The sequence below is a fragment of the Sinohyriopsis cumingii genome, chromosome 14 (genome assembly GCF_028554795.1).
Source record: "Sinohyriopsis cumingii isolate HCF-2022 chromosome 14, ASM2855479v2, whole genome shotgun sequence".
In the NCBI taxonomy this organism is placed as follows: domain Eukaryota; kingdom Metazoa; phylum Mollusca; class Bivalvia; order Unionida; family Unionidae; genus Sinohyriopsis; species Sinohyriopsis cumingii.
This window is the reverse complement of record NC_142974.1, coordinates 75278935-75351023: the sequence shown is the minus strand read 5'-3', so window position 1 is coordinate 75351023 and position 72089 is coordinate 75278935. Positions and strand designations below refer to the sequence as shown.

General features: G+C 35.3%; 1 protein-coding gene across 2 annotated transcripts; it reads right to left on the bottom strand.

Annotated features, from left to right (window-relative positions):
- Positions 1 to 15911: 15911 nt before the first annotated feature.
- On the bottom strand, positions 15912 to 65578 carry LOC149784176 (uncharacterized). 2 transcript variants are annotated; one of them, XM_089933224.1, is made up of 2 exons: positions 65241 to 65578; positions 15912 to 18284 (listed from the first exon to the last, which is right to left on the bottom strand). In XM_089933224.1, exon 2 carries the CDS (start codon positions 18057 to 18059, stop codon positions 17118 to 17120), a length of 942 nt encoding a protein of 313 aa, XP_089789350.1. In that variant the 5' UTR covers positions 18060 to 18284; positions 65241 to 65578; the 3' UTR covers positions 15912 to 17117. The 2 variants fall into 2 exon arrangements, 1 of the variants encoding a protein (XP_089789350.1); XR_016414107.1 differs by lacking the exon at positions 15912 to 18284 and adding an exon at positions 37918 to 39284.
- Between the last annotated feature and the right edge of the window lie 6511 nt (positions 65579 to 72089).

The following is a 72089-nucleotide window of genomic DNA, read 5'->3' as shown; positions in this document are numbered from 1 at the left end:
GAACCATGGGCATCGACCGTGCTTTGCTGGGATATCATTCACTCGACCCGGACTAATCTGTGTCTACCTGCCTTTTCGACCGGTAGGAGCGTACGGGGGTACTCTAACAGCTCCGGAAGAACAACAGCGCATTCCAGGAAGTACGCGCCTCCGTTTTAAAGTTTCTTCTCAATCCTCCATACATGCTGGATATATCCAACTACCGGGCAGTATGAGGGTGCTCTACTGCCCTGGCGATACAGAATTCATCGGTTTATTTTTGATCAACATTTATCTTTTCTTTGATGCTGCACATTTTTGTTCGTTGCCCCACCCTCCTTTTTGTGACTGCCAGAAATACAGCAAGCTCTATTTGCTGTATTTCTGTTTATGGCGGTTGCAGCCTCAAAAAATGTCTGTATTATATGCTTTGTCTCATTGTTCAATTTCTTAACATGTTGACGCTATAGACTTTGTCCACATAGTTGCGTTATGCTGTAAATATATATAAAAAATTTGGTTCACTAATATCATTTATGTTCAATACAAAGTCACGAAAGTGACTTTGTTCTGACAATAACTTGCACCCCTCTTCTACATGTGCATGAGCACATCACATAAAACGATTTACGCTCGCGTAAGCACATGTATTGGATATGTGGTTGGGTCTACACTTTCCCGCCAGATTTGTCGTGTAACGCGCTGTCAAGAGCCAATATATTTAAAGCTTTCTATCACGTGTTCTGCCCAGCCAATCGCAATATTCTCGCTCCGGCAGCGCGCGGAGCGATTCTCTCTGATAGGGACTGCAGCGTCAGTTGAACCAATTTCCTTATGGGATGCGAACGTGTTTCCTTTTTTCTGTAGAAATTTTCCCCACCTCCACCCCATCATACCTCCCTATATATATAATTGGTATATGATATATTTTTGATGATATGCTTGTCTAGTGTTGTTTATTGCTGTTTTTGTTTATTTGTTGTTATATTTTACTTTCTCCATTTGTTCGGTTTTTAGGCTGTTTCATCCGCATTAATGTCTTACAAGGTTACACGGCTTCTACAGTATCGTTGTATTATAATACCGCTCGTCTCGGTGTTCCATTTGTTAGCACCTTTACTTGATGTGTTTTGTTCAAAGTTACATTGCTGTAAATACATAGTTTAGGTTGAGTCTGCTCAGTACATAACAATTATGTTTACGGCGGTTGCAGCCTCAAAAAATGTCTGTATCATATGCTATGTCTCATTGTTCAATCTCTTAGCACGTTTGCTCTATAGACTTTGTCCACATAGTTATGTTATGATGTAAATACATAGCAAATATTTGTTTCACTAATATCATTTATGTTCAATACAAAGTCACGAAAGTGGCCAGCATCAAACACAAAGTTTCTCTTTGTTTTAATCATGTACCCATATACTTTGACTTTGTAATATTTTCACGACTGACCTAGGGTATTCTGTCCATTCACTTTCTATCTTCCTCTGGACTATATCGATGTCGGAAAGAGTAGGCTGGTGCATGTACATTTCATTTTACAATCTTATCAAACAAGTTGATAATACAAACCATAGTTCTCGTTCACTTTCGTTCAGACAATAACTCGCACCCCTATTCTATATGTGCATGAGCACATCATATATATATATATATATATATATATATATATATATATATATATATACACGCTCTGTTGATTATTACATGTGTATTTATTGCACCTTATTAATCGCGTGGGGACATTAACGGGATAGCTTTTTGTGTTCTAAATAGTCGACTGGATGTAACGCTTATCACTGTGTCATATATATTGTAAACATGTTTATGAGAGACAATGTACAATATATCGTCAAGATCTCCTTATACAAAAGGCACTGATACCTTATTCTCAGTTTGCGCGTCTTGATAAACCCTACTTTACACTGTGGCTGAAGTCATTGATTAGATGAGGCAAATTAGTCATGCATATAATGTCTTTTTTAGAAAGCTAGTATTTATATCACCAATTGCATTAACTACACCCGGACAAATACTAAACTAAGTGGGACCTCGTGTGTCCGATTGGTCTAAAGGGCTCTCCGTTACGGATCACTGCCATCTCACCACTGTCTGCGCCAGTTCGAATCTCGGATTCAGCCAATGTTGGTATATGAAAAAGATTGCCTGTAAATTATCCTGTGTCAGTGGTTCTTTCCGGGATTCTCAAGGGTTATTCCGCCACTATTAGTACTGGCCGCCATGTATAGCTTATCGTGTGCTGAATAATAGCGTTAAACCCCACAACAACAACTAAATTAAGTATCTAAACAAAATTTGGCATTTGTATAAGTCTAGCATGAATGAGCTTCCAGACTGTATTATCAACATCTGTAATATCTGTATCAGTGTCAAAGCTAAGATACAAAGTAACTTCATGGTTATGTGTACACTGTACAATTTCACAATCCTAACAATGCATAGCTCTGTCGAAATACAGATTTGACACTACGAATCATTATATTGAAACGCCGGTATAAGTTTTTGTTCCCGCATATATCTTACTCAAAGTTGAAGAAGAAAGGTGAAAGTAAGTTCTGCTTATCATATGAATTACGTTGCTAATATATTATATATGTACTATTTAATAGTGTAAATTAGGAATTACAAAATTAGGTGAAATAAGTCATGTTTGATTGTGCACGAGTCTGGGTAGGGCGACCTGTTATACTCATTCAAAATGTAAAGATGGGCTGCCTATATGCAATATATGCGTGATATTTTGGATTCCGACGTGCTAATTACAATCTGCATACCAGTAAGTAATATGTGCATATTACAATAATGATAACAATTACTTCCATTTTATTCTAACCCTATATCTCATATATACTTAAACATCCATAATAAAGCGACGTTACTCGCAAACATAATCGCGTGGTATGATTTTCGGGCTTTCTTAATGAAAAAGTGAGTATGTAATAAATACATATATTATATCAAAACCACGTTCAACATATTTTACAACGCAACTATTATCAATCAATAAGCTATCCAATCACCTCTATCCCCTGAGACTAAAATAGTATGACAGTGTGTATCATTTAGGACCCAAATAATGCACTCTCGACATTCCCATAAAATGACTACATTATAGCAAAGACACTATGGGTACACGTCATATTTTCACAATGTCTTGCAAAGTAGCTTAACAGCATGATTTTGTAAATTGATTTCGGCAAAATGTTTCATACATATTGTGTTAAGATAATAATTTCGTATGTGCAAGGTGAACATAGCACTCTTAAAATTGTATTGTGTACAGTGTGATGTCCTATTGCTTAATTGGAAAATTGTTGCCAATTTATTGTACACACACGCACACACACACACACACACACACACACACACACATATATATATATATATATATATATATATATATATATATATATATATATATATATATATATATATATATATATATATATAGTGTTTGAGCAGCATTTTACTGGGCTGGATCTCAGTGTGGTTTGATTTTTAAATCTACACATGATTTAGTATGTCAGCTTTTTTTTTTCTTCTATTCCAGATAATATTTTCTGTTCGCAAGTGTTTTTATTTTTACTGACCCCGCCTATATTTGTTTAATTGTCGTGAAGTTAGGTTGGGTTATGTTTTGATGCTGCTTGATTTGTTTTGGGGAGATGTGTGATATTGTGTGATTGTTTTTCTGGTAGTTTGTATATGCTGTTTGTGTCAGTATAGTGTGTTTCGATGTTATGTTTTTTCTTGTAAATAACTAATATTGTAATCATTGGTCTATGTCTCTTTATATTCTCGTGAATATTGCTACTTGTTGGTTCAATAATGTGCATGGTATTTGCTTTGCTTTAGTGGAATGTGGGATACGTCACGTATGGCGGTTTGTATATTTGTACGTATGATATGAGTGTCAGAAAGAAAATTTGGTATATATTTGTATCTTTTTTATAACAGCATATTTTTCAGTTTGTACGTTAAACAAAGAGATTCGAAAACTAGTAATCAGAGACTCCTTAAATCAAAACGAAAAATTCATGTATCCAACATAAAAGAGGGCGGAAAGTCAGACTTTATCTTAGAAAACAATTTATAGATGTCATAGCGGACAAATGATAGCCTGATGTATAATAATTAAGGATTTCAGCAAAACATGAACATAAACATAGCAATTTTCGTCAAATCAGAAATATATACACACACTTTATTTAAACAATTAGATTGGCATTGTTTAACAAGTGTGTATTCTTTTCAATTTTTTCAACACATGGATTACACACATTAAGCAGTATGTTCATTTCTTACCGTATTGGCCGACATAATTTGATGGGTTTTGCAGTCAAAGGTTTTCAGTATAACCCACTGGTCTATTAGAAAACGAATCTCAGCTCTATTGATTGCATTATAAGTTTGTTTCTCCCACCTTAACGATTTGTATATTGTAGATTGTATTTCATTTCCGCTCATATCAAACGGTTTATTTACTTTATACTTACAGTTTATCGACATTGAATCAGTGTAATAATGCATTGTAAAAGTATTAGTAAGTATCGACTGAGTACAGGCTAAAGTATTTCTTAAAAGATTCATCAAAACTACCTCAACAACTGGCGTGGTGTACATGTATTATTCATGTTACTTGTTGGTCTCTATTTGCTGGTTTCCATTTAACTGCTGGGTATAAAATGGACTTTTCACTCTCCACGGATTCACGTTTATGTTATCTTCCGTTTTAATCCAAGTAAACCTCGTTTGACCTTATTATTTATTGTCGGTACAAGGATAAACAAGACACTTCAAGTTCTGCCAATGTGTTGATGAGCAATGGAATTAAACAGAGAATGAAACACATTTCAAAACGAATATACTTCCTTTAACTTGACAATAGTAGAGGTAAAAACCTCCACCCAAGAAAAACAAGTCACTTTTCACTTTGATACCAGAATGCTTGTAAAATATAATAAAGACGTTGTTCATATCGTTAGTAAATTAACTTTAACAACCTGATTTTCAATGTTAAATTCCAATTGTATGCATATCCGGCGGTTAGTATACCCTTTAAACCACATCGTTTCAATCGTGTCAGCTGAAATATGAATGTGTTCGTTTTAGTGATGTAAACAATGACCATAGGGAATGAAGCTGTGCGTCATGATTTTCCACATAATTTATTTACATCACTGCAATGTTATCTCCTTTAACTGGCCGTAAATGAGGCAAATACAGATTTAGAAATGCTTGCAACATTATAAAACAGATCTTAGTAATTATTACATGCTTCTTCATGTTTTTATGTACCCTCAAAATTTCACATTGTAAACAGCTTAAAAACGTTAGATAATTTTTTCAGTAAACATCAGGTGAGGATTCCAAGTTGAATTTTTTATTGGGAGACTTAAGTGCATCCACAGTGATTATTCATTCATATGACAGATCAAAGACAAGCTTCACTGAAAATAGCTGGAGATAACTCATGATTGTTTATGACTGCATACTATTGTAATTTCAACAATCTCATGACAATTGAATCAAGCATGACTTTAATATGTTAAGCTCTGATAGCACAGCCATGCAACCTTTAAGGTTACGTTTTCACAATTTGTACTTGGTTTTAAATTGGGAGTGATCCTATAATTGTATTGTTCATATTTATGATCCCCATGAGCACATACCTTGTTAAAAGTTTTGTATTTAATATTTACACAAGTTGTCTCTAACATTTAAACGTTGCAAGTTTTAAATTTATTGGCAAGTGCAGGGTGATAAACTGTACCCACGTCGTTAAATGCTTTCAATTATTTACCGACACGTTAATATATTTTTCATCTACTGACATTTACTTGAAATAATTTATTAAATAAGTTCGTCCGGATTTAGTTTGAATTTGAGAGTATTTAACTGACCAATTCCGCTTGAACGAATATTATGCCTGAATTCCTATTGAATGGCATGCTGCATTATGGTAATTGTGTATCAAAGATTCGCATGCATATCATATATGATCACGCTTGTATATATGGACATAATGCTCAATGCTCGAGGCGACATTATGGGACACCAAAGCACACTTTAAGACGATCAGAAGAAAAACATAGTCTAATGAGTTACTTTGAAATTTCATAGATTTTTAAATACCAGTGTCCCCTGTTATCAAAAAGATGTCGGAAACCTAATATATCCATATGATGCCCATCATATAGACTGTCAGCCTAAGTGTCTGTGTATTTTAAAAATGAAATTGATTGCAAAAATACCTAATAACGAAACAAATGAAATAAAAACAGTTTCCAAATTATGTTTTGGAGGAATGAGACTGCAATCAAAAGGTCATAGGTTCATTTAGTGTTCATTTAGCCAACCTCTATTTTATATTTATAATTTTTTTCTGTGTGTGGCGTGGCATGGGGTGGGCATGCTAGATTTTTGAGTCTAATATACATATGAAAGAGAGTGATTAGATGTGAAAATGATCTACGGGGGTGTCACATAATTTGATGCTGACAACTCTGCAAGCCACGTCGAAGTCCCAAATTATTTCATTAATGGAAACCTTCATATCTATGTTTGCTTTCTTGTTACGAGCATAATCATGTTAAAATATACTCGTAATTATTAGGTTCAGAACACGTGTTGTCAGATTCATAATGTACCATGTTGGGATGAATGAAATGTATTGAAGTGTCACATCTGAACTCTCAATGGTGATGATCATGTGATCAAGTGTTCATAATTAACCTATCCGGATAGTTGAAGTGAAATATTGTATTGAATGTCAGAATAACTACTGACGGATGATATTACTGCAACTAGCAATTATCTTTAATAGCAACTTGGAACACGGTGTAAATGACACTTTAAACTATATCGATATGGAGAGAGAGCAAATCCCAACATGGATCCTTAGGTTATTTCAGTCTATTGGTTAGAGCCTCAGCCTCAGATGCGGGAGGTCGCGGCTTCGAACCCTGTCCGAGTCATACGTAAACTTTATACAATATGGCACTATGTCATCCCAAAACTTAGCAAAATGGTACCTGCAGCTGCCTCGCTTTGCGCTCGGCATTAAGAGGTTAGTGTTATGACTGATCGGCCTGGTGGCAGGATAACGTGACTGGGCTGGACGTCATGCTACATGCTTGCGACATGCTGCCCAATTGTTATACGTCACTCTAAACTGCGCACTCCAGCCATCGTAGCAAAAGGACGGAAACATTGTTAAAGCTACTTTAAAAAATCAAAATCACACACACATACACACACACACACACCAATGGGTCCTCAAATTCAACACGTTTGTGTGGAATGTTTTAGTTCCATTTCAGACTGAGTTAATTGACATAACCGATACATTTATACTGCATTTCGTCGAGTTGAAAAATGTTGTGTAAATTTGGTGATCTGGAATAGCACAGATAAAGTTTAAAAAAATTAATAAAACTATGCCGTATCAAACGCAACTTCCGGTTTCAGCGTCATTCATCACTTGAGACCCTGTGTTTTCCAAGGAAGAATTCCTTCCGGAAAATGTGTTCATTTTGAATGGAGTGTGAAGTTGATTCAGATTAGGATTAGGTTTCCGCTTCATAAAAGAGAACAGAGTGGAACACTCAGTAAAGCTAAGAAATAAATCAGTATCTGCACTGCATAAGGGATACGTTGATAGGCTAAACGAAGTCGGACTAACGTGTTTTTTTGCGATAGCATTCTGCTGTGCATTTGGATAACTCTTATGGATCGCAAGCTAAGTAGGTCCATGGTTGGATTCTGCTGGAGGGGTTTAGAAATGAAGCCACCATGTTGATAAATATGTATCAAACATTTCTAGCACACGCCAGTCCTATTCTCAATAACGTTATTGGGTATGTTCTATAAAAATCAAAATCAAACTTAAAGATGCCATCTTTGAAGCATATAAAAATGAAATCCTGATATTTAATGACAAAATGCGCTAGACATCAGTCGTCTGTGTTTACTACACAAGGTAACAATATACGTTCTAGAACACCGCGAAAAGACCAAACAGCCTAACATGAAAATGTATGCATTGAGCCAACTGTTCTTGCAAATGTAATGCACGGAACCAAGTCGAAAACAACGTGATGCTAATACAAAAACAAGCATGCCTAGGATTGTGTCTGGGTTTAAGCACTTCAGATATATCTGGTATTGAATGATCTGCGCTGTGTTCGATGATGTCCTCCCTCGTTCGTTGTTCCTCTAGCGATTACTAGCTTCCTCTTACCATCCAGATGTCCCTTGCGATGTAGTATACATGATCACAGCGTACAAATTAGTAAATCGGTGTGGATAATATAATAGCCAGTTATGCAGCGTAATCAAGGTGATCTTTGATAACGAATACGCTAACAGTAGTATAATCGTCCGCCACCGCTTGTATGCACGTGAGCTGTTTGAATCAGTAGTTCAGCATTAGTTTTTGAATGCAATGGTATTATGTTGGGTTTTTTTTACGACTCAACGAGATATATTACTAGTCTTGAGCCCATGAAAGAAGATAACTTTTTTAACTTTGTCGGCTCACATTTTATGACACAACCACATATGCGACCTTAATCTTTATTTTCCGAACATCATTTGACGCCGAAACATCATTATCCAAAATGTCATGAAATGGTTCCTGTACTACATGGAGTGAAAGCTAAAACAATTACAAAGATCACCTGCACAACTTGGGACACCTGCCTCCACGAAGGAATACACAGAGCGACATCAAGTCATGCTTAGCCCCCCGTTATCATTATGAAACGAAGAAGCAACCAAATCCCATACATGTCAATAAAACGACGTTTAGTGTGTCCTACATCAGTTGAGTTCTATCTGCGTTGTGAGTACAAGACGTTTTAAATAGGGCAGCAATAGGAGGTCATCGCATCTTGTATTTTGGAGGACGACACGGATTTTCAGCTGATAAGTGTGATATAAGTCCTGCGACAATTACACAACACAAGTAGTCAGAACGACAGTGCAGATAATGTCACAAGTGAATTCAGAAATCGAGCGGGTCCCAATAATATGATATCCCTTGCTTGTGTTTGAAGCATCGATTGAATATCTACCTGATAGGTTTTTTTCATAGCTGTATGAGGTTTGTCAAAGCATGATAGACGTATTATTGCATATTCATGATGCCTACAATAATGTACTCAAAGGATCTGGAAATACTCTTTATCAGGGAGATGTACTCCGCATAATACAATGTGAGACTCCACGATTGTTAAAGACGTGTTACAAATTATATAGTCTGGCACTGTCTTTCTTATCGAGATCAATAGCTACTTTTGTTTGCACGGTAATTGTCCTAGCATTCATTGACTCAAGCCTTGTCTTATCTTCAGGGAACTGGCACGAGGACAGCACTAAACCTATCCGAATAGACTATGGAAGACCTTCTAACACAGATCAGTCACAAACTGATAACGATGCAATTTATATCCCGCGAAACCACATACAATTCGATTCAACCGCTAGAAATATTGGTCGTGTTAATGGAATAGCACAACACTACGTTATCATATGTAGAACGTCCGGACCAGTAAGGCTACATTATCCAGGTTTTTCTGTGGAGGGCATGCTGTTTATCCCATGTAATATCACATCTCGTTGTACTGGCATCACGGTCAAATCTTTGAGATGCAATTAGTTTTAACATTAAAATACTTTTTATATAAAACTTATAACCTTGATAACTTTAAGTATGTACTTGCATAAATCAGCGTAACATTTAAAAACAATTAGTATGATGTGAAAGGGAAAGCACCTATCATTGATAATGTAATATCTTAATTTCCTTTTAATTCTCTTCTAAGATTCTTTTTGTCTTAGATAATTCGAAACATCGGACATCTTCTATAAAAAGTGCTTTATGTATGTGCTTGTGTAAATTATAGTTCTTGCATCGATTTAACCATTGTTCAGTCATATCGCTACACCGTATCCAGTGTCACAGTTTATAGTGATGTCTAGCACCGGGACATGACGAATACATGTGGTATGATGGCCCTTCCTCTCACATTATCCTAACACCTGGTCTACCGGTCCCAACACTAACATCTTAATGATGAGCACCATAACAGTAAGCCGATAGCACCATTTTTTTAAAAAGTCTTTATTATGACTTGGCCAAGGTTCGTACCCGCGGCTTTCCTCATCCGAGGCGGACGTTGTAACCGCCAGGATACCGCAGCAGTCTTAAGTGTCGGTCATATACTTCCGTCCAATAATTAATAGAGAACAAGTGTTTATATTTTCATGCATCCATTGCCGGGTATGAATTCAAACAGTTTATTGCACAAGTTATTCACATTGTATTGTTTGCCATTATAAAGTATTTAGTAGTAAGAACCAGTACACCTTGCTGAAACATGCACTAAACTGCCACCATTTTCCTGGCTGATGAATCGAGACTCCTTTTCGTTAAACGAACTTTACATAGTTGTTAAAACAACATAGGTTTAGTCACCTTATTGCAATATAATAAAATTATAAATACAACACCAATACACAACATGTCATGACCACTGAGCAATATTAATCAAAACCATTTATCAAGTGCCTAGGCTTATTAGTACAGGTATTTTTGTTTTCCTTAAAAGTAACAAATACAACAGCAGCAGTTTTGATGAGCTAAACATCCATGATATTCGGTCTCCGTTGTAGCTGTATGGTGCAAATCGTGATGAGAAGACGAAGAAACCATCTTTGGATAGTTTTAAATAGTACAAAGAGTCAAACTGAAAAATAAAGAGATGTTGTAAGACAGAACATGTATGTGTTTTTTATCGACGCTTTGATTGCATAAAATACCTACTTATATTTAGTAGAACAAAATATATGTTTACGGCATTAAGATCCTTACAAATTCATGGTTTGGGAGAGTGAAGCAGAACGTAAGCAGTAATAAATATAACACATGTTCATAGCTAGTTAATGTGGATGGTATGCTTAATAATGATATGTTTTGTTAATGAACGTTTAATTTCTCACTAAATTATTCACACCCTAATCTCAGCCACACATATAATATTATTTTAACTAAAACATTGAATGATTAATCTACATATACACACATAAGCGATCATTGTAATGGATTTCTTGAATTATATCAAGTAAAATACAATTTCTTTCCCCAACACATATGTTGCGTTGAACGCAAAATATACATATACGCTTCAGAAGGTACCATATCATGACTATTGAATGGGCGTTTGAATAAAGTCGTATATCACGTTGAATCTAGTGTAGGCAATAAGGCAGCCAATACGACATGTTCTTTCATGACATGTAAGGTGATAGGCGTATGACTTTTAACCCAGTCACTCACCATCGAATTTAGCCTAAATTAATAAAGAACGTAAAGTAATTATAATGACGCGCTTTATTCTACAAAATTTTATAAAGACTCTTTCCTCTCCATAGCTTTCATAAGTATAAGTATAAATAAATGTAGCATGTTATTTTATATATGTAATCAATATGAGTTTGATCTGCTCATAATTTTTCGCTTTCCTACTTACAAAGAATACATACTTCTACTGTTTTAAGATTTGTATCATAATTGTCAGACGATAACATTATGCAAAAATCATTCCGTATTTGGGCTTGTTGAATGGTATAAGCAAAAGTTCGAAATCGTTAGGGATTAATTTCATGTATTAGTTATAACACAATTAAACAGAGACACAGTCAGACTAGATATTACAAATGTAAAATATTCTAGTCTAGCATAATTTGAATGACATACAGCTTACATAACTTTTACATTTATAAATGGTCCTAGCAGCTGCCTCGCTTGATATTCATCATTACGAGGTTAGTATTATGACCAGACGGTCTGGTGTCAGGCTAATATGGCTGGGTTGAGTATGTTGTTGTATGTCTGTGACATGATGCATCGCTATAAACTGTTTCACTGCATACATCGTAGTATATGTTTTTTGTTGGTTTTTTTTAAAATATTTTTAAAAACAAATATAACATACAAACACACTTAGTTTACCTAATTATTGGAACTTGTGCATACTCTGACAATACGAATTTGATACAAATATATCGATATAGATTTGAAATCAGATTGCAACAATACAACAAAACACATGTTATGAATGCAATCAGTAAATGGTTGAACATTATCCGGAAATAAATGAATTTTAGGAAATACACATGGATGCATATAACAAACACCAGAATAACATAGCAGCAGCAGCAGTATTATAATATATATCGATAAAACTAACTTCAGAAACCATTGTAGAGAATCGAAGGATATGATAATGGACACATTACTTTCTCAAGGTGATTACAGGCATGACTCGGTTGGGAATCGAACACGCGACCCATGCAAGCGGACCTAACTCCTAGGCTACCGGAATGGTACATGTAGTACTATGAACTGGTCCAGGCTACACCTTAGCCAGTTCATTCAGGAGAATTCCAATTATATATATATATATATATATATATATATATATATATATATATATATATATATATATATATATATATATATATATATATATATATATATATATATATATATATATATGCCTTACACTAACAACAAACAGTGCGAAACTATTTCTGAGTAGTCTGAGCACTTTCGACCCGTTAGTCAGTCTTTTTCAATGCCAAATAGATATCATAGACAGGACAAACAAATAAAACAAAAATGGTTATTTTTGCGAAACTGAATGGCTGTTTCCTCAGGAATCCAACCTTTTAACTATGTTATTTGTCAACTAGTTTGGTTCAGCTTATTGCTGATTCTGGAAAATGTTTGTATTGACCTAAAAATGACGAGCCGTAACGACATATGTTATTTTATGTACATTTATGTAAGCGGAAGTTATATCCGGCTATTTCATAGTTATATTAGTCATTTGCTATTAAGCAAATTTAGATAATTATTGTACAGAAAATGTGACGGCTGCAAATTATAGTTGTATATGTGCATATTTTTCTCTTTCTAGTCTTCTTGGTTTAAATCGTTTGGTTTTAATTTTCTATCCAGTTAATTTTTTTCTCCTGGTTTAAAACTCCAATTGTGGTTGAGCTATGGCCAGAAGTTTTTTATCAGTGAAAATGTGTCCATGAGAGGAGAAGTGATATGCGACCGGGCTTCGTTTAGCTTCTTCGTCATCCAATCAGATATATGATGGTCGATCCTTTTGTGTAGCTTTTCATTTTGTCCGACATACTAAAAGTTCCAGATCTTACATGTGATAAATTACATTATTTCTGTTTTGCCCATTTTGTTTGGACCATGTATGTTTAATATTTCTCTAGTTACTGTGTTAGAAATTGTCCTGGTTTCTATAATATGTTGACAGGTTTTGCACATTTCTCGATACAGGTGCCAGATTGACTGGGGTGGTCTTGATTAGTGATTGGCGTTAGCTTCGCCTTGACTAGGATGTCCTAGAGTGTCTTTTGGTTTCCGGTAGGCGACAACAGGTTTGTTATGGAGTATTAATTTTAATGCGTCAAACGATTTGACGTTGGGCCAGTGTGTCCCCATGATTTTACCTACTTTGGGGTTGTCTTGATGGTAGATCAGGATAAATGGTATCATGTCAGACTTTTCGTTATTTCCATATTTTACTAGGTCATAGCTGTTTGTTTGTTTAGATCTTTGGGTTGCATCCGTAATCAGGTATTCAAAGAAAATCAAAGTTTGGCATGTCTATTAAGATATTACATCTGATGTAACAGCTATTTCGGGTAGGCATTGATCAATGATTTTAACCTGACATGAACCTGGAGAGTCGAATACGGTATTTATTTTGGATTAAATTACATTACCAAATCGGCAATATATCCGTATTGTGTAAGTCATCCAGAGATAGTCGGTGGGTATTATATAAACGCCGAGGTGATGCTACATTGGTTGCTTCTCTTCGTACAACCTATCTCACGCGAACATCGTTCGAACATCAATGGTATATGAGCGGCAAATGCGCTACGGATTAACAACATAACGCCGCAATCCTAGTCTCCGTGTGGTTATTCGCGAGATAGAAACAAACTCGAAGCAAAGATCAGTAAAAATGCATCTGTCTTTCTGTGTGCACCATTTATCTTCATCCCTCCTTATTACTTGCACGATGTCTTTGTATTTTACATTGGTCAAAATGGTAGTTTGTTTTACAGTATGATTCTTAAAATGACAATAGTTTATGATATATATATATAGATATATATATATATATATATATATATATATATATATATATATATATATATATATATATATATATATATATAGATATATATATATATATATATAATTATATAATTATATATATATATATATATATATATATATATATATATATATATATATATATACACAGAGAGATAGAGGGAGATGGAGATAGAGAGGTTTATTTGTGACCTCCATCCGAGAGGTCCTAATCAGACACACACATTTGTGATCGCCATACTGGGTCACTTAGAATCGATATTCTGACAAAAGTCTTTGCCATTTGTTATTTTGATTCATTTATTCAAAGTTACGTGTCCATAGTTTCAATACACTTCCCACGTGATTATATCCCTTGAACTTAATATACATGCTAATTTTCTCGGGAATGTTTTGAAACGTATTGTTCACGTCGTTTCACCTAGAACAAAATAAAATACATTTTCTAAAGTTGTACTATTCAATAGCTCATGAGAGGGTACCCTATATTTTTAATGGTATTGTCTGTCAAAATATACGTAAGGTTTGATGTTCGCAGAAAGGGACGGGAACGTTCGCGAAATAATCAGTTTGCGTCTTCCTCGTAGCTCTCGTTTACAGTTTTGACGGATCCTTTATCATTCCTTAACAAATCCTTCTCCACTCCTCTTTTAAAAAAAAATGACCATCATGTAGTCGCCATGATGAACAATTTTAAAATGTCTTTCAGCGCTCATGGAATCTTTTGGTGGTATACCTCTTCATTAAAAAGCAAAATTTTGATTTGTTTCTAAAACTGGGTCAAATGAACCTTGTTAAAGAAATGTATTAATTGTGTTAGGTCAAAGTTGTTTGCATAAACTACAATCAGCCTTTTCTCAATACTTTCTCTCCGAATAGCTATGTCCAGACCATAATATATTTATAGATGTATATACAAATGCAAGGTGGAAAATTTGATAATTAGGTTTCAGTTGCATTTACCCGTCTGCAAGAAGAGAAAGGTCATGCCTCGCGAGTCCGCAAACAGTGCGTGTGTGTTTATATATCATGTAGTTTTGTTAAATGAGCATTACAGCTAGTATTACAGCTAGTATCATTAATTATGTATTCGCGAAGGGTTTACAAATACAGTCTTTCTTCCTAGTTAAATGTTGATATCTGATATATGTAAATATTTAAATTTAATGGTTCACATGCGATGTCAGCTTCAAGTGTATCGTAGCAACACTTTAAACTTCTAATTCTAAACCCCTATCATATGTTCAATATGTCGTGCAAGACGTTGTTTATACATATCAGACACAGAAACTAAAATAGGAGAGTCCTCTTAATTAAACTGCCCTGACAACACATTAACAATCTCCTCGTGGTGTATAATTGTCTGATCCATAACTGTTGGTGGTGATCCGTGCATGTATTTCATCGTTTCCGGTCTGTGAATTTGGGTTCTTCTTTGCCTAGTTTCTCTTCCTAATTCAACTTCCTCCTTGCAAAGGTTATATATATATATATATATATATATATATATATATATATATATATATATATATATATATATATAACATAATACACAAGCTTTATCGGATAAGCTACCAAAATGAAAGGACGGAAACCTAACAGTTTTATCACCAAATAAATTTAATCACCAAATAAATTGAATCACCAAATAAATGTAATCACACTGGAATTGACAAGAATAACTTATGTGCAATGCATGAATGTCTCGCTTCCTCTTTGATGCAATCAAATATTAAACTGCGTCTTCTTCTTCACTATCGATTGCAATGTTGACGGAACCTTTCATCATTCCTTCACAGATCCTTCTCCACTCGGGTTTAATGAAAAACTGACCATCCTGTAATCGCCATGTTGCACGAGTGCACAATTTTAACATGTCTTTTAGTGCTGAAGGAATCTTTTTCTGGTAGACCTCTTCATTAACAAGCAACATCTTGAAAATATTTTTCTGCTTGGCCAACATTACTTCGTATTTACACCACTCACTTTGGAGGAAATGCGGTGTTACTACCATGATAAATACATCACATCTATTGAGACAGCGATCAATCTCTTCGGCAATCCAACGTCCAGGGGTAAAGTGTGTGTCTCCTGTGCATATCAAATTGCCATTATTTCCAAATTTGTCTCTCAAAAATAGTTCAAGTTCAGGGTATATGAAATTATTCACAAGCTCATCGTCTTTTCCTGAAAATGACAAGAACACGAAATATCTCTGTTGTTCTATATTAACGTTATGGTGGTATCTCTCCAAGAAAGCATCTTGTCTCTGTAACATTTTCATATTTATTCTTCGTTTTCTTATAATAATAAACATACACACTGTCGTTATAAATAAAGTACACGGAATTGCGATTATTACACCAAGAAAATCAACTAGTTTGCAATGATATCTTAAATCATTCAAAAGCTCATGCGTCATGTAATGTATTATGTTTGCGAATTTGCATTGGTACAGTTCTTTCCGACTGAGTGTAATATTCGTGAATATTATCCATTCAATGAACCAAATCCTATCACACACGCATTCCATTATATTGCCAGTAAAGTCTATCGTTAATTGATCGACCAATAATTTGCTTAATACAATTGAATTATTCTTCTGCGGTAAACTTTCACTTTCATTTCTCATATATGTGATTATATCAAAAACAGTATTCCTGCATCTTTTATGGTCAATACTAGTATGAATTAATCCACCGATTGTATCTCTGGAAACGTATTTGAGCATATTGTCTCTCAAGTCCAATAGCTTAAGGTTATGCAACCTCTCCATAGAACAATGAAAAATGGATAATGAATTTCCTTGTAGTCGTAAAGTTGCAAGACTTGGAGTGGAAACGAACATTGTCGATGGTATGGATGTAAGCCCGTTCTGAGAGAGATCAACGATTTCCAATTATGTGTTGCTTTCAAAGAGATTTCCTAGATTTACCATACCTGACAACACGTTTCGTGCGAGATAAATCTCTCGTAAATTTGGAACCTTTTTCATGATGTCGGGGGACAAATATTCTAGATAATTTCCTTCAAGATTAATAATTTTCAGACTGAAAAGTTTTATATTTGTTGTAAAGTTTAACCATCGGATATCCGAATTACGCATATAAACTTCCTCCACCGCAATGGTACTACAATTAAACTCCACGCTAAAGTCGTACAGGTAAATCGGGTAGGTCATCCTTATGTTATTTGAAATTAATCTCTTTAAAGATGACATAAATCGAAAGCATGAAACCTCCTGGCGGAAATGCATATTTGGTTGTAAAAAATTTGTTTTCGGAGTAGAGAAAATTGTGTAGGAAATATCAATTTCCTCTAGATTGGGAAACAAGTTGTGGTTTGGATTGGGGACAAACCATGATCCAGAAGTATATGATAAATTTAGGTATTGGATAGACTTAGAAGTGAGTCCATTGTCGAATAATGATATTTTAGTGTTGCTCAAATTGAGAGCAACGAGAGGCTTGTTTTCAATAGCCATTGCGAAATCGTTAGTCAAAATAAATGGTTCACTTAATCCATTCTGCACATAAACGAGATCCAAATATTTTAAATTGGGAAGAGTGTTATCTAAGGCTGCAACAAGACTATTCATCAACAACCAAAGACTGCCGCTGAGGTCCAGAACTTCTATATTTGGCGTCAAAAGAAATGCGTCAGGACCTGTTATATACCTTAACTCCTGTATGCGTAGAACTTTCAGTCTTGAGAGGCCAATTAGTCGTGCTTTGTTCAATTCAAAGCGTACTATATTTCTTAGGGTGAGTTCTTCGACCTGTCCCCAGCTGACATCATCAAACGATATAAGTGACTGTGGATATACATACTCTCCCGTCATACCCTTAAAAAAAATAGCCTTGTGTTGTTCGGCAATATGAATTGAAAAGGGGAATACTCAGATCCGGAGTTTTGGTCACTGACCTCGCATGAAACGCTAAGCGACCTGCCAATTTTTTCTCTATTGCACGTGCAGTCAGAAGGGCATCGTTGTATTTCCGGTCTGCATGTGCAAAAACTACCAATGATAAACACAATCCTGCACAATGTCAGGAACATGTCGGATCTGAAAAGTATAAGTACTGCATATAATTCCAAAACCATCAATAAAGCATTTCATCCTGTCGTAAAAATTGAAATGAACCATGTTATCAAAGTCATGACTACAAGCGGTTTATGACTCAAATAACATACGACTTAAGCATGATATTTCAATTGGAATTCGAGAAATGTCCCTTTAAAAAATTTAGCAATACAATTAACTTTAATGACTGCTTTCATAACGAAGACATATGATCTTTTTTGAATAAATTTTCCTTATGTATAATTAAGCTTTGATAGTGTGAATTAAGCAGAAGCAGAATATCATCGTTATCAGACATAAAAAATAAATATCAGTATATATATATATATATATATATATATATATATATATATATATATATATATATATATATATATATATACATATACTCAAACTGGTCATTTCAACAGGTGTGTCGAAGTCATATATATGCATTAAAAAAACAATGGAGGATCTGTATTTCATTCTTGAGTAGATCATTTTCCAAAATTAACACCAATGCACCCGTGTCGTACGAAATGCTTTCTTAATTTAGGAATATTGCCAACTGTAGATGATGAATGCTCTGCCATCCGTATTTCAAAATAATTAAGATGTCGCTTTCAAAATCAATGCCTATAAATTATGTAAAATGTTATTCACGTTGTCTATAAATTGTATTTATCGAAATATGCGCCCACTGTCACTAAGACAGGCGTGGATCGTGTCCTCTAATTCATTATGAATGTTCATGTCATACCAGATATAAACCAATGATGTCAGTGATCAATATTTATTGTACAATGTGGATCACATATGTCATAGGCAGGTATGCAACACTGTCAAGACATATATGTTTATATTATACAATTCTTTAAAAATTGAATATGTACTTTGATGTTTTAATATATATATATATATATTAACGATAATATATCAAACATATGCAATTATTTGTCTCAAGGTACTTGTCACTGTGTATCTAAACATGTATCTCCGTCTGTACATATGCTATCAGCTGGTAACGACTGCTCTCGGCCATAATGTAAACAATCAGTAAAGAACATACACTCAAGAAGACGTCAATGCCCGTGTTGGATTGCTCTTACCGTTTATATTATGGTTAAATCTTAACATTCAATATGTATATGAGTTAGGTTATGAAAAGACTTAAAAGATGAATAGTTCCATTGAAAATGAGATAACGATAAAGCAAAACACACCTTTGTCATTAATGCAATACCAAGCAAAACAAACAACTCTTTCTTCAAACAAAGTATATAAATATAAATATATATATATATATATATATATATATATATATATATATATATATATATATATATATGCTTTCTACACTCCAAGTATTTCAAGAAAAAAATACTTAGCTATGTTTACCTATTGAACTTACCTGTTTATGCACATTTTCCAGCTACTAATACCTTATTAAAATCCGGTTTCCTAAACCAGCAAAGAAACAACCTTTCCGACTATAACTTAAAATGCATGTGATTAATTCTTATCGTGGCAACAGTCGACACCATATTTTCCTGTTTTTAAAATAGTTAGTACAGTTAAAAGACTAGTATTCATTTCTAAATTTACAATAAATTTCCGCATTGCCTATTCCATGCAACACTTTACTTCCAGCAAGTCACATATCTTTGCGCAAGATTAATTGTGTAAATACCGGAAGATTTAAACGTTAAGTGTCTACGTATAAACATCATGTGATTCACTGTGATCCACGAACAATTTTGTGTTTAATGTATGTGCACTCATTGCGCTATCAGCGTAAGGTCCAACACCGTGCTTTGTTCTTGATTGCAAACAGTGAACATAATGTATTCTCTTCGAAGCGGTAAGACAAATGTATATATATATATATACATCCAAAAAAGACGAACTTTTATCAAATCAACTTAAAAAGTTACAGAATTTACAGAGAGAGAAAAACAATTTTCATGGACAAAGAGAAACATCGGCATCAAAAATAACGAGAGGAAAATCTAAAAGAGATAATCAACAACCTAATCAACAACCAAATAAATCAGCAGATGAAATTGACTTCACCAATGTAAAAAAGAAACGTGTAGTAACTAAAAATCACACACGGAATAACCTACAACCAAGACATGAAAAGAAAATGAATCAAGCATCACTAAGAGCAAAAATTACCTATCAACCAAATCACATTGAAAAAAATGATACATCCATTCGAAACAATTGCAAAAATGATCAAGCAAAAAACGTAACAGCCCCAGGCACACAAACGGCGACCTATGCAGATGCAGTAAAAAATGGGGCGAAGAAAACTACACAAGAATCCAACAGAACGGTTATAGCAACAATACAAAGTCTAATGGAAACCCTCAAGGATCTGTTGAAAACTACACAAACAGAAGAAAGAATAGGAGATTCATTAGAATACAAAACAAGAACAGATGGAGGAAAGAAAAGAAAAGAATACAGGAAATCGAAAGAGGAAAAGAAACTGTGTTAAACCTTTCTAAACGAATTCTAACTAATAGTGATTACATTCTTCTAGGTAAGGGATTATCATATTGTCCTAGAACCAAAGTGCATGATAATATTAATTTAGCAGAAGCATTTTTTAAATACACAAGATCGTTAAAATTAAAAGAATTTTTCTCACAATCATGTACATCTTCACAGTATGAAAATAGTTTCCATCCACAAAATAAGCCCTTTTACAATAAAAAAGAATCAACATTTACACCTTCTAGTGGACGTGATATTTATCTCGATTTTTATATTGAAGCAACTAAACAAGAAATTTTAAATAGCAGTCCTAAAAGAAAACATTTTACAAACATATCTAAAGAAGAATTAAATTCTTTACGTAGCTTATCGCAAGATGAAAGCATTATTATTAAAAAAGCGGATAAGTCTAGCACCATAGTAATTATGAATAAGGAGGATTATATTAAAGAAGTGGAAAGACAATTAAATGATGAAGAATATTACACAAAACTTTCCTTTATTCCTTTTGAAGAAACGAAAGAAAAAATAAGCCAATGTATTAATTTAATCTCTGTACACAACTGTTCTATATATGATGAACTAGATATCTTCCCAAATAAAATACGCACACCTCAGTTTTATATTTTACCAAAAATACATAAAGCTGTTGATAAGTCACTACCTTTAGGATATCCAGGTAGACCCATTATTTCTACATACAACTCAGTTACAAATAATATATCGCAATATATAGATCACATTTTACAACCACTAATGAAATCACTACCTTCATACGTCAAAGATACTTTTGATTTCATTACAAAATTGAAATCTTTACCGAAACTAACGGAAAATTCATTCCTTGTTACACTTGATGTGGTTTCACTCTACACGAATATACCACACAATGATGGTGTCGAAGCGTGTACATATTATCTTGAAGATAACGAATTTACATATAAACTATCCAAAGAACATATTTGTGATTTGATAAAACTTGTGCTCGAAAATAACTTTTTTCAATTTGGTAATACAAACTATCTCCAAAAAATGGGAACAGCAATGGGTAGTCCTATGGCACCTGCTTATGCATCTTTATTTATGGGAAAATTAGAAAATGATTTTCTAAATAAATGCCTCTTAAAACCGGATGTATGGTTAAGGTTTTTAGACGATATTTTTATGATTTGGAGTTATTCATTAGAAGACCTTTATTACTTTATAGACAGTTTAAACAAATTACATCCAACAATAAAATTTACATTCAATGTCTCTAAAACTAAAGTTTCATTCTTGGACGTTGATGTCATGAAAAATGAAAATAATGAAATTACTACCATGGTTCATGTTAAAAACACGAATATTCATCAATATGTTGAATATTCTTCATGCCATCCTAAATCATGTAAAAATGGGATACCATATAGTCAAGCAAAAAGATACAGAAGAATTATTTCGGATGATGCTGTTTTTAAATCATCTTTGACAGAGCTAGGTCAGCATTTTTTAAATAGAAATTACCCTATTGACATCATTAATACTGCTTTCCAAAAGGTATCTTCTCTTACACAGCTTGAATCTTTACAATATAAAATCAATAATAGAAATGAACATATCATTCCTTTTGTTATTGAATATAATCCAAGTTTGCCTAATATAGGTAAGATTATCAATAAATATTGGGATTTATTAAACTTATCATGTAAAGCAAGTGTTAAATCGCTACACGATAGCAAACCCACACTTGCTTATAAAAGGACAAAAATCTGAAAGATTTCCTAACTAATTCCAGATTAGAAAAACCATCATATAAAATAGGATCATCAACTAAATGTAATAGACCTAGATGTTCACACTGTTCATTTATTAATGAAAATACTTCTTTTAATAGTAATAATACGAAAGAAATTTTTAATATGCGTTGTGACATTAATTGTGCAACATCAAATGTTATTTATTTGATAACATGCAAAAAATGTGGCATCCAATATGTTGGACAAACCAGTCAACAAATATCTAAACGTATGAACCAACATAGATCAGATATAAAAAATTATATCGATCAATCATTTTCATCTCATGTTGCCGCACATTTTAACAAAAATTCCCATACATTGCAAGATTTCTCCTTCCAACCTATTGTTAAAGCTGATTCTGGAATGGAACGTCTACTAAAGGAAACCTATTGGATTCACCGTCTTAATACGGTATATCCAAAAGGTCTAAATTCAAAAACACTATATGACATTTAGTAATTTTTTATTAATTTTTATTTTTTTTTTTCTGAATTATGTCCCCTGTTTACAATTAGATATGAATATTTCATATTATTTTACTTTGCAGAAAATCTTAATTGGTAAAAGTATAATCTAATAACATAAAAATAAGTTTACTAATTCTTTAAAAATGAAATTGAATTTGTAATTAATTATCAATATAATATGATTAATTATTTATAAAATACTTGATAGTAACCGTAATGCACACCATATTTTTATTAAATAAATTGAGTTCTGATAACCACTTTAACAGCTATAAAGATTATACTAGTGTATATGTTGATTACATTTATCTTTGTAATTATTTTTTTTTTTGTGTAATTTGTTTTCTTTTCTTCTAATAAGCATGTATTATACATAATACTAATATTACTAAAACTGTTTATCTCTATTTGTTGATAAATCGTATATATATATATATACATTTGTCTTACCGCAAATTATATCTTATATACAATATTGTATGAACCTCTGAGATCACCATAACTTACAAGCCCTATATAATTCATTATAGTGTAAATGGAGTCTGCTTCAGAATGGTTTACACGTACGTGAAAATTTAATAAAATACATCACGCCAATCGCGTCAACAAAAACTTAAAGTAACCTTACATTTATTAATTTAAATATTATATGCATTAAAAATTGAATGCTAATCTAAACGTCAAAAATAAACGAGCGTCTGTAGAAATATGGATTAGGCAACGGAATTCATGATTCATATTATCAAAGCCTATATATTACTTTCAGTGTATATCTCCCTTACACATATTGTAATGTAATGTAGTGTAGGGTAGGAAAGTTGATGAAGAAAGGACCATATTAAAGACAGTGATTAAAGGAACAAAGTCATACGATATTTGATTCACAAAAGTCTTAATACGTATGAAGTATTAACGCTGGTAGTATTAGTGCGCCGCCATATATTGATGGACCATATCACCTGGATTTCTTTGAGGGAACCATTTCATTATGTTTTCCAAATCTGAGAATTTATTTTGCACCAGGTCTGAAATGCAGATATGGAACGAAATACTTGATTATTAGATTCCCGATTTACAAAAAGGAGTGAATGGGTTAATGTGGAAATGTTCTCAATCTCTCTCTCGTTTATTTTTATTTATGTTTTGTTGTAAGTGACGGAAGGAAGCAGAACAAAATATACTTGTTTATTACAATAAAGGTATGTTGCATTTTCTTTGTTTTAAAAAAATAGGAACAGCAAAATAAATAAAAATTAAATTAGCCATATACAAAAGTTAATAATAAATGAATACGTCGTTTTCAATACGCGAAACTTCCACATATATTAACGGCTGGGCATTTTAAACTTGTACAGTTCTCACTCTTTATGATACACTGTATATGTACATCACTATATGACAAACATGTTCATAAACATAATAGGTTACTAGTTTGAGCTGATTTACCCAAACCTGAAGTAATGTCATGGAATGTCATAGCACGACGTATGTAAACACCTGACATTGTCAGATCACTATAATATACACACGTGGTATATTCCTGCAGAAATGTAATGCTTAGATTTGGTAAACTCTGCATATTGTAATTGATTCATCTACACGTCCACACAAAGCCCTAATAAACTTTATTCTTATTAGGCCTACATCATACATATTTACATTAATCAGCGGCAATCGCTTATGAGACATCTGCGAGACTTAAAATATGACTATATATATATATATATATATATATATATATATATATATATATATATATATATATATATATATATATATATATATATATATATATCCATAATTAACAGCCACCAAATTGTTTGTATCAACGTACGGTGTAGACAGCAGCAAATAAGTAAGTTTGTAATATTTAGTTGCCAGGTTCTAGTTTCGTACATTAGCCCCTGGCTATTGTATGACTTTTTCAGGTGTTATTGTTTACCATTTAACGATAAGGATATTGTTGTGACCTAGGGCTTTCGGGCTTAAGTTGTTCTTAAAAATTGTCAGGCATGTACAATAACTACATTAACTTTTCAGTATATTGATAGTGAAATACCAATATTCGGCTACGGTGAAGAATTAGCCTCCCATATCAGTAAATACATGGGTTTCGGACAAATATGATATCTCAGAAACGGCTTGGATGACACCTATTTTCAGTTGCAACAGCCTGTTTAGAAACACGCTGTTTTGCAGAAATGTCATCTATGAAAACGGGTTGTGTATGCACTGTGTGCATCGCATTTTGTCAAAATCTTACCTTCAGACAAGAAACTTGCAGTTAGAAATTTGGGGTTTGGGTGCCTACACGTCTTCTGTTATGAACTGACATTGAATTATATGGTCAAGTAAATACTACTCTTATGCTTTATATTAATATAATTATGAAAATGTGAACATTTCTGCCCTCACTTGTGTGTTTGATCTTTTTTTTGTGAGTTTTTATTCTATGTCGCATATTGCGGGATTAAATATGTTCATAAAACATTGGTCATTGCCCCCTTAAGAAAAACTAATTATTTGTTTTGATGCTGTCTGCCACATCTGTTATACATTTATGTTTCTATGTGTATATGAAATAAATGTTATGCATATGTTTCATTATATTTTCATCCTTTATCAAGATATTACTTAATGTTTTATGTAATGCACTTTTTAGAGGGAGGTAAGTGTGTTTTGTACCTCACTGTGAGAACGGTTTATATCATGACAATGTTGCACAGCTTGGTGAGAAGAATGAAAGTTTTAGCACACCAGCCTATGTTCTACCTTCATGACCCCACTGTGATGATGACATAATATATTAATATCTACCAATTGGGTGATACTAGGAAATGTTCCAACCGTATGTATATATTTTGCAATGTCCAAGTGAAGTTAACAAAGGGAGAAAACTTAAAATAAAGTGGCAGATTCATGCGTTTCACCATACACACTCATTTGCTCCTTTGAAATTCTTGTTTTCACTGAGAGTGAAAAGTAAATCAATGTCACTTATTTCGTTTTTGCAGGTTTCAGTTTGCATAGCAAAAGATTATAATTAATTGGTTAGTCATACTGAAAGTAACACTAGATTGACTCTCATCTAGATACTCATTCTGATGTAAGTGCACACGATAGTGACATTGACAAACAGATGTAGCTTCCGCTGGAGTTGTTTTATGGTAATTGCTCATTAAATCCAATTCGGTGAAAAGATTTGACTCTTAACTTTACATATTTTTTCATACCTTATCTTATTATTCAATAGTATTTATTAAACTCCAAAATGATTAAAGTCAGTTGTAATCGAATTGGTGTCTGATAAGAAATGTATTTTCAATTGTGTTAATTGAATATGTTTTTTCAATTGCAGTGGCTATGAATTTATTTGATTTGTCAATTTTGTATCTTTAGAAGTGTCCCTTACATCAGTATATAAAAAATCCGGCATGGTCTAATGCTAATTGATTAAAAATGAATCTCTTCGATTTGCTAGATTTGTTGTTGTGTTCAACCACTTCATCGGGGCCCCGCGTGGCTGAGTGGTCTATAACGCTCTCCGTTAAGGATCACTGACATCTCATGTGTCTACGCTGGTTCGAATCTCAGATACAGCCAATGTGGGTATGTTAAAAAGCTTGCCAGTAGCTTATCGTGAGTCGGTGTTTTTCCAGGGGTTTTCCCGGGCTCTTCCTCCACCATTCATACTGGCCGCCATATATAGCCTATTGTGTGCTTAAAAATGGTATTAAGACCAACAACAACAACCACCACTTACCTCAAACACACACGCACAACATGATTGATAATATTAGCATCTCCATAATGATAATGAAAGGATAGGAACTGATTGTTTTGTATCAGTCTAAAAGTACTTCGAAAGCACATTATTTACTTTAACGTGTGATTTCTTTAGGTTCGCTAGGAGAGTTATAAAAAAAAAGCGTTTAACTTCTGCCACTGACAACTAACATATCATTTCTGTCATTCCGTTTTGAAATGTATAACTTCCAAATCACTTGACTTTCATGAAATATTGTAAAGGATTTTTGTTCTTTCATGATGCGATGGTGGTAAACAAAAACCAAAAGCACTGGGGGTTGAAAACAATTTGAAATCTTTCAAGAAATGAAGTCAGTCAAACTTCACAATGTAAATAATGGAGTGCTTTTGTCTGCAAGATAGTTACTTTGATAAATGCAGAATACCATTTCCAGTCGTGTGCGCACCAACAATGCTCTTTTCTAGCATTGTACTAGATAGTATCTAAATAATGCGTTTGGGACAAGTAGAATATATAAAATGCGGCTTGGATGTCATATATTTTCAGTTACATTAGCCTATTTAGAACACGCTGTTTTGCAGAAATGTCATCTAAGAAAAGGGCTTGTGCTTGTCTCCCCAGATTAGATACACGTATTGTTATGTTAAAGCCCACCCCCAATCAATCGCCCCCACATGATTGCTACTATTAGCATCTCCAGAATGATAATGACAGGTTAGGAACTGCTTGTTTTGTATCAGTCTAAACGTTCTTCTAAAGCACTTTACTTGCTTTAATGTGATTTCGTTATGTTTGCTAGAAGAGTTTATATAAACTTTTCATATCTGTCACTGACAACTTACATAGCATTTCTGTAATTCCCTCTTGAAATGCTAAACTTCCAAATCTCTTCTTGACATTCATGAAACATTGTAAAGCAATTGAATTATGTCCCGATGCGATGTTGGTAAACAAAGGTGAAACCCCGGTTGCAAACAATTTGAAATGTTTAATATAAGCGTAATACCATTTTTATATTTGCGCACAAAAAGGTTTAGTTTTTAACATTTTACTAGATAGTGTCGAAATATGTGATATGTACACAACCTTTGATATAAAACGTTTTCAGCCATATTATTAAAGTGGCAGGGTCCAGTTTCGTAAATTGGCCCATGCTAAATTTCTTAACTCAAGTATATGGTGTGACTTTTCCAGGTAGTATTGTTTGCTATTTAAATATATGGATATATTAGTGAACTAGGTGTTTCGGGCTTGTATATTTTCTTTAAATTGATGTCAGGTGTGTAAATCATATATAGTTACTCTGCATTATGCTGATAGTAAAATACCAATAATCGGAAAGGAAGATGAGCTACTCTCCCATATCAGTACACACATGGGTTTCGGGCAGGTCAAATATCTCAAAAACGGCTTTGATGACAGCTATTTTCAGTTGCATTACCCTGTTTCGTACACACTGTTTTGCAGAATATTCATCTAGGAAAATGGCTTGTGTTTGCACTGTGAGCATCACATGCTGTAAAAACTGACTTGTGGACAAGAACATTGCAGGTATAAATATTGGTTGGAGGTGAACAAACTTATTTTGCCATAAATTGCCAATTACTTCTTCCGTCGAGTGGATAATAGTCTTATGCTTTGTTTTACTGTAGGCATGCAACATTCAGGACCCTTTTGACATTACTTGTGAATCTGATTTGTTGAGAATTGTTTATACCTAGGTGGCTGATTGCGGCGTTACATTTGTACGTACAAACTGGCCACTTTCTCCCTGATTTCACAGGTTTTCTGCTAAATTGAGATAGGGTGCTATGTTCTATTGGAATATAACATATGCTATCTCCCTGCAATTATCAGCACACGGATGATGATTGGCATGGATTGACATATGTGGAAGGTAATGTGCCATAAATATATGGATTCCGCACACAGATTTAGGTGACGTTCGAGCAACATATAATATATAGTTTCCGCTTGCAACACTAGGTGACGTTATTATTGACATTGTTGTTATATATATTCCATTGACGTTATCCCTGACATTGTTGTAAACACACACTATTATAGCTGCGATATAGAAAGTTATCCCATTGATGAACCCATTAAGTGGTTTGTACAGACAACAATTTTAGAGGCACGATCTGCATGTACTCTATCATAAATTAGAAGCGAATTTAGACATTAGTGCTTGAATGATGGACTAATATAGCATTACAGTTGCGATAGGACCAATACAACATCCAACGCTAGTACTACTGTGTAAGATGTCACCTCTAATATTCATAGCGCGACTAACGGTTGTCATTATCTTATTTCCTGAACATACTGCGACAGTATCGTAGTGGTAAGACTGTCCGCCTCATATGTGAGAGGTAGTGGGTTCAAACCAGGGTCGAGTCATACCAAGACTTATACAAATGTACTAGTGTATGCATCGTTTGACGCTCTTTATTGAGAGGTCAGTGATAAAACCGGTTGTTATGATGTCAGACTTGTCTGTGCGTTAGTAATGTTAAATAATACAACAAAAGAAAAAGCAATTATACGGCAATGGAAAACATTTTAAGCTCAATATGATATAAAACTTGTTTAAAAGTTTATTTCCAAATGTCGTGCTCAAGAGTGAAGGCGCAATATAATCCAAGCCAGGCCGCACATTGATCAAGGTTGGTGCTGTGTGACTGGGTGGAACAATAGACATGTTATCAATTATTCTGACAAACCGGTTAAGCTACATTAAAACCCTAATTCAACCACACACACACTCACACACATAAAGACACAGATCGTGAACAATTTATGTTGCATGCATGTTTCATTCTCATGTTATACCATAAGCTGGCGGGGGCTTAATTTTTACTAATCTTTTATAGACAGAATCAAGGTAATTCATTTTTTCGAACCACCAAAATTGTATTGGACATTTATTTTGTTAAAAACTAATTTACACATAGTTCAAAAATATTGGGAAGATTTCTACTAATATAATTAATCAATCCACTTACAGATGGTCAAGACATTTTTAAAAACAAAACTATATATCGGTATGATAAGAACAAAGTCATCGAAATCAATATTGTGTTAATAATACAACTATGATAAAAAGGTAAATATGGATTGATCCAGTAGGACTGATATTTTAAAAAAAAAAATGACATCGTTCCCGACTGCCGAGAGGATGTGATATATATATATATATATATATATATATATATATATATATATATATATATATATATATATATATATATATATATAGATAGATATATATATAAGTGATACGTGATTGTTCAGGCATTATACATATCAGTCTATATCATGGTGATGTCTTACATGGTATGATTGATTGTACCCGAGTAACAGCTTCTTATAATGAGTATAACGTTTGTTGTGTAGGAAAAACTTGACTGTTTTGTTGATACAAAGAGTGACTATCTTGACTTACTTGACGATATTAATATTAAGTTTGATAAATGGTCCTTAAATTAATCAAATGACGTAGAGCGCACAGTTTACGTGCAAATGACATTAAGCGTTTTAAAATTGCATAGTATTAGTTTAATATGATCAGTTTGATTTTACTCATCAACTTTTCGATAGTAATCATCCATCTTGTCTTCCCATTGCTTGTTCCGGTAAAGGTTAAATAATAAGAACCAATCAGCAATTGTTTAGCTTATTCCCTGTGTGATAAACTGGAAGTACTGGCAATGCAGCAGAGAAAGTTTGCACAAAATTCATTGATATGTAAGCTAGATACACAGTTATACTGTCAGGGTATGCTATTGTTTCGTGCAAAATTTAAATGAAATTGCACACATGGAGAACTGTGATGCACGAAAACTCAAGCAAATTGTATTTACCGTTCTTGCTGCTACATCTGTTTTTCGGGGTAGGCTAATATTTACTCATATGAGTTCATGACGCATGATATGAATGATTTTTTAAAAACTAAAGATGAGTTTTCCATTGTGTCCTGGAGTAAGATGTATATCGTCGTTTGAACCTTCCATCACTGAAGTTTTACAAATGCATGTTTAAAATATAGGCTACCTAGAAAATCGAACATGTTTGATTCCTTGCATGGTTCATTATGTTTTCTTTCAGCAAATACTGACTGGTGATAGCAATGATGACAATAATTTGTAGAGTTATAAAGTATTGCTGAAGTTGGCATATTGTTAATCGAGACACAAGTGAGTGATCTTGAGCCCGACCATGATATAAATATTGAATGCGCAAACAAAGGCGGCATGAATGTCAATCTCCCGTTCAGTGGTATTACGAAATTAAATGAAGGATGGGCAGAATATGGAACCTGATACAACCAATGTTGTCTACATCAATTTAGTCCTACGAATTATATGCTAAAGAAACATATATTCATATCATGGTTAAGATAAACTGAATAAATAAGGAAGATACGCGAAACAGGTTTATCGTTTCGCCCCTGCTTGACAGGTCCAACATTTAAAGGTAGGATAGAAGCAAGGTAAAATATAACTGTCATGTTTTGTTTTCTAGTTATATTTGTTTTAATTAGTGAAAATAATTAATATTTATAAAGTGATTACATTTTATCTAATATAAAATATATTTCAAGATTTATTTTTTAACAGATGTTATTGAGGATCTTGATTCAGACGAGGAGAAGGAATGAGGAAAATAAGAAAGGGCAGTGTTATGAGGGTATGATCTTAAGATGAGTAATTAGAAGAGTGAGAAGAAGTAAGCTTTGTAAAATGTAAAATATGCTGTATTTTCTTAGAATAGAAAGGGAAATGTAATTAAAATGAATTTGTGCAGCATTTTGAACTAACTACCAATATTCCTAGAACTACAGAAGCAAGTCCTACAAAATTAAATAGAATGCTTAGGGTGCTGATGTGTGTGTAGTACTTGTAATATGTTGACGATTGAGCAGTCTTTGGTTAAATCACATTATTATATTTACAAGTTTAAATTCATTATAAATTCCGGTGAATGTCTCTAGCCAAGAATGTTATGAAAAGCACGTTTGCATTTCCAGAGACAATTATGTATTGAATACAGAAATTTGAAGAATAAGATTCCAGTCTGAAATCAAATACTGAACACTACTTAACATTCAACGTGTTGGTGCTAGGTCGTAAAGCAGGGCAGTATAATCATGTCAGTTACACGATTTTATAGTTATCTACTTGACCTAAGGTATTAGCTAAAATTTTCTAAATAAAATATTACCTACTTGAAAACAACTTTCACGAATGGTCCTGTTGTTTACAAAATAATAAGAACCTGGAATAGCTGAAATACACTAAGGGCATTAAATACTTAGACCCATATCCATATAAGCATATTAGCTTCTTCTATCCATAATGAACATGATATTAGCCAAATAAATATAGATACTATTTTAGCTATATATACGTTGTTTACAAAATAAATTTAGCGTGAAATCAATATCCTAATTGTATTGTTTTCCATTTTCAGGATTGTTTTTTTCACATTGATTACATGTTAAACAGTTGAACCATTCCTGATTAACATGATATCAATGTTTGGTGAATATAGTATCCAAAATAATGAGGGATATAGATAAAAACTGCAAGTCAATTGTGAAAGTAATGAAAAAGAAAATTACAAGTGTACCATGATCTAGTGAGGAAGCAGCTGAATAAATAAAACTGGGATAATGTATAAGAATTTTACTTCTTGGAAAAGCAGCATGTGACAAGTCAAAGATGAATGCATCGACTTTGGCAAAGCATATATGGAGCCAGATTAAATTCTTTAAAATAGGTATTCAAAATCTAAAGCTACGTTGACGATAAACAAATAGAATCTTTACCTAAAACTTAAAAACTGATCAATAATGTATAGGGTATAAGTTGATACTTTATGATCAGAAAGTCTGGGATTCGTATTATACTCCAAAATTAACATATGTATTGATTCAAATCGTTTTATCGTTCAGCGTGTGTTTCTTTGTTATATATATATCTATATATATATATGTGTGTATATATATATATATATATATATATATATATATATATATATATATATATATATATATATATATATATATATATATATATATATATATATATATATATATAGATCTATATACATTTTAACATACATTGATAATGCCACTCAAGTCGTTTCATCGTTCAGCGTGTAATTCTTTGTTATATATATATATATATATATATATATATATATATATATATATATATATATATATATATATATATATATATATATACATTTTTTCAAACGTATCAAAAATAACATGTAAAGTAATTGACATTGAGAAGAGTATTAAAATATCTACATGATTTTCAGTAGTGCATTTATATGCATTAGATGTAATTGTGCTAAACGAGTATGTTCTAATAATATACGTTCTCTAAATTTGATTATATATATCAGCATTAACACGTGAATAACAGTGAGAAATACAGATATTTCATCACGTGTTTTTCTTCATGTATCTCGAGGTCATATAAAATATGTCCTAATATGAAAGAGAGGTTTTAGGATAATTGTACAAATGTAGTGTTATGTTGTCAATATTGATCATAATCATGTACAAAGGCAATTCTACATTATATTATCAGTCGTTACTATTTTGCCACTATACATTCTAGTTTAAATTATGACATCCATTGTCTCAAGAAATAACAGCTTTGCATTGTTATGTACATGAAAATAAAAGACACTAATGTTTGAGCACGGTCATTCGAGTTGAAACCTGTTTGAGGTCAATGTTAGGCAGAGCAGATCAAAAATCGGGAAATGCGTCCACCCTAGGGATATTATGACTATATTATCATGTAAAGTCATCTGCTCATTCGCGCAAGGTCATCATCAAATGATATGTTTTTTACACTCCGACATAAGTGTCATTCTGAATAGCAACTAACGCTATAGCTATCTCCAGACAAACATGGCAGTACTGTAAAAAAACCATGAAAAGCGATGGACTGAGATTGCATCTCTCATCAATCAGAACTATGATAAAGGAAATTTATCATCAGTGATGCAACTACCATATTGCCCCTAATCTGACATACGTACAATATCAACATTACTATTCTTTTAAAAATGTGAAGTTTATATAGTCCATTTCACACATCATTGCAAATCGTATCTTATTTATTATTCAGTAAAGTTTCAGGTCGTATGTAACTAAAAGCAGGTAATTTGTATTAAATATGTTGTGTGAACCGAATTTGGTAATTGTACTTACATATAATGGTGCTGACCTGTAAATGCACGGAAAATTTACTAGGATGTGTGGAACACATGTAAATGAAAATGACACTGTTGAGGTATTGCTCTGGCTTTGTCGTATACTCGGCATTGACATATATAGATGAAGATTAAAAACTGTACGCACACTTTCAAATTGGACTTAAACATTACAATGACTTATTGGCCGAAAGAAAGTGAATGGAAATGTATAAGTGTACATACTTCAACACCTACCATTCCATAAATGTAATTTAAAGAAGCTAATAATTCTTGTATAATTTAGAACAATGACGAGGGGAATTCCTATCACTTGCAATATTCATCTCAGGCAATGCTCTGTGTCCACACTGGTATTTTGCAATAAAATCCTACAAAATTCAGATATTCGCTATTCGCATTGGATTTATCACAGAAATATGTGAGGAAAACAGATTCCAAGGAAGCACATGTTGGAACGGACCGCCCATGAAGATTGCCACAACATTTTACCACACCTACGCTAATTGTTTCTAAAATGATGCCACTCATACATTGAATGTGGTCACCACAGTTCCCATTTTAAAAACATTGCTCTCGCCACTCCTGAGTGGACAGTCTCACCAATATCAGGTTTTCGTCCAACATACGTAATGTAATGACTTCGTCCTAAATTAAAATTGTGCAGAACTGATGAATAGGATGGCCACCATGGTAGGCGTCTTGAAAATCGTTTAGCTACCCGATAATACGAAGTCATATTGCCATTGGGTCTTCACAGAATATAGCAATGTGATGTCTAGTTTGTTATAAATAAAAGTAATGCAAAACTGATATATAATATGGACAGAACAGTGTTGTTTGTTTTCATATTAGTTTGATCGTCCTAGAAGGAGCCAGGATCATGCACCTGGTACGACACGCGATCAGAAATTGTTTCAGTGCAATATATTACATGCACACAATTGAATATTGATGAATATTATGTTTACACAGTAGGAATAAAAACAACTTTTAATCTGATTTTGTGTTCTCACCCTACCCCTTCTCATACAATGTTCTTAACTGTAAATATCGTCATCAGATTAGTGTACAAGTCCTCAGTTTGAGGCAGAACAATATACCCTCGTATTTTTTTATTAGAGCGTTCAAAATATATTTGCCTGATGTCAGGGATAATCTACTTTTAGTCTCGGTGAGCATTCAGTGGGCAAGGCGATACAATTAAATGAGGTCATATATAGTTCGTGATGATTTATGTTCTGCAATGTCTATACATTGCGGTCTCTCCAACGTACATATAGCATCACCTTTATGTATGATTTCATATATCGCAATTTTTTGGCATAACTTTACACAGTTGTTATAATCAGGATGTCCAAGTTAGAGTGCATAATTTCGATTTTGTAATCCGTGTCATCACATAGATATTTGACAAAAATATAGTACAAAATCGGTTACATTTCAAGATTTTGCAAGCTGCATTATTTACCAAGCTTCCAGACTATAAACAGTCTGTTTCACAAAGAGTATTTTGATGCATGTCCATCACTTGAAGGCAATTAGGGAATACATGGACGTGTTAATAATGTAACTCGTGTTAGATTTATTTTACAGGTATGCTTTAAAAAAACCACTTACCCATAATTACTGTACATTTATAGTTCTTTAATTGCATAATCAATCAACCTACCATATATCACCTTAGTCGGTGTGTATCATCTGCTGTTGGATTGTTGACATGCAAATTACAGAAGCCCGATAAATGTTTATTGCTTGGAAAGTAACAAAACGAATACAAATAAGTACTATAAACTCTTTCTTAATTATCAGCTCGTCAGATATAATTGTAATGCATGTGGCCGATTTCAAGGTGACTAGACATTAATTGTTAAAGCAAATATATAAGTAGTGTTCTAAAATCACTTTTGTAAGAAAACAAATCATTCCATAAATTCTAGTCGTCATATTTGTACAAATAATTTTGATAGCATATATAGAGGAAAAGTGAATATAACAACGTTTCTAAAAGCGAGTCAAATGAACATTGTTAAATAAAAGTAGTTATTGTTTCAGTTCAAAGTTGTTTTTTTTAACCTACAATCAGCCTTTTCTCAATAATTTCTCTCCGAATTCTACCTATTTCCAAACTATAATATATTTATATATGTATATATTAATGCAAGATGGAAAATGTGATAATTAGATTTCAGTTGCATTTACCCATCTGCAAGAAGAGAAAGGACTTGCCTTGCGATTCCGCAAACTTTGCTGGGGTGTGTATATATCATGTAGTTTTGTTAACTGAGCATTAAAGCTAGTTTCATTAAGTATGTATTCGCGAAGGATTTACAATAACATGTTGTTTTCCTAGTTAAATGTTGATGTATGATATATTTAAATAGTTCAATTTAATGGTTCACAACTTTCGAAAATAATGTAGAAAATTATATAGGCATGCGATATCAACTTCAAGTGTATCGCAGCAGCACTCTAAACTTCAAATTCTAAACGACTATCTTATTTTCAATATGTTGTGCAGGAAGTTGACTATACATATCGTGAAACGGAAAATAGAATAGGAGAGTCCACATAATTTATCTGCCCTGATAAAACATTAACAATCCCCTCATGGTGTATAATTGTCTGATCCATAACCGTTGGTGGAGATCCATTCATGCATTCCATCTTTTCCGGTCTGTGAACTTGGGCTCTTCTTTGCCTAGTTTCGATTCCTAATTAAACTTCCTCTTTGCTATATATGTGTGTGTGTGTGTGTGTGTGCCGGGATATATAAATAAATAATTCTACCTAACACCCAATAATGTCAATTACGTGATAGGCTATATGCGGACATTGTGATTCACCTGAATAATATCTTTTAAGTGAACTATGTTAGTTTGAGAATATCATTATTCATACAAACTGTCCATAACGTAATATACAAGGCTTTATCGAATAAGCTACCAAAAACGAAAGGACGCTAACCTAACAGTTTTCCAGAGTTTAATCAGAAAATAAATTTAATCAGAAAATAAATTTAATCACACTGCAACTGATAAGAATAACTTATGTGCAATGCATGAATGCCTCGCTTCAACTTTGGCGCAATCAAAAATTAAACTGCGTCTTCTTCTTCACTATCGATTGCAATGTTGGCGGATCATTTGATCATTCCTTCACAAATCCTTCTCCACTCGGGTTTAATGAAAAACTGACCATCCTGTAATCGCCATGTTGCACGAGTGCACAATTTTAACATGTCTTTTAGTGCTGACGGAATCTTTTTCTGGTAGACCTGGTCATTAACAAGCAACATCTTGAAAATATGTGTCTGCTTGGCCAACATTGCTTCGTATTTGCACCACTCACTTTTTAGGAAATGCGGTGTTACTACCATTATAAATACATCACATCTATTCAGACTCCGATCAATCTCTTCGGCAATCCAACGTCCAGGGGTAAAGTGTGTGTCTCCTGTGCATATCAAATTGCCATTATTTCCAAATTTGTCTCTCAAAAATATTTCAAGTTCAGGATATATGTAATTGTTCACAAGCTCGTCGTCTTTCCCTGCAAATGACAAGAAAACAAAATATCTCTGTTGTTCTATATTATCGAGCTGTCGGTATCTCTCCAAGAGAGCATCTTGTCGCTGCAATATTTTCATATTGTTTCTTCGTTTTCTTATAACAGTAAACATACACACAACCATTATAAATAAAGTACATGGAATTGCGATTATTAAACCAAGAAAATCAACTAGTTTACAATGATACCTTAAATCATTCAAAAGCTCATACGTCATGTAATTTATTCTATTTGCGAATTTGCATTGGTACAGCTCTTTCCCACTGAGTGTAATATTCGTGAATATTATCCATTCAATGAACCAAATCCTATCACACACGCATTCTATTATATTTGAGCATATTGTCTCTCAAGTCCAATAGCTTGAGGTTATACAACCTCTCCATAGAACAATGGAAAATGGAGAATGAATTTCCTTGCAGTCGTAAAGTTGAAAGACTTGGAGTGGAAACGAGCATTGTCGATGGTATGGATGTAAGCCCGTTCTGAGAGAGATCAACGATTTCCAATTCTGTATTGCTTTCAAAGAGATTTCCTAGATTTACCATACCTGACAATACGTTTCGTGCGAGATAAATCTCTCGTAAATTTGGAACCTTTTTCATAATGTCGGGGGACAAAGATTCTAGATAATTTCCTTCAAGATTTATAATTTTCAGTCTGAAAAGTTTAATATTTGTTGTAAAGTTTAACCATCGGATATCCGAATTACGCATATAAACTTCCTCCACACCAATGGTACTACAATTAAACTCCACGCTAAAGTCGTTAAGGTAAATCGGGTATGTCATCCTTATGTTATTTGAAATGAATCGCTTATTGATGATACAGATCGAAAACAGGAAATCTCCTGGCGAAAATGCATATTTGGTTGTATGACATATTTTTTCGGAGTAGAGAAAACTGTGTAGGAAATATCAATTTCCTCTAGATTGGGAACCAGGTTGTGGTTTGGATTGGGGACAAACCATGATCCAGAAGTATATGATACATTTAGGTATCGGATAGATTTAGAAGTGAGTCCATTGTCGAATAAGGATATTTTAGTGTTGCTCACATTTAGAGCAAATAGAGGCTTCTTTTCAATAGCCATTGCGAAATCCTTAGTCAAAATAAATGGTTCACTTAATGCATTCTGCACGTAGCAATGATCCAAATATTTTAAATGGGGAAGACTTTTATTTAAGGCTGCAACAACACTTTTCAGCGGCAACCAAAGACTGTGGCTCAGGTCCAGAACTTCTATATTGGGCGTCGAAACAAATACGTCAGGATGTAGTGTATGTTTTATCGTATCCTGCATGCGTAGAATTCTCAGTCTTGAGAGGCCAGTTAGTCGTTCTTGGTTCAGTTCAAAACGTGCTACCTTTCGTAGGGTGAGTTCCTCGACGTTTCCCCAGCTGACATCTGCAAATGATATAAGTGACTGTGGATATACATAATCTCCTTTCGTGCCCGTAAAGAAAAAGACCCTTGTGATGTTCGGCAATATGACTGGAAAGGGGGAATAATCTGATCCAGAATGTTGCTCACTGACTTCGCATGAAACGCAAAAATTCCCGTAAAGTTTATCTCTATTGCACGTACAGTGAGTAGGGCATCGTTGAACTTCCGGTCTGCATTTGTGAAAACTACCAATGATGAAGACAATGCAGCATAATGCCCGGAACATCTTGATCTGAAAATTATAAATACTGGCAAAAAATCGAAAACCATTAATAAAGCATTTCATCTCTGATAAGGGTGCCATGTTATCATTATCATGATTACAAACGTTGCATCAAACAACATATGACCTAAGCATGATATTTCAGTTAGAAGTCGAGAACTCTGCCTTTCAAAAAATTAGCTATACAACGAATTTCAATGATTGCTTTCATATCAAACACACTGGATTTTCAGTTGACCCAATTTCTTTTGAGAAAAATTAACCTATGATAACGTGAATTTAGAGAAAGCACAACATCACCATTAGCAGCCATAAAGATGATATAACAGTCATTATACGCTCAAGCTGGTCATTCCAACAGCCACGTCGGATGTCCTATCAGCATAGTTTTAATTTATAACCGACTAGCTATCGAAAGAATCTTCAATTAAAAATATGCTCATTTATTTCGGAGAAGTTTTCGTTACCGACCCCTGTTCATTGAGTAGACCATTTAGGACCAAACTTTACTTCGTTTAGTCGTCCATTCAGGATGAATATCGATACACATTTTGTAGAGGTCCTTTATAATGTGCCATATGAACCTTTTTCTAGCATGACCAACTATGCATCCTAATAAGCTTCTGGTAGAATCTTAATTGCAATAATTCTTATCTTAAACGAGGATTAGTGACGAAAGGATTGTTACAATGTCAGTCGTATATGACATAAGATAGGTACCATTTCAATATAGCGCCACCTTATTGTCATCAAAAATGTTTGAGTGAAAACCTCATCCTGACATGACCATCCATTTAGGTGGTCTAATCTGACCGCACTTCCGGCAATATTATGTATCCATGTATTTTGCAAGTAACGATGATGCGATGTCAATGAGTGTGTAGACTCGCATGGCAATTATTCGAACAGTTAAGGAGTAATATCAAAACTTCACTAACAGACAGACTGTGGACGAAATAACGTTATATAAGATCTTCTTGTATATAACCAGTATTTTTTTTGCTGTTGTTGTTTTGAGGCATATATCCATTTCTAAGTGCTATAGCTGACGGTCATTATAACTGGTAGATATAAATATAACCTGGGTAATGTCAAGTAGGAACCATGACCCTGAAAATTTATCAATTAACTTTCTCATTTATTTAACTGATTGATAAGAATTTTCATTTTATTTCTCTTCAAACATGATATTTTTTAATGCAGTTGGGGGAAATCTGTCAGCGTGCTTATGTCAAACACCACAAGAACGTAATTGCGCAGACCGCAAATTGTCATTGATTCATGACCTGTTTTTCTTTGCAATTGTGTTTTGTATTGTTTTCAATCCATACTACTGATATGAAATAGGAGGCTATTATTTAAAATTAATGTTAACATTTCCATTTAGACTCCGCGGTAGCCCATATATTTCTAAGCACACAGACTATTGATTATTCTATAGTCTATAACTGTATCAGTCTCTCCAGCCTTTTCTCTGTCTATATGTGTATCTATATATCTCCCCCTCTCTCTCTGTATACACACACACACACACACAAACACACATACACCCACACACCCCCCCCACACACCCCCCACACACCCCCCCACACACATATATATATATCAGTCTAAGAAAAGAAGAGTTAACTCCTTGCTTTATGGATCCGCTTCATTTCTGGACTTAGGTCAGCCTCAGTATTTGTCAATTAAACAAGACCCATAATTTACACATTATTTTTCGGGTTAAAGAACAAATATAAACTTACAAGATCATTCTGAAGCTCATGTATGTTACAGTTTATTGACGTCTGTGTTTGACATTAAGTGAATTTGAATATAATCTCCCAATAAGGTCCCATTTATGTAAAACAAATTGATGCCCTAATTGTAATGTACAAATCATATTACTCCCAAACTTATCCAGTAATTACATTATATTATAGCATCATCCTTATCATTATTTGCCCATAATGTAAATCAATAGCCGGTCAATAGCCGGCGGCACTAATACCGTCACTACAGTGCTGCTGCTTAATTTGGTATTAATAAATGCACTGAAAACTATATATATATATATATATATATATATATATATATATATATATATATATATATATATATATATATATATATCTGATATTTTATGTTGTATAAACCAAATCACACATATGAGCATTACAACGCGCTTGAAGGATCCGCTGATCAGTGTTCTTATTGAACTTGAAAAATAAAAACGTAAGATATCGTACCAGTAAATGTATTTCATGTAATCGATTCATAAATATGCTTTGGGTAAGAGGTAACTTCAGTGTGCATTCGAGTTTTACCAACTGACATCACAATATTGCTTCATGTTATGCATGCGTTAAATCAGTCTAAACTACCCTTAGGATAAAGACCTGATAATATAGTATCTGAAATAGACTGTTAAACACGAGAGTAATGTAATATGTCTCACAAGGCGGGAAGATCGTGCACGCTACGATAGCTGCAATGGGTCAGCACAACGCGACTATATGCAATGTATAACTTGGGCAGTGACACGTACACTTTCTGTGGACAGGAGCTAAAACCTGGACATATAGAGCTGCTTGATTAAGGTATGACGTTTCATTATTTGTATATTTAGTTTGAATAATATCTTGACAGGTATTGCAACTTGAACTGTTACTACTAGGACGTAACATTTTGTTCTTTTATGTTTATATAGAAGAGGTGTACTGTTTTGAGCATTCTATTATATTTACTGCAACTCATTGTTTTCACTACTTGCATATATATTTTAATAAATAATTGTTGATAAGATGCAGTCTAAGCAGCAGGGAAGTTTAACAGACCAGCCGTTCCAAACAAAATAAACCTTCCTACGAGAACTTTCTCCGTAGAAGCCTCAGAAAGCAGAAATAAAGCCTCCTACGAAAATTAATTTGCGTAAAATCCCCGCCGAGTGCAATTTTTGTGTGCATTCGGGCAAGGAAAAAAGGAAGATTTTTTGGGGGGGTCTGGGATATTTGTTTGTGTTAATGTGATTTTGCAGCGTGGGCTGCTTTTCCCAATTTTACGTTGCATTAAAATAATATACTTGAAAATAATATGAGTCAGAAAACTAGCACAGTTGGAGAGCCTCATTCTGCTAGATTAGCGCGAGAGGAGTTATCTGCAGTAAAGAAACTTATCCCGACAAAACAATTATTCAAGAAAAATGTTCGTGATTACGAAGATACGCAGCGTGGAATTACCGAGATATCGTCGAAATGGCTAAAGCCAGTCACTGAAATAGTCGAACAAGCCGCATATGGCGACAAAAAAGAAGATAAGGAACTTAGGAAGCACGGGCTTATTCCCATGACGAGAGACATTGAGGAACACACTCGAGTAATTCCGGGTAGGCTTGAGCAAATTCACCAAGGACAAGAACAAGCACGAGCAATGCGAGCACAAGAACAAGTACGAGCACAAGAACAAGTACGAGCACAAACAAAAAAACTGCAAGAACAATTGAGGCAAGCACAAACACGAGCACAAGTACGAGCACAAACACAAAAGCTACAAGAACAATTGCCTCAAGAACAGCCACAGCAAGAAGAAGAAGAAGAGGAGGAAAGTGGTAGAGAACCTCGGGAAGTAATAAAAGATAAGTTTACTGATGATGGTTGGAAAACGATAGAAAAACAATTTGAATTATTTGGTAATGATATTAATGAACTTGGCGCATTTGCCGAAGATTCCTTTAACGCCAGATCAAAATTTTTAACGGAAGATGGATTAAAAAAAATTAAATCGCGAGATCTTTGGTACAGGAATATATACCGAGCTAGAGTTAACATGTCCAGGATAGCTAAGGGCGACCCGATTTTTTATGAATTTCGTAAATCTGCAAATAATAGATTTTTGTATAATATGAGTCAATCTCGGGAGGTGAAAGAAAAACCTGAATCTCCGGTGCCGCCACAATCTTTAAAAACAAAGAAAATACCCCAAATAAAATCCCCCGATACATCTCGGGTACTTCCCCAAACAGAGAGAGTAACCAATATCTCAGGAACTTTTCCTCGCACACATTTCGACGAAAGTTCCATAAATTATTTCAACAAGGACGAGGATACTTTAATCAACATTGCCAGATTTGGCTTCATTGATAGAGGCAAATACCTGAAATCCGGACGTGTTGATAAATTTACTAAAGAAAATTGGGCTCCCGCGGTATATTTTGCTTCAAAGAAAAGATCCGTCAATCTTGATGACCCGGGTTACCAAGATTTTATGGGAAAAATAATACAAAAAGAAGAAGAAGAAAAAGAAGAAGAAGAAAAAGAAGAAGAGGAAGATATATTTCAGGGGTGGGAAAGTAGTCCAGAACCAAAGACAGGAAGCGGATATACCATTTGCCCTGACAGCGTTGTCAACGACGTGTCTCGCCTCGAAGTATTAATCGGAGGAAAACGAGCCGGAAATAACTCTCGTGAAATAATCAACGAGGCCTCAGATATTTGTCAGCGATTATTCCGCGGTGGTGTCATCGACTCCTACATTTACAAGGAGCTCATTGATGAACTCATCGATTAAAACAACACAATTGAAATAACATGATTGTTCACAAACATCAGCGCAGACCTAGACAGGTCCGCATAGTTAACTCTCGATTGCCTGTATACAAATATATTCACGGCAATGTACTTGGTGACATCGTTAAAAGCCTCGTCACGCGAGTAATTCCTAAAATCGGACCCACAGTCAAACAATTCGCGTCAAAAGCAATAGGAAAAATCGGCGAGACTGTCGTTTCTGGTATCGGCAATTTGGCCACTAAGGGCTACGATGCTGTCAAAAGTAAAATATTAAATTTAACGCGTAAAAAACAGCCCGTCAAATTACCTAGCACCAGCGAAATGCCACCCGAAGTCAGTAAAGCTATAAACGACGCAGCAAATAAAAAATAAATGACCTAGCACAGGAAGTTGCTAACGCAAATCTCGCAAGGGAAGTTGCAAATACAAGTTTCGTATCGGGTAGCGGTCTTCGTTTTAGATGATATTCTTAATAATAAATGTTCGCACAAGTGTCAAATGAAGTGTTCGACATGGACGAGCCTGTAGGTAGGGACATATCCGTACGAGATTTCCAGTATTTTTCGTATATTGCAGTTGAACCAAATACACCTAATCGCTTGGAAATTCAAGTTCACGATACAACAAGATATTTTCTTCCATCTGAGGCATATATCGAAGTTATTGGGGAAGTTGTTAAAACGGATGGTACCAGTTATGGAGCAGATTTTAGAGTCGGATTCGTCAATAACGGTATTATGGCATTATTCAAGAGCGCCACTTACATGATCGACGGAAGAGAGATTGAGTCAATTACCAACGATATTGACTTAGCAACAACGATAATAGGCCTAGCTAGATACTCGGATGATTTTACTAGATCGGCCGGTCCTAGTATGATGTTTGCCAAGGATAATTCTGATCGTCCGGAAAGTAGGCCGTTTCTTATCAGACAACCCAACGATCGCGCCGCTCCTGCTGCTCCCGCTGCTATCGAAGATATGATCATTAAACCTTATCCTGATTATAATCTCGGATTTACCACGCGAAGGTCTATGCTAGCACCAGGTAACAGAGGATTCTCTTGTGCTATCCCGTTATCCCATATATTTGGATTTTGCAGGCATTTCAGGAAAATTATCTACGGAGCAAAACACACCGTAACATTTGTCAGAAAGGAAAATAGCAACGATGCTATCTGGCGAGAAGGCGCCGTCGATTACGCTACTGGTGTGATAGGTCCTAATGACGCTGTAAATAATAACGGCATAGTAAGATTACTAAAATTTACCCTGTGGATGCCAGCGATAACCCCATCAATAATCGAGGAAGAAAAATTATTATCATTCATGAACCAAGGCGGTAAATCTGTCATGTCATGGCTGACAACAACAACAGATTCCACAACTACCAATATTAATGGTGATTTTACCTGGCGTATTGCATCGCAGCAAGGTACCTCTGCACCTAGGCATATCTTTATCGCTTTTTTGCGTACCAGTAGATATCATCAATTATACAGCCACATGATATTTGATCACATTGGAGCAACAAACGTATCGTTGAGGATAAACGGCCAACAAGAGCCATCCGAGGAAATATCGATTGATTTTGCCAACCATTCTACGGCTCGTGCGTATCATCGCTTGTTAAGTTTCATGGGTCGCGATCAAAATATCGATACGGGATTGCAAATATCGCAGCTAGATTTTAATAATTTGTATCCTATCTATTACTTTTCCCTGGAGCATCTTGATCTGGTAAAGCAATCTGTCGTTGATATCCATTTCAAGGCTAGAATTAACACAGGTGGAATTAATCACAAAGCAATTGCGGTGATTCTCAGCGATAGAACAATGATCTTGGAAGGCATCAGTGGTATAATGAGAATCATCGACGCTCCTGTTGAGAAAATGTAACTTTAAAATCGAAGATTTTTAAGACTTTCTAAATTTAGATTAAACGATTATTAATATGCCATACGAACACGTCAGCGTAACTCTGACCCCGGGTCAGATGAAAAAGCTCCAATCAGCGATATCAAAGCGATGCGGTACGAAATTAACCTTGAAAAACGATCATATTCAGGGCGGTCCTAACAAACTATCGCTAACTAGGGGTCAACGTGAACGTTTCACCAAAGCCAAATCAGCGAATTCCGGCGTTCATGTGAATCTTAGTATAGGTGCCATCAGAGACATGGTCAAAACGGGCGGAATTTTCCCTTTCCTAGCTGCTATTCCTGGATTATTATCCGGGGCTCTTCCGGCAATTGCAAAAGCGATAGGATTAGGTGCGGCCGGAGCTGTAGGCGACAAACTAGTACACAAAGTAATGGGAGGGCGATACGGTAAAAAAAAGGGAAGCGGCCTTTATCTAAGACGCCCCCCATACGGATCCGGCCTTTATCTAAGACGACCCCCGTACGGATCCGGTCTGAAATTAGCCTACCAGCCTCAAATTTAGATTTATTCAACGAAGCAAAGAATAAAAAAATAAAAATTTTCAGAGGCGTATTTATGCGGGATCAACTACCAGAAAAACCAAACCCTACCGAGACAGGAATAATAAATCTCGATTCAAATACCGGCCCTGGTACACACTGGGTCGCCTACGCGATTAATCCACGCGAAGTTGTTTATTTTGACTCGTACGGATTAGCTCCACCAAAAGAATTCGTCAATTACGTGTCAAAGTTAAATATTCCAATTTGGTATTCGAAACTTCCGACGCAGACGTTAATGGATCCACCGATATGCGGCCCAGAATCAATTGATGTCCTCGACGCAATTTCAAAATCATCCGACCCGTATCATAGGATCGTATTTAAATACGCCGTAGATAAATATCATGGCTGATATTTACGGGAGATTCTCTACAGGAAGAAGGAAGTAGCCGACGTCGATCTATCAAAGTTCGCCACAAGGGATGATATTAACAATCTTCTATCGCTGTCAGAAGTGGATCCTGGCGAAGTTGCTGTTTTTCAGACCCGCGAAGGAAGATTACAAACAAGCAACGTGAAAATAATAGATATAATCAAGCGAGACGAATATAACGATCGCATTAATCAATTTACTAGCCTGTCAGATTCGGTATCAAAATCCATCGCTGATATCGCCGATATTATAGCGAAGTTACCCCTGAAGGCTAATATCGCGGATGTGGAAAAAAAAGACAACGAGCTATCAGCAACGTTGCTTCTGAAGGCCGATAAAACATCACACGACGATCTTCAGGACAGAATGACAAAAAGACTTAACAGGCTAAATAACGATCTTAAAAAACTCGACGATAATTTAGCTAAATTTAGTAAAAAAAACGAGGAAGATATAAAAACATCCAGCGATACTTCCTCCGCCGCAAACGAACTAGCAAAGAAAAAAACCGATCAAGCATCGCATGACGATCTTAGCGATAAAGTGAGAAAAATCAACGAGGATATTACCAAAATAAATACTGTAATGAGTCAGAAAAGCGATCAAGCATCGCACGACGATCTCAGCGAGAAAACAAAAAAAATCAACGAGGATATTACTAAAATCAACGATGAAATTTCCAAGATATACCAAATCACAAATGAAAAAGTCGATAAGACATTACACGGCGATCTCAGCGAAAGTGTGAGAAAAATCAACGAGGATATTACCAAAATCAACGATGAAATTTCCAAGACGCGTGATTTGGCGCCTCAAAAGGTTGATGTATCGTCGTATAACGGAGAAATTCGAGATTTAAGTGCGAAACTTCTCGACGCAACTACAAAAATTAGCGATATTAACACAAAAATATCGTCAATGAATCTTCCAAAATTGGCGCGTTTTCACGTGCCAGATCAGGTGGTAACAACAAATCTTCCTTGCCATGTACCATTTGCGTTTAGGACACGGAATTTTATTTGGACACCCGTGTTTGATAGTTTTATTTTTGAAGTGCCAATTACTGGTTTATATCGAATATATGTAATCTCCGAGATAAAATTCAATATAATAATAGAACGTGGCGGTAAAATCAATGAATTTTACCCTGGATTTTGTATTATTTCGCTAAGTGAAGATAGCGACCAAATATTTATTCTGGAACCACCAGATAGATCCGTCACAGAACCAGTGAATTATTTTGTAATTTTCGAATTTTTATCGACATTGCATAACATTGGTCAATTCGAATCAACTACAATTGTTGAGATAGGTAATGTCCAACCGGTTGGATAATTGTTGAGATAATTAACTAATAAATGACCGCATCGGATTACCGTTACAATCAGGCGCGTTCATGGCAGGATTCGCTAAAAAAACTCCTCGACGAGTATCAGGTAAAAATAAAAAAATATCAACGCAGATTAATTGCCATCGATGTCGCCGTGTACGCGGTAAGTGCAATAATCGCCGGTGCGGGAATAATCTTATCCGCGGTAACAACAATCGCGCCGATCGCAGCAACGATAATAATCTCATCGACAACGACAATCGCCGGTGTTCTCAATATTATCGCAAAAAAAAATATCATCATGCACGAATGAAAAATTGTCTCTATACACGAGTAACTATCCCAGGTCAACAATGCGTATTCGAAATTATCATCGCTGCTTTCTGAGAGTCTCAACGATGGCGTTATATCCGATCTAGAATTTTCAGCAATGATAAATATCTACTCCGAGATTGAACAAATGAATATCAATAATGTCCGAACTAACTCAAATCGTGACAAACACGACACCACCGATAACAACGCTGATATCGGCAAGCTCAACCAGGCCAGAATTTAGTATCGATTTTCCAATACCAATTAGCGTCAAGGAAATTGCGCTGTCACAATTACGCGTCTATAACAGCTGGCCCAATGTTAGGTCGAAATCATTCGGTAGATTATCGTCGAATGATTCGCTTGTTTTTGAAAATAAAAACGGCCCCGATGGAACTCCCGATTGGATCGTCGTTGGCATACCAACAGGCAGTTACGAAATTGAGCAACTAGGTAAGGAACTTAAAAGTAGAATATCGAATATAACTGGCGATGCTACTCCAGGAATAAAAATATCCTCGCACGATCCAACGTTGTCGTCGATAATCGAAGTAAAATCGCCATATATCGTCGATATTTACCAGTCATCGATTAGGACAGTTCTAGGTTGGCCCGAAATCGCACCTCTGGCAAAACCAGAAAAATCTGATTTTATTATTCCAGGTTGGCACGAAGAAGCTCCTCCAGAACTACGGGAGCCAAAACAATCAGATTTTACCACCGACGAAGGATGGTACGGAGATATCAAACACAAGCCTCTAATCAGCAGTGCCATCAATCTCATGAACAGCTACAAATTTAACCTGGTAATGTTCGCTTTTACTTTTAGGGACGAAATAATTCTCTCGTGGTTGCCTCTTCCTAAAATTGCCCCCGGTGTGAAAATCTTCGACGCTACCAACATTAACAGGATAATAGCTCCCATAGACGGTATCTTGGTAAGAAAAACCCTCGACGAATTTATTCAAGAACATAAATTACAATTAAATTTATTGCGGGAATCCTTTCATGAATGCATCTTAAATAAATCAGGTTCATGTAGCGAAATTATCGGACGCGTGAAGATTTTAAATCAACTCGCGAATGATGTTGAATATTATCACGACATGTTCATTCGGGCGATAATCGACGATATATCAATTGCCGATTATGTTCTTCCTATTAGCAAATTCGAGTTGATCAAAAATTCAGGAGAAAAACAAAAATTCATGAGAGTATTTGGATTAACCGAGGAAACGCTACCAAATTTCAAATTTCCCGATTATGATGTTGATGAAATGAGAAAATCCGTCACTGATACCATCGATGATTTATTTCCGAAATTACATGCCGCGTGGACTAAAAAAATACAATCAGAATCGATTCTCAAACATAATAATGATCCTGCCGGGCAAGGGCGGCATATCTCGCCGGGTATCGTTAACATAACGGAGGTTATCGCGATTTATCTTCACGCGGATGTTGTTGAAAACAGCTACAACGTGGATTCGTCTGTGTCAGAGCAGGCACAGCAGGGATTTATCTTATATTCGTTTTCACCTAGCGCATCTCCGGGTTTTTTGATAATAAAAGAGCCAGTAAATCCGTTTTACCTGCGATGCCACAATCGATTATTATCGAAGATAAATTTCAAACTGACGGATCAAAATGGACATTTGCTTGATATACGCGGAGAAACACTGAGTATCAATTTGTTGGTGAGATCGTGAAATAATCTAAGATTCTAAAGATTCTTAAAGATTTTTAAAATCTCTCCACGGGAAAAAAAACGGGCCAAAAAAATAAATAAAAACCAGCAGATTTTTCAAAATTAGTAAAATTTTTTAATTTTGATGGGGTAAATACCCGTCAAATTGAGCAATTTATGTATTTTTATGTTTTTGATGGGGTAAATACCCGTCAAATTGTGCAATTTATATAATTTTATGTTTTTGGTGGGGTAAATACCCGTCAAAATTAAGAAAATTGCATAATTTCAGTAAATAAATTATTTTGGTAAATAATAAAAAAAAATTAATAAAAATCAGAGAGATTAAGAAATTTGTGTAATTTTATGTTTTTGATGGGGTAAATACCCGTCAAATTGTGCAATTTATATAATTTCGTGAATCTGCTGGGGTAAATACCCGTCAAATTGTGCAATTTATATAATTTTATGTTTTTGGTGGGGTAAATACATTAATTTCAGTAAAATAATAAAAAAAAAATAATAAAAATCAGGAAATTTTTTTTTTTGTGGCAAGAATCTTAAGAATCTTCAGAATCTTTGATTCTGCTTTCATCGACCAGCTTTTTTAGCTGCCTGACGCGCGAGCTTGTAATTTTTCTTGACTCATATTCGTCGGACAAAATCGATCTAACTTTTTCTACCAGCTTCGATAATTTAACAAAATCCTCGATTTGATCATCGCTGACAGCCGCAAGTGATTGGTACATGGCAATCTGGATTTTCTTTATAAACTTGTATTCTGACGGTAGCGTGTATCTGTATTCGAGCTTTCCTTGAACAATCGTCTCAAATTCGGACCGGATTTTACCCGCGTCCTAATCTGAGGATAAATTTATGTTTTTGTTTTTCAGGTCATCGATAGCTTCAATGATGTTGTTTATATTATCCTCGTTCATTATACAAATTTGTAATATTTAATTAATTTTTTAGAAAATATTGAGATTTTTAATCAGATATTATCGGAATATAGTAAAATTCGATCCACTCGCCAAATAGATATGAGAATGTCACGTTGATTATTTTTTCTGTCGCACGTTGCACCGATGCTGGATTAATACTAAAATATTTTGCAGCGGCGTTTATCGATGTAAATGCAAGTTCCTCGCCTGTTTCTCGATTTACCGATTTAACCGCCTTAGATGGTCGCCGTACGCCACCGGCATTGCCGGATCTGCAATTTTCACTTTGAGTTACTTCTCGAAGGTTAGATAGTTTGTTGTTAAGTTTATTTCCATCGATATGATCGATAACGAGACCGATTTATATTGGTCCGTTGAAACATTCGAATACAAACTTATGACAAAAGTAACTTGCGCTTCTTCGTTTTTTGTTTTTGTTGATGGTAAAAACAAGATAACCTGAATTACAAACCTTACCGACCCGATTCTTTGTTCTAATATTTCTAACGATACCATCCGATGACGCCTCGTATCCCTCGATCGTTGGATGAGATTTAAACTCGCATGTCATTGTTGTTTCTGGAATCACTGATTTCAAGTTCATTATATAATAATTATATGTCTAAATCGTTATTTGCCTTGAATCGATTAATATAATCTTCTTCGCAGGTTATCACCGACGAGGATCTTTTTTCATAATATCGACGCAATTCTCGATAATTTTTTCCTCCGCAGGCTAAACACAATCGAGTTTTTCCTCGCGTGCCAACTTGACAAACTAAGCAACGTTGTGGTCCTTTACTGCCACGCCGAATCGCGTGTATATGAGCCCCGCAATAATCGCCTTTGCAGGATTTATCACAGAATTTTGTTGAACCGATTAATATCCATTTGCAATGCATTATTATAATTTAAACATTTGTCTAAAATATAATCATGGATGTATTTGATCTTGATGAGGCAGAATATATTATACATGAAGTTGATCGGGCCAAGAGAGAATTTTTCGACGATGGAGCGATTCACACTTGGTCGACTTGGAAAACGAACTCTTTTGATGCCACGATGAACCTGGAGCGAGCCAAGAAAATAATCGAGCACATAAAAACCGAGCATAGGGAAGAGCGATTTATCTTTGGAATAAAATTTATCGCACAAATGCCCGATGATACTTGGATTATTCGCGATAAACGAGATCCCGTGCGTGGCGGTAAGAAAAATGTTATTCTCGATAAAAACTCTAAGCACGGATTGTTACTGGGGATCGATGGCCCCTATTACGCTAGGGCATATCCATCTAGTGCAGTTGTTTATGGAATTTATCGGCTAAATAATAATCCGGATGTGAAAAGTCTACCCGCGATGAAAGAATCACCAATGATAAACTGCGTGGCCGAGCGCGTAATCGAACATATGAAAAACGCTCGACGCGGATCTGGTTTGACCCAGTTGAGGCTGAATAAAATTAACGCATGGGCAAAGACTGTCGCTGATGGTGCATCTGTGGACGATGTAGCTGCGTTGAGTAAAAAACTTAAATTTCCTATCACGGTGAAAACGCTATCGGGAGAAATATTATACTCGTCGCCGTATAGATCTCGAGGAGCACCAATCGAGATTGTCGATCACAATTCACATGCGTGGTCGCAATCGGTGATGATATTTCCACGAGATCGTGTGGTTAAATTTTATCCTGTAGAGAATTCCGTAAAGAATTTCGCGAAGGATAATTCCGATGCTATGTTCAGATTTATCAAAAAATTAAGCGCATCTGATCCAATATCGATATGGTTATTCTCGAGCGAAGAAAGATACGATCAATTTATTCTGCCATGCGGCGATATTTACCGTGATGAAATATTACACGAGTCAATGAAAAATCTCGCGGTGAAATATTCGTCGAATCCCGATCAATTACTGACAAATTGCTTTACAATTCCGTCTGTGGCCGCTCATGCCGCTAGGGAGAAAAACTCGTGGAAGCCTACAAGAAACGAATATCTCGCTGATATTCAACTTAGCTGTATCGAGTACGGCCATGGCGGATTGCGGAATACTAAGTACAATTTCGAAAATATGATCTCCGTTGACATGAGCGCGTGTTATCCTGGAAGCTTCCTTGGATATGGCGATTGTGCCGATTATTTTGCTAAATTCGGTCATCCTACCAGCGAGATGACAAGAGTAGCGATTAACGGGCCGTTACCTGATTTTGCCATAACCATGTTCGCTTGTGTTACGTCATTCGAGTTTGCTGAAAATTTGCATAAAATTTGTTATATTTGGTTTGGTAGGCATTTCTCTCAGCGCCGTTGGGTTCCTACGGTGTTGTTGAGATATATGCTAGATTCGTCGATGTTAGTATCGTTGACAGTGAGCGAGGCGATTATATCCTACAGGAAACAAACTAATGTGTGGTTGCCGACGGACTGTGACAACGCAAAAGATATAGGAAGAAAAATAATTGGTAAATTTACTCAAGGTGGATCCGTTGATCATAAACATCGACACGCTAGATTATTTATCAACGACGCCGAGATGGATTTTATTATCGCCGATACGGTATCGCGAGGAATATTCTGCAACAGAGAGAATATTATCATTGATGGATTAAAGTTAGGTACCGTGATTAGCTACCTTGACGGAGAATCAGCGCAATATACGCATTTACGGTCGTCGATGCTCGCTTATGTAAGTATAAATTTACTCTCGATGATAAATAAATTTTCTGATATCGCGGTAAGAGTCGCGACGGATTCATTTTATATCGATAAAAAATACCAGTGCAGGCTGGAAAATTTAATCACCGATGGTAGTTCATGGGGAACCTGGAGGATAAAAAACGAAGATATTCTAGATTATTGCGAAGATGCCGATGTTGAAGATTGTGATAAATTTCATCGAGATAAATTTGAAGATTTTTCCAAAGCCGCATCTGCATTTGACCCAATTTCACGCAGTAAATTCGTTTACCTAAATGGACCTGGCGGTAGCGGTAAAACAACGCGAGCAATAAATTTATTTGCGAACTCCGACGTGATTGTGTTGACTCCGACTCACAGATTAGCGCGAGAAATAAAGCAGCGCGGAGTTGGTTCTTGCACATATCACAGTTATTTCAAGTGCAGCGGTGGATCATGGGATTCGGCTCGCATGGGAAATAAATATATCAATAAGATTATAATATTTGATGAGATTTGCACAGTGAATTTGGATATATTAAAATCGATCTTGGCTTGGCTGGAAGGGAAAAATACCGCTGTGATAATGTGCGGTGATCACGGCCAACCTGATCCTATCGATGGCGAATCGCCTCACGAATGGCTCAGAAACTTCGTTGATTATTATGAAGAAATCGACGCCGATTATAGATCGACGGATATTTTACTGACCGAATTCAAAAAATTGATTCGATTACAGCCGAATAAGATTCAGTGTGACGTCATGAGGAAAATAATCGACGAGACTCCGATGAGCGATTTTCTAAATTTGTGGCGTCCCGATCATTTGATCGTCGCTAGTAGGAAAATTGTTCGTGATATTATTCAGGAAATGTTATTCAAGCTGCATTGTGAGAAATTTCCAACACTGCAGGTACCGTTATGCTATAGGCCAGCTAATACTAGGCGACAAAATATTAATATTATTTTGCCATGCGGAGAGGAAAAGATTTTGGTCCTAAATGATATTATCTTTGTTGATATTAATCTTGTTAATGACGCGATAAATGCAGAAAAATCGCCATGGAAACTAGGATACGCAACAACGATACACTCGTCGCAGGGATTGACCGTAGATGGTCAAGTTTGGATCGTCGATGACAGAATATCTTGGTCAAATTTGGTATATTTAGCCGTGTCGAGAGTAAGAAAATTATCTCAGCTAGGACGAATTCGAGTAAATCACATCAGTGACGCTGGCGGTAGTTGAGTATCTTCGGGGACTATTTGTAATTCTTCCTTGGTAAATCCGCGTTGTGGCGCTAACGAATCTAGGATATAAATAGCTGGTCTTCCTGACGATCTTGTTACGGCGGATATTTTATGTGTTGTAACGCTCCAGGTTGGGTCGGTTGCTCTTTTTCTGCCTCCTTCAGCTTCGCCTTCCTTATATAAATATCTGACCGTGACACTACCTAGTACAGGCTGAATTGTGGAATCTCGCTTTAGGGGTATATTCGATTTTGTAATTGCAATTGCGGGTTTCATTGCTATTGTTCGAGATACTTCGTTATTTAGCGCGTTAATTACCTTAGGCAATCTTGATACCCAATCGTGAGATCGATTATCTTGAATAAATTCACGCGCGTATTGGTATCCAAATAATCGTTCTGCGAGCGTTTTATTGAATCTTTCAACGATAGCTTGATTGTGATGAACACCTACGATACCGCGACGGATTTTAACATTATTCTTTTTCATCAGTGAAGTAACCGCGCCAAGAAATTCTCGACCTGGATCAACCTGGAGAAGCTTTGGCCAGGTCAACGGGGATCGTGAGTAAATTTCGCTAAACGCCTTGGCAATTTCTGTTGCTGTTTTATTCGATAACGGCTCGGCTTCTTTATATCTGCTAGCGATATCAACAACCGTTAACACATATTTGTATGTGACTCCGTCGACGGTATCGTGAGGAAGAAACATTAAATCAGCCTGATGGACTTCATTAGGGACATTGACAGTGAAACTCGCATATGGTATTTTCTTAGGTGGGGGAAGATATATTTGCCAGATTGCCTGTTTCGATAGCCACGATTCAGCGACGGATTGTTTTACTTTAGCGGCTTTAGCGAGTTTGGCAATTGCTGATTTTCCTCGCCAGAATCCTCGCGGAGAATAATATATCTGCTCCATTATTATTTACCAGCGCCGAGTACTAATTTACCTTTCATTGCGCCTTTTATCAACCAAGTTGCCAATTTTTCTTTGAAATGTTTGTCGGGAATTGCGTCTAGTGCGTGAATTAGCCTGATATCAGCGAGATGTCTTTGCTGTAAATCACCGCTACGATACGCGAGATCGTGGTAGTAACACGCGTTATCGATGGCGTTTACAGGATCTTCGCCTTGATTTGGTTGGTCATTATCATCGAGTCTGATATCGAGTCTTGTTCCGGGTCCGCAGTAATTGTATCCTGGTAGATGCTTCTCTCCGGGATATTTCGCCCAGGGCAGCCCAGGTAGATTTTTCATGGAGGCGGTAATGTCTCCTCCGGTTCTATTTTTTTTTTTACAAATTTAAACTTGCGAGTCTTGCAAACTTCACATTCTCCCTTGATTGCGTTCCTGTTGTTGCGTGTGACGATTTCGGTTGGATTTAACGTAGCTGTGTGAGTGCGACACTTAACACAATATAGATCCATGTATCTTATTAACATGAATGTAATTGATTTTTCCGCCACGAAGCGACGCGAGCAAGTAAAACATAACGCGGTATTACCGAATTCGATAAGGATGATAATTATTGGCCCGTCGGGATCTGGTAAGACGCAATTGTTAGTAAATTTGATTATGCGATGGCTAAAATGGGATAAATTGTATTTGGTTGCACCATCCGTGGACGATCAGCGATGTTATCAAGTGCTAAAAGAATTTAGCGACAATACCGACGAAGGCACAATCGAATTCATCACAGACATCAATGAAGCTCCAACCGTGGAAAATTTAGACGGCGATGTTAATAATCTCGTTGTATTCGATGATGTTATGCTGGACAAGCAGACCAACCCGGCTAGGATATTCTCGCGTGGCAGACACAAGAACACCGATGTGATTTATGTAACACAGAGATATACGCAGATTCCAAAGGTGATTAGAGATAATTGTAATATTTTATCGGTGTTCAACGGCGTAGACACACACACGCTAGGAAATATCCATCAGACCTGGTGTAACGGTGACATGGATATAAACAAATTTAAAAATTTCTTCAGCCGCGCTCAGGCAACACCGCACGGGTTTATCACGATCAATCTTCATGATCCACGAAGTCGGTATCGAATCGGTCTCGATCAAATTTATTCATGAGAAATGCAGCCCACGCTGCAAAATCAAATTAACACAAAAAAATATCCCAGACCCCCCCGAAAAATCTTCCTTTTTTACTTGCTCGAATGCACACAAAAATTGCACTCGGCGGGGATTTTACGCAAATTAATTTTCGTAGGAGGCTTTATTTCTGCTTTCTGAGGCTTCTACGGAGAAAGTTCTCGTAGGAAGGTTTATTTTGTTTGGAACGGCTGGTCTGTTAAACTTCCATGCTGTTCAGTCTATTATATTTATCAAATCCATTGTAAATCACATTAAAGTATGCAACTATGGTAATTTGAACAAACTAAGTTTTATGTTGTAATCTAATTGTACAGGTCTACTGCGAAGTAAATATTTCATGTTTTAATTACCTTGAATTCATACAATATTAGGTTTGGTTGCATTTAGTGTGGAGATATAGAAATAATGGTATACGTGACATAAAGCTCTCGTTTAAATCAGAACGGGTTCACTACATATAAGTCACTCAGTCAAATGTATACATTGGTCTTATAGTATAAGACTAAAACAAGAATTTCGTTTTTTTTAGCCGTCTCTGACCATGTATAGATAATGCATGGTTCAGAGTTTAAATGGAAAATTGCGCTAGAAAATGAATCCAGACACAGGGGCAGGCAACTCGAAACGTATTATAAACACTCAGACACGGGAGCCTCAGTCATGTGAACCACTTACATATGACTATTGTGAGAGACGGTTGAAAGGAGGAGTTGTGCTAGACAGGAAATCATGCTACAAGGGCGAACAAACATGGGACTTCCTATGAACGTCGGGACATGGGAGCCCCAGTCTCTAGATTTATCCTATAGTTCACTACACACTGAAGACGTAATAGAAAGGCACACCTACACAATGAAGGAGCCATTGGAGGGCGTACCTATGCAGTAAAAAAGCCATTGGAGAGCATATATAATCAATGAAATTAATTCAGTGCGGAAGTTGTTGTTGTTGTTGTTGTTGTAGGGATTAACGCCATTTTTCAGCACGATGGGCTATACATGGCGGCCAGTACTAATGGTGGAGGAAGAACCCGGAAAACCCCGGAAAGAACCACCGACCCACGAGAAGCTACTGGCAAGCTTTCTCACATGCCCACATTGGCTGAATCTTAGACTCGAACCGCTGCAGACAGAGGTGAGATGGCAGTGATCCGTAACGAAGAGCGCTTTAGACCACTCGGCCACTCGGGGCCCCCAGTGCGGAAGTACCATTGAACATAATATGCTCTAAAGAAATTCAAGAATAGGTAACTACTTAATAACTGTTGAACTGCGGTTGTTTATGGTACTATTGTTCAATATATTTTGCTTTCTTTTTACAATAATCATTTAATTCAACCATATTTTTATCATTAAGAAGAATCCCAACCATCCATTCGCCAGTTATGTGACTGGTGTTAGAAGTGGGCTGTTTGGTTGTAACAGCCTCTTAGATGAACAGAGACAAGCAAGTTGCAGCTTTCATAACTATATTGTAAAGTCTCCTCGTCATTACAATATGTTGTGTATATGTGAATGAATGTATTTGGAGCAGACAAGAGAAGATCAATCTGCCGGAGTGTTCCTTGACTGAGACACTATTACAATCCTTGTAGGGAAAATGCTGTTACACTTGCAACATAACACCTGTCTCTGAAGTGTTGTGGTATATTTTATATCATCTCTTTCGTGTATACATATTAACGTATTATGCACATACTAATCATTATTCGTAAGTGACTTGAGCTAGATTGGGTAGAAGTGTGTGTCTACTAAGGAAGACGTAAGGGAATTCGTCCGAGTCGAACAAGCTAAGGAAATGGAAGAGAGGAACAAACATTATCTCAAGACAAGAATATGATAGAGTAGGAACTAACTAATGCTCAAGACAAGTGTAAGCAAGAAACAAATATCGTTGAAATTAAGGCCAAGGATGCTAGCGATAAAATATAGCAAGTAAATGGATCGAGCAAGGGAAATTTTGTGCGGAAAGGGTTAGATAAATGGTTGAGACGATTAGGTGAGAGAGATATGCTAAAGGGGAAATTGAATAAATGGTACTCGCAAAATTGGGCGTTGCGCACAAGTTAAAGTTAAAGAGGGATGAAATTAAACATGAGAAAAGTTAAGGTTATGATGTCACCTTTTGATGAAATGACAGATGAGTTGGGCGCTTACGTAAACGGTTAAGAAACGTATGCCAAGGCGCAAGATGTAAATATGTGTGGGCTATACCTGTTTCATTCTTAGAGGAACAAGATATCCCCATTAGAGGATATGATGGTGTATACGTTGAAAAAATGCGTCGTTGAGGCAACTTTAATTGACAGAGGCAGGGTATAAGACAACGGACAAAACCTAAGAACAATGCAACTTGTGTGATTTTCATTGGTAGGATACCCGAATAATTAGATCGTTGGTTTAGACTGATTAAAGTGGAGAAGGGCTGTGAAGCATTTATCGACGTATTGATACGAGATCAGTTAATTGGATTTGTCAATTCCTGCACATTTACTAGATCAGTACCAAGTGGCATAAATCCAATCGTTCCTGCTAAGGCAGAATTGTAAATGGTCATAGTAGTGTGGCTACGATGGACACTGGTTGTACTTGTCATTGTTAAAATAAGCTTAGTGAAAACCCACTTGTACTTGGATAAAACGGGAGTTTGTAGATATATGGACGGAAGCTAAAATGGATTGGAAGCGGATTATGTAGGCATTACAAGTCCATATTTGCTGGGAGGTACAGGAGGTCTTTTCCTAGATAACACAATATTGATTCGGTTTTTGAGAAGGTGGAAGGTGTTGTTGATTTTCAGTCGGGTTGTTTAGCTCACGCCGTAACTATATCGCACGATAAGGCAAAAGATTTAATGAAAATGAACGTTCGATCACAAATCTTAAATATTGATGAGCATGATTTTTTGGTGAAAAAAGGCAGTTAGTACTTTTGAGTTGTGTAGAAAGCGTGCTAAGGAGGGGGTTGTTATACAGAGTAGAAGAAGTGGTCAAGCTAGCTCTATATTCAAAAATATTTGATCCACCAATAATTTATTTCAAACAACGCTGCTAGATCGCATCACTTAGTTCGAGATGAGTTTCAAGTGATGTTGATCGCATATCGGGAGGTTCCACAAGAAAGCTTAGGATTTGTATCTTTTTATTTATTGTATGCCAGGGCAGTTATAGGTCCCATAAATAGTCTTAAATAATTATGGGCAGAACAACTAGATGATAGTGAGGAAAGGAGTGCATATCTGTATGTGCTAGTTGTGATGGAGAGATGAGAATAAACTTCTAAACGTGCGCTGCATGAATTGACAACACCAGGCGTAAGGTACAGAAGGTAATGTTATACTAAAACATGGGACATACAGCTTATAGAAGGATGCAAGGTACTAATAAAAATTCCAGTGAAGAATAAGTGTGTTCTTGCAGTGGAGAGAACCACATATTGTGAAGTATGTAATTAGCAAGTTAGACTACATAGTTGAGTTTCGAAACAATCTCAAGATATTGCATGGAAATATGATGAAGCAAAATAGTGAGAGATAACCAGAATTATGAAGTTTACAGCGAGGTGTATTGGCGAAAGTTGTCATTAGTGTTATTGAAGTGGGAGATGACGAGGTGAATGGGGATGTCGGTCCACTTGCGACTTTTCCGACAGATGTTTTGATACGTCCGCTAACAGAATGTTACGGGGGTTGCCTAGATGAAATGGTGATCTCAGAATTATCAGTAGAACAGACACAAGAGATCGATACTTTTTGCAAGATTTTTCAGATGTATTCACAAACCAGACAATACCACCATTATTCCTTTTCGTTCTCAGTTTATAGTTAAGATGTAGTTAGTGAAGATCTTGCAGATAGATTTGATTGACTCTTCACTTTGTTCCATTTACAACACCAGTCGTACTTGTACGCAAACAAGGAAAACAAAGTTAGGTTTTGCATTGATTGTAGACAATATAACCAAAGTTACTGTCTTGATGAAGAGCAACTACCGAATACTAAAGAAACATTTTAAACAATGGCAAAATACAAACTCTTCAGCAAAATTGATTTGACTAAAGGGTAATGACAAGTGACATTGTGAAAGAAGGCAAAGCAAAGGCCGCATTTTGTTTGAAAAAAATTCACTGGTAGCTTCAGTTTAAAATGATGTCAATTTGGGGTAATTAATGCTCCTGAGATATTCACTAGATTAATGAGAAAGGTTCTGCATGTCTATACTAATTCAGATAGCATACATATAACATAATTGTGATTACCTTAACATGGCAAAGTCACATCGTAGCATTACGGGGATTGTTAGCAAGATTGAGAGCGTCTTGATTAACGGCACGTCCTACAAAATTTAATGTAATGTATCGCAAACTCAACTGTGTAGGGTATATGAGAGGGCAGTCTGTGACTGAACTGTTTAGGGTATATGAGAGGGCAGTCTGTGACTGAACTGTTTAGGGTATATGAGAGGGCAGTCTGTGACTGAACTGTTTAGGGTATATGAGAGGGCAGTCTGTGACTGAACTGTCTAGGGTATATGAGAGGGCAGTCTGTGACTGAACTGTTTAGGGTATATGAGAGGGCAGTCTGTGACTGAACTGTTTAGGGTATATGAGAGGGCAGTCTGTGACTGAACTGTTTAGGGTATATGAGAGGGCAGTCTGTGACTGAACTGTTTAGGGTATATGAGAGGGCAGTTTGTGACGTTATCTACATTCCTTAGTATTGTGCAGTTTATACAGGAAGCAAAACGTCCTTAAATCGAAATGCAGGTGCCTTATTATCTAGGTTTAGTGGAGTTCTTTAGGACGTTCATTTTATTTTGCGGCTACGTCTGTACCACTGAACACTTTGACAAAGAAGGATCAAATGAATACAATTGAATGCTGTGCAATCAAAGAATGAGCAATTGAGATGTTGGAAACTAGTCTGATAGGTATCTCATTAAAAGACTGCAATATCTAGATAAAATGTATTCTAATTGTAGAAGCTTCTGACATCGGTTTAGGCGCAGTATTATCACAGAAACATGAAATATAAAATTACATGTTGTCTATTCCAGTAGAAAACTATCACCTAGGGGCAGAATTATTCCATCATTGAGAATCAGTGCCTCGCAGTGATATGATATGCTTCCAAATCCCACAGGTAGTTGTTTAAATCAATGTGTATCCTGGAAACGGACCAGCAGCCACTCGTGTATAGAACAAGTGAAAACTGTCAAATTCAAATTTGTTGATATGGATATTAATATTCCAAAACATTCATTATGAGAATTTAATACATTCCAGGTAGAGAAAACAATGGCTGAGATACTTCTATCACACTTCATTAGGCACTGAGGTAGCTTTTAAAATGCAACTATACTCATCGCTTAAACAACGTTTTGGGGAACGTAGACACGAACTGATTTAACACTATTCCTTTATTTTATTTATGCATTCAACAAGTTTATATTCTTAGTATAATAAAGACCAGAAAATATATTTTCTGAAGTAGAGTTTACTAAAACGTATCATATGATGTTCACTGTAGAACACAGACTCGTGTAAGTAATATGATCGTGATAGTGGCATAATAGTTCTCACTACACCATTAGATTTGTTTTCATCTTGTGTACATGAGACAATTACTTGTAAACGTGATATGAAACAAGTGCTCGATTAGAATAGGTGGATGACACTTCATATAAATCACTCAATGAACTATTCTCATTCACCCTATCTCAAACGAATCAAAAATACGACCATTATGGTATATCAACTTCCATCCCCGGAGAGATAAGGCCAGGTTGAGACGGCTAACGTTATATTTTGCTAGCCAGGGAATCCTGCTACAATAACGGACATACGTGGACGTCCTAAGAACGTCGGGACACGGGAGAGCTAGTCACATGAACAACTTAGGACTAGGTTGTGAGACTGCTGAAGAGAAGAATTGTGCTAGCTAGGGAATCCTACCATATGGTTGGACAAATCAGGAATATCCATAGAACATAAGGTCAAGGGAGTCCCAGTTGCAAGTTTCGTCATATATTTCACTATACAGTGAAGGTGCCATAGGAAGCCACATCAACACATCGAAGGAGCCATTGAAGGGCGTATTTAATCAGTGAAACTAATTCAGTGCGTAAGTGCTAGTGAACATAAAGTTCTAGTAATAACTGTAAGAATGGACAAATACTAACCAACGGTTTAACTGCAGTTTATTATGGTGCTCTTGTGCAATCTATTGTTATATTCATCATGATCATCTAACTAAATCATCTTAATGTTTGTAAGTGTTGTCTATATATTCTCCATAAGTAGCATTCCAACCATCCATTCCTCCGTTATGTGACGTAGACAGTTTAATGTAATGCGCAAATGTGATGACCTGATACACAACATCGAAAGAAAAATGCGACCCGTTTAGTTACAAACGTCCTCACTTTATGATGAATCAAAAATAAAGATACGATTAACGAGTAATATGACCTTGTTAGTTAATAAAATGAGAAGAAGAAAAATAAATAAGATAAGAAACTATGCACTGGAACGTTCGTGTGTCATATCGGTCATATATGTGTTATTTCATATACAATTGTCTGACATACTTTCATCTAAACAGCTAAGCTGCCTTTAGAAAACAATGGATGGTCTAACGTTCCTTTCTGAGTATAACATTTTCAAACATTGACACTAATGTACGAGTGTAGTACGAAATGCTATCTTAACTTAGGAATATTGCCAACTGTAGATGATGAATGTACTGCAACCTCTACCACAAATCATGAAGTTGCCGCTTTTAAAATAAATGCATACACATTATTTAAAATGTACTTCACTTTGTCTATCAATTGTATCTAACGAAATATGAGTCCACTGTCACTAAGACGGAAGTGGATCGTGTCTGCTAATTCATTCTGAATATTATTGTCATACCCGATATTACACCAATGATGTAAGTGATCAACATTTTGTGTAGAATGTGGATAACATATATCATTGGCAATTATGCAACACTATCAATACATATATTTTGTGATACAAGTCTTTGAATCATTGAACATGAACTGTGATCTTTCAATATTTATCATAATGCTATCAAGTCAAACCTATGCAAGGATTTTTCTTAATGTACCTGCAACTATGTATCTAAACATGTACCTCCATCTGTAATATGTGCTTTCAGCTGGTAAGGACTGCTCTCGACCATAACTTAAACAATCAATAAAAAACATACACTCAAGAAGACGTCATTGCGCATGTTGGATTGATATTACCGTTTATACTATGATTCAATCTTAACATCCAAGTAGGGAGGAGATAGTCATTGCAAGAATCCGGGTTGGTCATACTTATATCACCCACTCCCACATACTAAAAGGTGAAGACCCACCAGAGTGCGTTTCTTGCAATGAACCATTCACTGTCAAGCACTTTATGATAGAGTGTTTTGACGTGCAACCTACGCGCGATCGTTATTACATTGTGCATGACATGAAAGAACTTTTTGATACTATAAGCATCACTCGTATTATAGAGTTCCTGAAAGCCGTAAATATTTACTCTAAACTCTAACTTTTATGCTATCACCTTGTGCAGCTTTATGCGCTCTATATGCCGTCCCATTTTAATACCTTTTCATCTTTTTTCATTAACATAGAACATTGACATCCCCTGTTGATCGGGAAGCTTTATTTTGCACCAATACCATCTTACCGTTTTTAATTTCAACCATTTGTTCTTTTATATCGTTGGTCGATATTGGACCTTTAATAAATTTTTAAAAGATTATACAAATAACATTTTGTTTGGCGCTAAATAGCCTAACAGTGCTGATGCACCGTTAAAAATAAAAACAAACAAACAAACAAACTTAACATCCAATATGCAAATGAGATAGCTGACGGAAAATCCTGAAAGATGAATAGTTTAATTGACAGTGTGATAATGATGTTCGATAAAGTAAAATATACCGTTGTCATTAATGCAATACCAAACAAAGCAAGCAGCTTTTTCGCGAAATAAAGTATGTATATATATATATATATATATATATATATATATATATATATATATATATATATATATATATATATATATATATATATATATATATATATATATATATATATATATATATATATATATATATATATATATATATATATATATATATATATATATATATATATGCTTTCTTCAAGCCAAATTTTTCAAGAAAAATAAATACTTAGCTCCCTTTACCTATTAAACTTACCTGTTTATGCACATGTTCCAACTACGTATACCGTATTATAATTCGGTTTCCTAAACCAGCAAACAAACAGCCTTTCCGGTTAGAACTTCAAATTTACGAGATGACTTCTTAGCATGTCAACAGTCGACACCATATTTTCTTGTTTTCAAAATAGTTATACTCGCAATGTGTTATAATATAACGTTTGTCACATTTAGTACAGTTAAAAGACTAGTATTCATTTCCAAATTTACAATAAATTTCCGCATTGCATGTTCCATGAAACACTTTACTCCCAGCAAGTCACATACCTTTGCGCAAGCTTCATTGTATAAATACCGGAAGATTTAAACATTAAGTGTCTAAGTATAGATTCATCCGATTCACTGTGATCCACGAACAAGTTTGTGTGTTATGTATGTGCACTCATTGCGCTATCAGCATAGGGTCCAATACGGTGCTTTAGTATCAACTGTAAACAGTGAACACTCTTCGAAGCGAGAATAAAAAGGTACACATACATGTGAGCAAATTATGCCTTATATACAATATTGTATGAACCCTTGAGATCACCATGTGTTTTACCTGTTTCCATTATTTTATCGGCGCTGACTAAAATAATGTTTTATGTTGTAATTGAGTTCAAATAATTATTGTTGTCGAGTCGTTGTGTATATGATGTCTGATGCAAAATGGTTTATACGTATCTGAATATTTACATGAAATACATTAGGACAGTCGTGTCAATAAAGATTTAAAGTAACCTGACATATATTAATTTAAATGAAGGTCTGGATTATAATATCATCACCAGTCTTCTATGCATTACAAGTTTGAATGCTAACGTAAAAATGTCAAAATTAAACGAGCGTCTGTAGAAATATGGATGAGGCAACGGAATTCATGATTCATGTTATCAAAGCCTAGGTATCCTATTCAGTGTATATATCCCTTAAAACTATTGTAATTTAGTGCAGGGTAGGAACGTTGACGTAGAAAGGACCATATAAATGTAAGTGATGAAAAAAAAAAACTCATACAATATTTGATTAACAAATTTCTTAATATGTATGATATATTAACGCTGGTAGTATTAGTGCGGCAGCAAAATATTTATGGACGATGTCACCTGGATTTCATTGAGGCAACCATTTATTTATGGTTTCCAAATCTGAGAATTTATTTTGCTGCAGGAAAATACCACTAGGTCTGAAATTCAGCTATAGAACGATGGCCTTATTAGATTCCCAAGTTGCAAAAGGAGTGAGTGGGTTAATGTAGAAATGATCTCTCTCTCTCTCTCTCTCTATCTCTCTCTCGTTTCATATTAACTTTATTGTTGCAAGTGAGATAAAGAAGCAGAACAAATTATACGTTGTATTAAAATAAGGGTATTTTGCATTTTATTCGTTTTTCGTAAAGAAAACAAGAACAGCAACAAAAAAAAAAATGAAAATTAAAAGAGTCAGATGGGCAAGTTACGGAAAATGGAATACGTCGTTTTCAATACCTGACACTCCCATACATAGAAATGGCTGGGCCTTCCAAGCTTGTACAGTTCTCACTCTTTATGATACAATGTATCTGTACAACACTACATGACACACGTGTTCATAAACATGCTATGTTACTAGTTCGAGCTGATGTACTGCAACTTGAAGTAATGTCATGGCCTGTCGTAGCACGCTTATGTAAACACGTGATATTGTCAGATTACTATCATATCCACACGTGGTATATTCCTGCAGAAATAAAATTATCATATTTAGCCAACTCTGCATATTGCTATAACCTCCCATATTAATATACATATATAAAGTTGCAAGATGAGGTCATGACATAACTGAAACAAATAAACACAACATCTTTAGTAAACTATTTTACAAATAATTTCATTATCAGAGTTAAAAAAGATAATATAAGCGGAGTTTTCAATTCAGGCAGAGCAATTTACATAATAATTCAATAATCAAGGAGGACCATCAATAAAATCATTTACTCTGCTGAACATTTAACATCTTCCTCATGGTATCTCATTGGCGAATCCATAAGTGTGTGGAGATGCATTAATTAATTCCATCATTTTAAGTCTGCGGCAGAAATACAAGTCTACGATTCTGAAGGCCACCCCTTAAAAATATGTATATGTGTATATATATATATATATATATATATATATATATATATATATATATATATATATATATATATATATATATATATCAATTGCCATCATGTTACCGCTGTTATTCTTCCTATTGAATCAGCCTCCTGTCAAGTGTCTTTGCTTTAGCCTGTCCAGGGATTTAACGCTACACGACAACTGCAACATCGCAAAATCCGCGTTTATACAATCAACGTTCTTACATCTTTTTCCTCGATATATTTGTCCTGTTTCTATTCAAACAGATCCACCCAAAAATAGAACACAAATTCGCGAAGGCTTTATGATGCAATAACTCATTAGAAGAATTCTTGACATTTTATTTCTCTTTTGTATTGCCATAAGGAAGGAAATAATGATGCTCATTTTGCAGACGGGAATGGTGATAAAATGTAGCTGCAACCAATGAAAAGTTGGGACAACCTACAATTTATATTAAGATTTTGCTACCTCCTCCTTTCCATATATAGATAAAAGCTGAGATGACTGAAATAAAATTTACATTTATGATAATTTATTCAAGTCATTGGAAATAATTTTGTTTGGAAACAGCTATTCAAAACGTTACTCGACACCACAGCACACACTACTATGACTGTAGAATTGTCCCTCACATATATGTATATCACAAGTAGAACAGTGTAGACTTGTTACTTGGACTGGTGAGAATTGTATTGAAGATTACAAAAAAAAAAAAAGTTTGCTTTAAGCCCACGGTGGTGGAACTCGATGTATCGGAGCTTGTTATTTTTTATGTTCATTTAAATTTCGATCATGTTTTGTGCTTTAATGATGTTTCAAAATGGGGTACACATCCCTGAAAATGCTGCACTTCCGAAATTATCAATCTTACCACTGTCTACATATAGCAGAGTGATCTAGTTTAAACATCGTGAAGTACATGTTTCTGTCCCGACGTATTGACAGCTTCAGACTGGGCTTAAAGAGTGCGAAAATGCTGTCGGGGCTTACACTTTTGCTTTATGTCTTTTCATGTGAACAAAATTTCCAATACGTAACAATAGTCATATGAAACGTTTTGCAATAAAATGTAAAAAGTTGATACATATATTTAATTTGTATTGTATGTTGGATTTTTCTTCATGATTACACACACACACACACACACATATATATATATATATATATATATATATATATATATATATATATATATATATATATATATATATATATATATATATATGTGTGTGTGTGTGTGTGTGTGTGTGCGTGCGTTTGTAATTTATCTTTGAGTGAATTCAGGTTCATGGCATACCCATCCTTTAACATGTTCATATTGTTAAAGCGTAACATATACATTATAGTTCTAAATAACTATATTATGATCTTTATTAATATATGTAAACATATTGATCTAAATCTTCACCTCGGACATTCTATTTCGAAATTCATACTCTTTTTGTTCAACTTTCCTTGTTTTGGAAGGTAGCTGAACATCATCCTGATTTCAGTGTCTTAGGTATTTGCATGCATTGTGTTTTCCTTACACCTTACTCGTTCTTGCCTTAACATCCAAACAAGAAAATGTGTTATTGTTGTGTTCAGGTTATAGTACTTATGGTCAGTTCAACTATTTAAATTATTAACTTGCATTACAAAGGGCCCAAACAAAAAAAAATCAACATATAATGCAAAATGAAGTTATAGCGAAATCAGACAAGGTCATTTTGATTCATTATTGTAACATATCAAGAATTAAAAGATTATTACATTCCAGTCCATTGGACAATATAAACATGTGACTGTAGGCATATCCACACAGGCAATACATCTGGTCGAAACGGGATCGTCTATCGTCTCTACCGGAATCCATCGAAACTGAATTTATTTCCACCTGTCAATAATTAATTAGAACAAACAGTTACTCATCTCAAGTGTAAACCGAAACCAACAAACCAAGTGATTAGTTTCAGTTATATTAAACCAAACATAAATTCATTTCAAGCTTGCAAATATGTTTCCGCCGAGAAAAGAGTGACACACACAATATCCGATTATTTACAGTTAGCAAACAACGTAACTGGCTTATCAGTGATATATTGACTCAAGGGCAAACAAGGTCAGATCCACCGATACATAACCGACAAAATGCTCAAAGGTAATAAGCTCACCGTTAAAATAGGAAGCTTTGCAGGTTGACTATTACGATTTCAGCCATTGCTGAGCATGGCATGGTTACATTTTTCTCATTTAACAAGTGTTATGCTTTTTTCCATATATATTTCCGGGCGTTAATTACCTTGAATGTGGATTTTATGTTGATGCGTATTCGATATATGCTAATAGTATCATACATAATTAAACTTGCCTTCAATTAATGTTACAAAGTATTTCGATCTTTAATTGCTATTTAGGACGAAAAGTGCAGTTCAGTGCGGATGTTATGTATGTATTGATGAGACCTGGTGTAAGTTTAGTTCAGTTACATTTTCATAAACCCAGAGACAAAATGAACGTTTCTAAATTGTGTTCACATGCATACATACACTTATCTTTTATGTAATTATCATCTCTCTCTCTCCCATTCTCTTTCTGTTTCTCTCTCTCTCTCTCTCTCTCTCTCTCTCTCTCTCTCTCTCTCTCTCTCTCTCTCTCTCCAACTACGCTAGTACTTATGAACTTTTTTGCCCAGCAAAATATTTAGCAAACAGGAAGCCTCTTCAAATGAATACCGTATAGTTTAAAATTGACTGCGTGTTTTTAGTGAAGTGTTACACCCTAAATATGGTATTACATCTCAAATTTAATATGCCTTTAGCAAGAGACACTTCATTTCAGAAGCAAAATAAACTTAAGTATATTTAGTATACGTTGCTGTTGTTATTCCAGTGCAGTGGCAACCGCTTGTGGATTAATAATCGCTGGAACAGGTTGCTTTAGTGCAATTGTTGATCTCAATATTTAGTGTATAGCAGCCTTTAGCATACGACTTGATATTTTTATATAAGCTATTGTGAGATCTGCTTTAGCTACGGCATGGTAATCGTATAGGTTTGGAAGCGTATCAAATTAAGAATTATGTCAATGACTTAAGTTTCGTAGTTTAATCGGATTAGAAACAGCAATATCTTCAATTCTGGCTAAGTTTTAGTTTATACTATTTGTATTCTGCTATGCAATAACAAGCGTATGCGATGTCACAGTTGGTTGTGTAATTTGACAGTAGAAGTGAACGTATCCATGTAGCCGACAATGCTGATTGTATGATTTTACTAGGATGCCACAGTGAAGGAGCTGGAATGACATATCACGACAAAGTATTTCACCATCTCGAGCATGACCTGACTATGTGCGTTGGTATCTAATAACATCATTTTTCTGGAGCGTTTGTAAACTTCATCAATTGACTTTGCTTCCTTGTGTTTAGCAATAACATATGTAAATTTTTATCCTTTCTTGCGCTGCTAATCAAGTGTGTCGATATAATACCTGTCATAGATAAAATGAAGAGTGGTGAGTTTGATGTCACACCTATGTTAATACCAATCTGTAATTGTTTAGGTGATTGACTCCTGGATAGGATCGTTATTATAGCTAGCGAATCCACTAAAATTATCGTAAGTCTTTAGACGCATTTGGCGATGTATTCTTGTTTTGAGACTGTACATTTTCCAAAGTAGTATTAAATCAATTCATTTTTCTATTACTCTTATCATATGATCGACCTAGTTTATTTCGTTCTGCTTAAAAAGTCAATCCAGAATTAATCAATGTACCAATGTATGTCAACTTTATATCTGACAGCTACTGTAACATCCGAATCCCTTTCTAGGACACGAATCGTCAGTGTTTTGTATCAAAGTACTGCCATGTAACTGATTCATAACTTATATGTTGTGATAGTGCATGAAATCACTCGTATTTGGCGTTAAAAACTTTCTCGATGGAATTCGACGTTTCAATAAATGTGCTTTTCTTTGCTCCACATTGAACACAAGATCCATTAATTGCGTGTCTGAACCCTAACAGGATTATTGGTGCGTGTTTTTGCGCAATATCTGATACAAAATGAAGACATTATTTTATTATAACAACATATAACAGTAAGTGTTTGAGATCTACCTGCACGATCACCAATGGAATACCTTTGGCTATTTTAATAATTTTGGATCCGACCACAATCGAGTAGATTGCGGGTCATATCCTCACATCTTCTTCGAAAGGCTTACCGTCTTTAAACGTTTTATTGGCGGCTCTAAAGAACGGACGTTCTTCAGACGTTCTTTGGGATAATCCCAGGTACCACATTTTTTCCAAACTATAGTGGCTGCGCCATGTCCGCGTGCACACGATCAGTGGTGATGCGAATCAGTAGTGAGTCAGCATCGGTGTACATCATAATGACCCGATCCTGATAAAGCCGTTTGGCAAGTCCACCACAGACGTACCAACATAAATTGGCTTTGTCGACTTTTGTGAATAACAACAGGTTCACCCTCAAAAATGTGTATGGACTCCAAGGCTTGTTCCACAATGAACATTCTGAGTATGTCTTGCTCACTGTTATAACGGAAATAAATATCGACTAGAATTGGTTTGTCCTAGTTATACGGGCTTTTTGTAAATGTGACATTGACCATGAAATAAAAAATTCCTTTTCAAGTTCATCGGTTGCATTTGTGTTCAAGTCCGGATTCATTTGAACATACGGATCCACCGAATGATGCTGACACAAGTTTATA

Bases quoted from the DNA above. Each gene is read 5' to 3' on its own strand.
- LOC149784176 (XM_089933224.1), bottom strand. From the start codon at position 18,059: ATGACGGGAGAGTATGTATATCCACAGTCACTTATATCGTTTGATGAT.